At 45.1% G+C, this 71,590-nt stretch overlaps 2 protein-coding genes across 3 annotated transcripts in view; one reads left to right on the top strand and one right to left on the bottom strand.

Annotated features, from left to right (window-relative positions):
- The window catches only part of LOC128101666 (ankyrin repeat family A protein 2-like), a 1,123-nt gene extending 1,051 nt beyond the window's left edge, over window positions 1-72 (bottom strand). The window contains exon 1 of the mRNA XM_052724966.1: window positions 1-72. This exon is cut by the window's left edge and continues 379 nt beyond it. The gene's annotated coding sequence lies outside the window, so the exon portion shown is untranslated.
- Window positions 73-48,166: 48,094 nt separating this feature from the next.
- Ehf (ETS homologous factor) lies at window positions 48,167-67,004 on the top strand. 2 transcript variants are annotated; one of them, XM_052725055.1, is made up of 8 exons: window positions 48,167-48,266; window positions 52,997-53,242; window positions 55,934-55,996; window positions 58,275-58,343; window positions 58,458-58,526; window positions 64,289-64,351; window positions 65,550-65,745; window positions 65,844-67,004. In XM_052725055.1, the coding sequence occupies exons 1-8, from the start codon at window positions 48,170-48,172 to the stop codon at window positions 65,941-65,943; spliced, it is 903 nt and encodes a 300-aa protein (XP_052581015.1). In that variant the 5' UTR covers window positions 48,167-48,169; the 3' UTR covers window positions 65,944-67,004. The 2 variants fall into 2 exon arrangements, with proteins under 2 accessions (XP_052581015.1, XP_052581016.1); XM_052725056.1 differs by lacking the exon at window positions 58,458-58,526.
- Window positions 67,005-71,590: the final 4,586 nt, after the last annotated feature.

Here is a 71,590-nt window from a genome sequence, read left to right as displayed (position 1 = left end):
AGGTGTGGTAGAGACTTCATTTTCCCTGTGCTTGTTGGTGAGGGTATTTGACTGTTTTATGGGTGGGAAATGTTTTGTTTTAGAGGGGGTGTAGACATGCCTTACTTGAATTCCAGGAGAAGGAGATGTATGGATATTGCACTCAGCTTTAAATAAGACAGACGCCACCTCCAGGTCAGAGTTAACTTGATCTTGAATATTTTTACTATCCTCTTCATGTAAGGACTTCACAAATCGAGAACATGGACCACACTTCTTAAGCGAATCACCCCCCCCCCCCCCGATCTTTTCTCTCAACTTTCTGATATCGTCCTCATGTGCTTATCTTCCCTATACAATACAACTTGTCTTTTTTCTCCAACCAGCTCAGAGTCTCTACACATTAAAGGAAATAGCAGGTCAAGTTTCTTCTCTCTCTCTCTCTTCCTATTTTTCTCTTTCCTGTTTGTTCTTTCTATTCTTCACTTCCCCTCCCCCACTGGGGATAGAAGGCAGGGCTCCTGTATGGTAATGTATTTTGAGGGTATACCTCTCAGTCCCAGGTCGGCAGTTGATAGAAGTTTTTTTTTTTTTTTTAAATCTGGTGGTCTTAGGGGCAGTGCAGTTTTCAAATGCAATTCTCCTTTCTACTGCTTCTTTTCCATTCTCATCCACCAGTATTCCATGGTTGGCTTTCCCTTGAGTCTTGAATAGTGGTGGAAAAGCCAGTGGTGGAGACAGAAGAGCCTAGAACAGTGATAGGACAAGCTGCAGAGACCAAGGGCTTCTGGGAAGGGGAGTGGGTTTCTGCTTCACAGGACAGGCAGTGGACAAGAAGATAGAGTTCAGTGCTAAGAGCTAGTCTGTGGCTAATCATTTACTCTACAGAAACCCACTCACACTACTGGGTCTTTAAAAATATTTTTGATTAGCATACATTAATTATACATGATGGGTTTCGTTATGACATTTTCATACATGTATATAATGTATTTTGCATAAATCCATCCTCCATTACCCTCTCTTGTATCCCATACACTTCTCTTGATCCCCAAATGCCCTTATACATTCACATCAATGTCATTTGTGTGTGTGTGACTCATTAGAGTTGTTTACAGGTGTACAGATGAGGAATTATATATGGACATTTTTACCAGTGGTTACACCACTGAAGAAAAGATATCTCCCTTCCCAAGCAACCATATCCTGCCTATAGATCTTGGGGAAGGGTTGTGAGTCCCTCCTCTTAGCTACCATTAACTGTCTGTAAATCTTCAGACTTTGTGAGCCCTTTCCCACTCCATGACAGAATGTGAGAGGCCCAGTCTTGGGCAATTGATCACAGGCACTGAGTTCAAGAGTCTAATGGCCATGTCATGATCAGAAGACAGCACTCCTCAACACCCTCCCCCTCCCTGGGACTTTTATATCCTTTCCACTCCTCCCACAGTATTCTCCAGGCTTTGGAAAGAGTCAGATAGATGCCTCACTATGGCTGAGTATTCAGCAGTAGCTTATTCTTCTTCTTACCATTTTGACCAGTATGAGTCTCTGTAGCAACCACTCCTGCTGCCAACAGGAGCCTCTGATCAGAGCTGGCAGCAGCGCTGACCTGTGGGCATGGACACAGTTACTTAGAAGGCAGTCTGGTGAGCACATCACGCTCATGGAGCAAAATGACAAGAGTAGCTTCCCCAATGGGGTCTATAACCTCTCCAGCCACGGGGTTTTCACTGGGTTCTCAGTAACCAGACTTAGATTTGCCTCCTGTGGGGCAGGCTTCAAATCCAACCAGATAGTATTCATAGACTTGCAACTATTGCAGCAGGAGGCACACAGGGATCATAGATAAGTACAATTGTTGATAACTTTTTCTTCTCCAGCAGCCTGCATATCACCTTCTTTCACTATGAGGACTAGCCAGAGGGTAACAAGCTCAGTGGCAGCTTGATATTTCTAGATCCTGCAACAGAACAGCCAGCGGTGGGGTGGGGTGGAGTGGGTGGGTGGGGGGTGGTGGTGGGGGTGGGGGTGTTTTCAGCAACCATCTTATTCCGTGGTTCTGGTGAGCAACCAAGAACACTGGCCACAGCCAGTGTTGTTCTGGGGAGCTCTGAACAGCAGGCTGCTGTGATGAACACCACGATCAAAAGCAGTTTAGGGAGGAGGGTTTATTTCAGCTTCTAGGTTATACTCTGTCATCGAGGGAAGACAGAACAGGAAGTCGTGGCATGAGCCTGGAGGCAGGAACTGAAGCAGAGGCCATGAAGGGACACTGCTCCCAGACTCATGTTCAGGTAGCTTTCCGTACACAGCCCAGGCTCACCTGCCTAGGGGTGACACCACCCACGGTGAGCTGGGCCCTCCGACATCAATTAGTGGTCAAGAAAGTGCCCCACAGACACGTCCACAGGCCTGTCTGATGGAAACAATTCTTCAACCCAGAGTCCCTCTTTTCAGGTGTGTCAAGGTGACAATGAGGATGAGTCATCACAGGGAGGTAGCCCACTCCTGGCTCTAGATTTTCATGAAATAACCTATGACTTCTGGGAGCACCTTTATTCACTTACATAGAGTACCTCCATTCCAATACGTTCTTTAAAAAATGTCATTTGCAATATTTCTTGTGCTTGCGCGTGCGTGCGTGCGTGCGTGCGTGTACTTGTGGAGCCAAATGGAAGTGTTGGATTCCATGGAACTGCAGTTACAAGCAGCTGTGAGATGCCTGGTGTGAGTGCTGGAAAGCGAACTCAGGCCCTCTAAAGAGCAGCAAGTGCTCTTCGCTACTGAGCCCCTCTCTAGATTGTTTAAAATCCGCTGATCAAGCATCAGGTTTCCTTATGGCTTTCCCTTACACTCTTAGTTTTAGCGAACCCTCTCCTCTTATTCCCTCCTCTGCTCCATCTCGTCGCTTCTTCTCACCCCTTCAACCTTTTCGCCAGTGCTGGGGCATAAGATCATAAGGAATTATTTCACTGAGCTAAGGTCCTTTGTGGTTGATGGTCTAAGTCAGTCGCAACCAATATTTATTGAGGTCCTCTTAAGTGCCGGATTCTGTGCTGGGTCCTGTGGGTGGGGGTAAGAACAACACAGAGAAAGGTCTGTTCTTTCCTACTGTCACGTATCAGGGTTTTAAAGGAATAAGATAAACAAGTAAACTTTGTTCCCTGTACACAGACATGCACGGAACAGGCTATGCCGGCGTTGGAAAAACAGTCGTATAAGGAGAACAAGATTGTCCACAGGCAGTGACTGCCCAGACGAAGCACCAGACGAAGTTTAGCGATGGAAAGTTCCAGACTAAAGATTTTGCATCTACTTGAAGTTTTATCCAGAGATGAGAAACGAGGTTAAACATTGGCTATGTAAACTATCCCCTTTTTATTTGACCTGTTTCTCTTTTCCTGTCCTCATCCAAACTTGTATCTAAGTGGATTCCATCTCTGCCTCCTTTGTTAGCATTATTTAGAGCATGGCCTGGTAAACATTTGCTGGAAAGGGCCGAGGGAAATATTCTCGACTTCCCAGACTGGACAGTGTCTGTTCTGAACTCAGCTACTGTGGAGTAAAACACCCACAGAGAACGTGCCATCCCACACTGCTTTTGAGTCTGCATAACTTCAGGTGTGGATGCTGGAATTTGAATTGTAGATGATTTTTCACATTTACTAATATTAATTCTTTCAATTTTTTTGGTCACTTAAAATGTAAAATATATTCTTAGCTCAACAGCTGTAGAAAATAGACAGCAGTCTATATTTGGACAAAGGGCTATAGTTTGTGGATCTCTGATTTCAAATTATAGTCCTTATTGCAGTGAACCCCTTTGAGCACGCCAGGAAGGTTGAACACTCATTCATCCACTCATCCTACAGACATTTTTAGGTTTCCTGAGCTCCGCGGCTTCTGGCAGTCACCATAGCTGCAGCTGCGACTGTCACAAAGCCTTGTCCTCAGAGAGTTCCAACTTTATATGTTAAATTTCCAAGCAACAGGAGTCCTTTATTCTTAGTGCGCTAACAGGCACTACAGAAAAGTGGGGCGGGGAGCAGGTGCTGCCCATCCAGCCTGGGAAGTTAGTGAAGGTCTGCTTGAGGCGGACACAAGGAATCATGGGTGCCTAGAACACGAGAGGGTGGCCTCGGGACAAATGGGGTAGAGAGGACAGCAAGGGGGAAGATCCTGGGCAGAAAAGGAGCCATGTGGCCAAGGGCCCTGTGACCCAGGTCCAGGCTGAAGGAGAGGGCGCCATAGGGTCTCCTGTGTCCTGATCAGGCTCTGTTTTCTTTACTGAAAGCAAGAGAACAAACAGGAAGAAAGCAAACCAGGTTTTGAGGACAGGAGCTTCCCTGGCTCTCTTTTGTGGCTCACTGAGATGGGCCTTGCTGCAAAGTGCCTGCCCCCCACCTTCAGGAGCCACCTGCCAAAGGACTGACAACCTGATGGGCACTACCCAAGGGCAGGGCTTGTGTACAAATCTCTCAGAGGGTGCATTGTCTCTTCCACATCCTGGTCATTGTCCCCCAGCCCCCCCTCCCCCCAACACACGAGGAACCAGTACTTGCAGACCCACATCCCTTGCCTCCTTCCCAGTGCCATTCAGCACTGTGCAAACCTTCTGGGCCTCACCCTGCCCTCAAGGGCTGTGATCCCCACATCCTCCTGGTCTTGCAGAGAGAACCTGGCCTGAGTCAGGTTCTCTAACCCAGTGGCCACCTGTGCTCCTGGGGAGCTCCGGGGAGGCTGGGAAACTTTCAGAGAGCAGTTAATCACTAACTAGCTGAAGATAAGAAAAAGAGAATGAAACAATTGAGAAAATGCCCAACCCAGAGCTTAGTGAGTCCCTGCCTACACACGCCAGGACCTGGCATGCCAGGAAAAGCCCCACGATCAAACTGAGGTTGTTCACTGGGGAGAAGGCATGCCAGTTCCTGGGGGCTGCAGAACCCTGGTTGTCAGGCTGACGGCAGCCAATGACCTTCTTCTGCTAGGACCCCTTGCCTTCAACTAAGACTCAACCCCAAGAAACAAACAGGGACAGTTATTTATGCTGCTCTGTTCAGGGCTTGTGGAAAGCCTGGATAGATCAGACAGCTGCCTGCCCTTACTACGCTCGTGCTGAAAAGAAAGTCAGACTGAACACCTGTGTGTTACCTGGGCCAACATGGTAGGAAGACAGACTGAAGTGGAAGGGAGTGGCCAGTCGCTCCTAAGAGGTCAGGAGAGGGGGCTCCACAGCTCATAATCCTGGTTCTTAATGGGGGGTTTGCCAGCATCAGGCAAGCCTGGGAGCTTCCTTTCTATTATCCCCAACTTTGTAACTGACCTGTGTTCAAGGGATTAACCTCACTTTACAACTGGAGAATTCAGTGGCTTGTTTCAGGTCACCTTGCTGCTGAATGCCAGAGCTGGAATCCCAGCTTAGGTCCCCCTGACCTCAAAACCACAGAACTGTCCCTTCAACTGCCCCTTTCCCATGGCCAGTATCCAAGGTGCTCGCACAGGAGTGTTTTGCTTTCAGTCAGAGACATGCATTCTGGAGAAAACAAGATCCCAGACTTCTATCCAAGTGCTGACATCCATTCATGCCTTGCTATGAATGATAGCCACGCAAGGGAAGTTGCTGAGTGACAAGGAGAATTGAGAGGGTGCTGAAAACACCGAGGCAAGTTCCCTCAGAGGAAAGGATCCCAGCACACCTCCTGCTCCTGCCTGGGTTTTCCGTAACATTTTACCAATCTGATGGCCTTGGGGGCTTTTAATTTATCTCTGTGAACTCACTGATAAGTACCTCTACCTTCTTGCTGATGCTATCAGCTGGGTTCAGTACAGTTAATTCATCAATTTTTATTACCTTCTGTCTATTCAGAATATTGTAGATAAAACCTGCCCCCCCCCCACCTCCGCAAAGCTCAGAAGGGATTTTAGGGGAAAAGTACCCAAATGACTGCCAGCTGGAAGTTCACAGAATGAAAGGCAAAGTAAGCTGGCATGGCCTGGGGGTGCCCTCCTCTGCTCCTTCCCCAGCAGTTGCTACAAAGTGCCCTGTGCTATGCTGACCATGGTCAGAGCCATTTTGATCTCACGATCTGTTGGAAGGTGGCAGCATTTCTGAGTGCTCACTATGTGGCAAATGGGACTAGACGAAGTACTTAATATGTGGGAACTTATTTAAACCTGCCCATAACCTTGCACACCCAAGTTTAAGCAATGGGCTCCAGCCTACGTGACCGGAAAGAAGAGTTAAGTTGCTGAATTCGTACACACTGACTCCTCAGAGAGCTTTGCGCTGTTCAGACAATGCTCTAGGACCAGCAGCTTGTGTATAATGTAAGAGCCTGATCAAATGTAGAGTCCGCAGCCATCCCCCAACTTCCTTCAATCTGCATCTTTAACAAGATCCCCAGGAGACTGGTGAGCACTTCGCAATTGAGAAGCACCACCCTTCTTGCACAACCCGACTCTATTTCTGGTGGGTTCCTAAACTATTGTATTCAACCAACTGGAGAAACAACGACCTGCTATGGACATTGGGTCAGACAACCGGTGTAGGTCAAGGGACAGACATCCTTACAGGAACTTTTGACTCTGCACTTTATAGGAGAGTGTGGAGATTGGGGCCAGGTGGTGAGAATCAGGAAACTTGGATCCAAACCCTGGCAATGCCACTCACTGGCTGAGTCACCGGCTCTTCCTGAGTTCTGGGTTCTCATCTGTGGAGCCCAGCAGGTAAGCCATCGTGTACCCAGCACAGTGTGTTTCATGAACACAGGACAGGCATCTGGCAGGCTCTCAGGGGGGGATCTGCTGAAGAAAAGGAAACCAAAAATTAGTGATCTGCCCAGTCATCTTCTATGAGGAGACCCCGCCGCCACCCCCACCCCCACCTCCAGATGGGGGAAGCAGTAGGCTAGGGTGGGAAGACAAGAGGGAGTACCGCTCTGTCAGAGAAACGAAGGGTCTTCTGACACTCCCTTATCATGAGAGTGGCCTAGATCGTCTCTTTCAAACTTCCTCCTACATCTCCCTGGCTTATTTTATTTGGCGAGCAGCTGCTGCACACCCGGGGTCACTCAGCAAATTGGCGGGATCTCCAGGGCGGGTGAGTGGTGAGGAATGATCCTGAATCTTGGTCTCCGATCTGGGAGCCTCATGTGTTAAAGGGAAGGAGGTAAGTAAGAGCTAGAGATCCAGAATCGCTTTTCCCAGCCTCTCCCTGGTCTCTCCCCTCTTTCCCCTTGTCTGCAAACTTCTTTGAGTCCTCCTTAGATGCCAAGGTCGGACCAAGCCCACCTTAAGCCCCACCAGTTTCTTTGGCTTATCCAAGTCAGTCACGCACTATGCACTTTTGATGTATCCCACTGTGGAATCCCTCAGACACCCTGATGATGTGTAGATACTGTTATTATCCCCATTTTATAGCTGGGGCAACTGAGCCACAGAGCAGGGAAGCAGCTTCCCTGAGGCTACTCAGCCATTTCCTCCTGATAGTGAGCAGGTTCTGTATCCAGACTCATTCAGTTCCAAAGCCCGTGTACTAAACCACTAACTATACTTACTGCCTTACAACTGTGGGTTGTAACTTGGTTCAAACAGTAGGCCTGTTGACATGGTGTTTCCAGCCAAGATCATTGGCTCTCCCATTGCAGTAAGCAAAATAACTATTTTTTTCCCTAATGGAGGACAGAGCACAGCTTCCCAGTCCCTCCCTTTAGGAGGCTGTCTCTGGTGGTCTCAATCAACAAGGCAACTGTGTTTGGTCAACACAGGTGTTTTAGAACCTCTGGAGGCTTCGTGGCCCTGGGAGCAGCTGAGCTCAGTGGAACTGGCCTCTGCTTTTTCTTCACGCAGAGCAGGCTGCTCACTTCTGGGAATGCAGGGTCATTCAATTTGAGGGAGCTCCTTGCAGGCAGCCTTTGCCCTCTGAGACAGTGTGGTGACTGAGATAAGGATGCCAGTTTGCAGTGGGAGGTCAGGCTTCAGGGCTTAGCCAGCCCTGGAACTTTCCTCCCGGAGAACTGAGCTCAGGGTGACTGGGGAGTGGGCAGAGCACTGAAGACGGCCTACTAAAGGTTATTAATAATTAAAACATTAGGCAGCAAGCCTGTGGGCTGTCTCATTCTGGTTCTTAATTAATATGTGTGTGTGTTTGTGAACGTGTTCCTAAGTATGCAGGTAGATGCCTACATGTGTGGAGGCCAGAAACTGATATTAGGTTTCTTCTTCTATTTCTCTTCATCTTATTTTTTTTTTTTTTTTTGAGACAGGTCTCTTATTGAACCCAGAGCTCACTGATTGGCTAGATCAGGCCAGCAAAATGGAAGGATCTGTCTGTGTCTGCCTCTCTAGCACTGAGATCATAGGCACAAATGGCTATGCCCTGATGTTTACATGGGTCCTGGGGATCTGAAGTCAAAATCTCATGCTTGCATGGCAAAACATGTCACCCACTGAGCCATCTCCCCAGGCCCTGGGTTCTTAAAGCCCGAGAAGAGGTGACTTTAGTATATGTGAGTCTTCAGATGTAGAATTGCTCTTGGCACCTCCCAGTGTGAAGAGGTGACTTTAGTATATGTGGGTCTCCAGATGTAGACTTGCTCTTGGCACCTCCCAATGTGATGGTACCCCCCTGTTGAAGTCCCCCAAGCATCCTTTTGTTTATTTGGTACATGTACCACCTACTTGATTAACCTCTTAGGTCTTCCTTTAAAACAAGTCACTTACTACAGAAGTTATTCTGATGTTCTTTCTATAGTGCTGCATGGTGACTATGGCCCACAACGCTCTATTTTATATTTTATAAAGACCCAGAAGAGCCCCTCAGAGGCTCCAAGCAAAGAAAAAATAAATGTTAAAGGAGATGGAAAAGCTCACCCTCTGATTTGATGACCATCAGACACTGTATGCTGCTATCAAACATTACCCCACACCCTAAGAATACGCACAACTACTGTATTTCAGTGAAAAAAAGAATTTCATGCATTCATGGAGCAATCATATCTCTATCAATAATAGAAAATAAGCAGCAGCAGCTTTTATAGAAATAAAAATTACATTTGCTAAATCCCAGCAAGGGAATTGACTTCTCCCTGGGCCCTGGAACTCCAGCTCTCATATCTGTGGATATGAGATCCCTGCACATGGGGACTTCCTTTGAAGTGTATAAAGAATGAAAAAGGATCAGAAGAGGTGCACTTTCTCTGTGATTAACTGTAAATCCAGGCCTCTAGGAATCTAAAACCATGCCATTTCTGGTGACTATGACGTGCTACAACATCAGAACATCAGCTTCAGGAGGTGGCTGTGGTTACTCTTTTGATGATCAGTTCATTCACCAATATGACCCTGGATCAGTGCTTGGAATGTATCAGGTTCTTTCATACCTAAGTAAGACATTGTTTATGGGCTATATAACCTGATTTTTCTATCCCTTACCTTCTCTCCACACCAAGAAAGCTGGATCTAATTGGGGGAGAGTGTTCAGTTGGCCACTAGACATCTTGGTTCCTTTATCATGGCTCAACTATTCACTTAGGTCTGAGAATGCTGGGACACTAACCTGTAGCCTACATCAACTTTGGCTTCTTCCAGTTCTTGGATGAACATGTGACTGTGTTGATGTGGGAATCAAGTGATACCATGAGTGGGCAAGCATTTAAAAAATAGAGAGCCCTATTTTTTAATACTCAACAGGGAAAAGTTGAGTTGGTTGAAAATGGCAGAGGAGATGTCTGACTGTGACTCGGTGACAATGTGTGGCTCCCAGCTGCTGTGGGAGAGCTCCTTCAAAGACTGGCTCTCCTCATTGTCTTTGTCTGCTAGTGGAGAACCTATTTCTCCTCTTCTCTCACTGAACAAGCTCACTGACTAGCTCCTGTATCCTACTGAGTGTTGGAAAGGGTGACCTATGAGGTTGATGCCATCCTCCCTGTGTTTATTTTTTATTATACTGCTACTAATATTACTAATAATATTGTTCTTACTAATAATGCAAGGAAACTCCCACTTGTCTGTGACTGGACCAGTTGAGCCTGGAGGCAGAGGCATGGATTCAATGACCTTTTGATCTTCACTTCAGCCCTTTGGTTCTATTACCACCTTGTAAACCTGAGGGTGTTCTGTTTCTACCCTTAAGGAGATGTGGTTAGAACTTGCCAAAAAATATCACACAGTACACCTCCCAATGGTCACTGCCTTTCATAACATGCCTGTCATTCAAGGCTCGAGATTTTCCAGGATATACAGTGACTTACTGGCTTTGAAGATGAAGGTAGCAGGGTTTATGTGTCACACACCAAGCTGCTGAGGCTGTCATTGCAGAAGTCTGATACCTGTCATCTGCTGAGGAGGTGACATCCATACCATGCCATTCCTTATCATTAAGTACATGTTTACAGGTTCTTAGGATGCACCAGCCACTCTGCTTCTCCATCCCAAGAGAGAGGCAAATAAATAAGACATTGTAATGAAAAGCTCTAAGAGTTTAAATGATGAAGAGTCAAGGAGAATTCAACAAACCAGTGTGTGTGTGTGTGTGTGTGTGTGTGTGTGTGTGTGTGTGTGTGTGTGTGTTGAGTGGTAGTAAAATAGTCAATCGGGAAAGGCTCCCAGAGGAAGCTGTGTTTGGGCTGTGATCTAAAGGATGAGTAGCCATGAGAATGAGGAAGAAGAAGGACTAATGGACATATTCTGGGCTTTGCAAAAGTGTATGCTATAGTTTAGGGGAGAGCAGCCTGCCTGTTCATGGAACTGTGTTATTGTGAGATGTAGATTTAGATTTCAAGTTTGTTGGCATTCAACTCTTTATATGTCATAATCTCCAAAGTCTGAAATGGTATTTATGATACCGAGTTGACTGATGACAGCCATTCCTAGGTTCCTTTAAGGTACAACCCAGACAATAGAAAACCCAGGGGCTGGTGAGATGACTCAGTGAGCAAATGGGATTGCTGTCAAGCCTGGTGACCCGAGTTGGATCCCTGGGACCCATATGATGGAAGGAGAGAACTGACTCCTGCAAGTTGTCCTCTGACTTATGCACATACACAGAGACGTGCACACAACCCTTCCTACAAACAAACAAACATACTAAGGAAGGAAAAAATCCAACCATGTAGTTAGAGAGTTGTAGTTCAGCCCCATTCTGTACCTCTGAGAGTGAGACAGGGGCTAGAAGTTGAGTTAATTAACAATGGCTAATGATTTAGTCAGTCGTGCTGAGCTAATGAAGCTTCCAGAAAAACCCAACAAGATCTGAGCTGTGGGTTTCCAGGAAGATGAACAAGAAGATATCCATATGCTGCAGATGGTGTACCCCAATCCATGGGGGAATGAATGGAAGCCTGTGTGCTGGAGACCCTTCTAGACCTTGCCCTCTACAGATCTTCATCTCACTGTCCATCTGCATCATTTAAAATATCTATTATAATAAACTGGTAAGTGTCAGTGTCCAGTTGAGGCCTGTAAGCTGCTCCAGAAAATTAACTATAACTCAAGCAGCAGGTGTTTGGGAACCCCAAAGTACAGCTGTCCAAAGCAAATGTCCTGGAGCTTTTAATCCATAGAAGTTTAGTGGAACTAGATGCTTAACCTGTGAGGTCTGATACAGTCTCTAGGTGATTAGAGGACACCCAGCCTGTGTCTTCTGTGGCATTGCTTGCTTGGAATGTGGAGAAAGTCTCACATGAATTTCATCACAGAAGTAATATGTGTTATGCGAGTATTGTAGGGCAAACTGAGCCTATCCTATTAGTACCCAGGTACTAAAAGGAAGCACCATGCAAGGTGAGAAACACTCGGAGAAAAGACTAGAAAGTAACTAGATGCCAAAGGCCCTCTGAATTGTGCCACAGAGGCTAGTTTTTATTCCAAGAGGCCAGGACACCACTGATGAGTATTGGACGAGCAGATTCACATTTTAAGAAGAGCTCCGAGCTTCCCTCGATTCCTACCTGGTGCTCTGGGTACATCTTCCTTAAGGTTCTCTGGGCAGGCATTCATATGACCTGCTATGGCAAGAGTGATCCTGCTGCCATACTGGAGTTTAGGCTCAGCTCACAAAGAGCTCAGAGCAGGATGACATTAAATAACCTGTGCTCAGTTAGCAGAGGAAAGGAGGCATCTTTTGGGGTCTTGCTTTCCTGATTTGCTGATGGCTTCCACATTTAATTAGAGGTTGGGATGTCAGGCTTCTTGTTTTCTCAACCTTTTTTTATCATCCCTTCTCTACCATGTCCTTCACTTCCGGTCTCTCTGATCTCCTCTTCCCTCTCAGCTTTCCTAGCTAATCTTTGGTATTCTGGCTTTCCCATATCCTGGAGAAGTGCTGATTCTGATCAGAGAAGAAATACCACAGATATTTGCTGAGAGGGTTAGAATGGTGCCTGGTGATGGAGATTGACAGCCTGGGCTTCCAGACCTGGCCCCACCAGCTACCAGCCACTGGTCATGGGGAAAACATCTTTTTCTCCTGGATATTCTCTTTCCTTGACTCTAGAATGGGGATATATCATGGAGATAATCTCACAAGGGTAGAAGGGTGGTGCTTAAGTGAGATTTCGTTTGTGAAATTGCTCCATCAACTGCAGAGCTCTGAATACACGTTTATTTGGGATTATACATTGCTTTACTGGAGGATTCAACTAGAGAGATGGCTGAGATGGGAGTGGACAGATCTCTTGTATTGGCATATTTTGATTCTATATATAAAAACAAATTTTCATTTGTGGCAAAATTAAAAAGAAGAACATGGCCTTCCCCTTTTCACTCCCTAGAAACAATCAATAACTAGCTGGTATATACCCTTCCAGACATATCCAAAGGGAATATGTGTGTGCATGAATATATATGTAATTTTTAAATGTAATTACGAGTCTTATTCTTCAGCATTTTTTTCCGTTTTCTATGGATATTTTTTATTGTCTTGGTATTTAGAACCACCACACTACACCTTCTCTTCCTCCCTTGCCACATTCTCCCTCACCTCTCCTCCTCCTTCTGTACGAAGATGGAACTCAGAACACAGCATGCAGGTCAGGCAAGCATTCTATCAGTGAGCTGTATTCCCAGCCCCAGATCTACCTTTTAAATATAGCTTCATTGTTTCATAAATAGTCCATAGTTTATTGAAGCAGTCTCCCATTGGAGAACACTGAACTTACTTTCAGTTTTTCTATCACACATTTGTGTAGCCCTTTGTACATATACCCACTGGAGGACTTCGAAGAACCTGAGTTGCTGAGCTAAAGCATACAAGTATCTAAAATTGCAGTAGAAGCTACCAAATTTCTTTCCATGAAGACTGTACAATAATATCTGCCCATGCCTGAACTGACCATGTATACTACTAGTTTTGTTAGGGATTTCAACAGTTCCTTCCTTGAGTGGCCATGGGACACTGGCCAGCTACACTTCACTGCGCTCTGTCTTATGTAGCTAGTTCTTTATGACGTCAGGAGGTTAGGCCATTTGAAGAATGACTTCCCAATGAAATGGAGGGAATCGGGCCGTGAGATGCAGAGAAGACTTGCCTTTGAGGATTAAACAGTCTTTACAATTCCAAAGCTCCAGTTTAGAAGTAGCGGGGCAATGAACTTTAGGCACACGGTATTGTGTCCTGAACATTAAGTATATTTTCTGATTTTGTTGTTATAGGGAGTTTGTGTTTGGAAAGGTAGCACTTAGAAGAAGAAATGAGGAAGTTGAGGTGATAGAATGTGTCTCTCTCACTGTCAAACTGTGGCTAGGTGCATATCCTGATCACATGACCAGGTGTCACACACCTTTTGTGTTGCTAGATGCAAAGGATCTGGTAACCAAATAGCATTTCCATGGAAAGAGCTCATGGCCGGAGCTCTGTGCTGGCAAGAGGGTGAACTCTTGGAATGGAGGGAGGAGGGAGGAGACTCTGCAGCTGCTGGAACCTTCAAGAGGCTGTCCAAGAATTGTCACCTTGGTTAGCGTTTCTATTACTCTGATAAAACACTGATCAAAAGCAACTTGCTGAGGAGAGGGTTTATTTCACCTTATTGCTTGCAGTCAACCATGGAGGGGAATCAGAGCAGGAACTCAAGGCAGAGACCTGGAGGCAGGAGCTGATGCAGAGGCCATGCAGGAGTGCTGCTTACTGGCTTGCTCCTCCTGGCTTGCTCAGCCTGCTTTCTTGTACAACCCAGGACCACTTGCTCAGGGGCAAAGGCTCTACCACATCAATCATTAATCAAGAAAATGCCCTACAGACTTGTCTACAGGTCAGTATGATGGAGGTCTTTTCTCAATTGAAGTTCCCTCTTCTCATATGACCCTGACTTTGTTGTTAAAAGAAACCCAACAAAATAATACAAAACAACAAAACAAAACACCCACTAACCACAACAGTTCTGTATCACAGTGATTGACACTACAGCTGTACAGCTGCCACCCCTTCTCTAGATTAAGAATTAAAGACCCAGTTGGGAGTTGGTTCTAAATCTCACTGGCTTCATTGAAAAAAATTCTCAAGATGGACTGGAGTGGTAACTCAGCAGTTAAAAGCACGTACTGCTCTCACAGAGGACCTGAGTTTCTTTCCCATCTCCCACACTGAGTAGCTTACATCCAACTGGAACACTAGTTCAAGGGGATCAGATTCCCTCTTCTGGACTCTGTGGTTATCTGCACTCACGCATGCACCTCCCCACACACATGAACACATAATTTAAAATAAAATAAATCTTTAAGGTTTTATGGGGGTGGAGAGATGGCTCAGAGTGCTTGCAGCTGTTACAGAGGGCCAGTGTGGTTCCCAGCACACACATCAGGCTGCTCACAACTGCCCATAACTCTAGCTCCAGGGGATCTAATGTCTTTTTCTGGACTCCATCAGCATCTGCACACACAAGCACATAAGTGCATTCATGTACATGTGCCAATTATTAGACACAAATGTTATTTATTTGTATAAATAACAACATAACTCTAAATCTATCATCTATCTATTTATTTAATCTATCATCTATCTATCCATCTATCATCTATCTATTCATCTATCATCTATCTCTCTATCTATCCATCCATCTATCTATTATCTATCTATCTATCCATCCATCCTCTATATGTCTGTCTGCCTATCTATCTATCTATCTATCTATCTATCTATCTATCTATATCTATGTGTCTATGTATGTATGTATCTATGTATCTATCTATGTATCTATGTATCTGTGTATCTATCTATCTATCTATCTATCTATCTATCTATCTATCTATATCTATGTATCTATGTATGTATCTATGTATGTATCTATGTATCTATCTATATATCTACCTATGTATCTATGTATCTATCTATGTATCTATGTATCTATGTATCTGTGTATCTATCTATCTATCTATCTATCTATCTATCTATCTATCTATCTATCATCTATCTAGCAAGGTCAGCAGTCAAATTCACCCTACTCTGGGAAGATAGATATCCATGGAAATTGTGTAGGACTGATGACCAGGAGCTTCAGAAAGAGGATCTAGAATTCAGCAGCACAGCAATAGTAAATAAAACAACTGACCAGAGCACCCTTTCCCCTACGTCATCCAGTTTTGTCTGCTTAGTAACTCTATCAACTTAGCAGTGCTAAGATCTTCAGTTAGAAAAAAATAGTTTTAGGGGATGAGGATGTAGCTCAGTTGGGAGAGTGCTGGCCTAGCATGCCCTGGATTTGATCCCCAGCCTCGAAGAAATTGGGCATGGTTGTGTATGTCTGTAATCCCAGAACTCAGAAGGTAGAGGTAGGAGGATCAGAAATTCAAGGTCATCCTTGGCTATATAGAGAGCTTAAGGCCTGCCTGGTCTATAGGAGACCTTGTCTGAAAAACAACAAATGAACAAAAAACTATCATCAATAGTAAATAGAAATACATTTACAAAGAGGCAAAAACTCAGTGACTCCAATTGGGTCATTTGGCCAATGTCACACTGTCACAGATGACCAATCTGGAATACAAAGATGCCTATCTGATTCTAAACCAAAACACTGCCTAGAGCATGACAGGGTTTGGCCTGGACATAGAGGTTGCTGCCATAATGGCTGGATACACAAGAATGCAAGTGTATTATTTTTTTTGTCCTGATGAAAAAAAAAATGAGCCACTTTCAACCTATCACAGGACAGTGGGACAAGTCAGGACTTCCATGGCTTACCCGGCGATGTAGATTTGTGCATATTTGACAAGTCTACCATCCCCCTAACCTCACATCCTCCCCACCCTTTGGAGAATACGGGCAAGTGAGGGCACTTAGCAGGCACTTATAGGCACTTAGCAGGATGACTCTGGAAGAGTAACACGGAGACCTTGCGAGGTGATAGAGTGACTTTTTGGGGGGCTGTTATTTGTTTTTAAAACTTTACTTGGGTCCACAGTAGCTGGTGGAAACTCTGGACCTCCTAGAAGTCTTTGAGGTTGTGATTTATGACCTTGTAAACTAGACCTCCCTTGGCCTTCATGTCGCTGCTCCAGCTTGTAATTATCGTGGCCAGAAGTGGCTGCCTGGCTTTGTTCTGCAGTTAGCTACTCCTTCTTTAGTCCCTCTGTGTTCCTGAGTCATTCTCAAGCTCCAGTGTGCACATTCAGACTGGTGATTCACTCGCCATCATCTGGGAGGGCAGTGTGGGTCAGGGAGGAGGAGAGGCTGCCTTGGGGAGGGTACTCCTGAGGATAGCTCCCTCTCTTTTAACACACTCTTGAAAAGCAGGGACTTGAGGACTGTGCAGCAGAGGATGGGGGCTAGGCTTGCCAATGTGGGCAGCCTTCTTGAGAGCTTTGCCTATGAGAAAGGACACACCGATGATGGGCAAGGCTTTTAGGTTAGATGATCTGTGTTCTAGCCCTTCCTTTACCACATACAGCCTTGACCCAGTTTCCCACTTTTCTGTGTCTGGGTTTTCTAAAGTATAAAACAGAGATAAGGTAGCCAGGGTGTGCCAGGGACATCTCAGTCAGTATGGTACTTGCCTCAGAAGTGTGAGGACCTGAGTCTGAATCCCTGGAACTGTAAACATCTAGACTGTCAACATCTGAGGATGATGGCACATGCCTGTAATTTCAGGGTTGGAACATGGGAGACAGAGATAGAAGGATTCTGGAAAGTTCATGGGCCAGCTTTCCCTGCATATGATGGTGGAGTTCTGGGCCAGCAAGAGACACTGTCTCAAACAAATAGGTGGGAGGTACCTGGGGATGAATGCCAGAGGTTGTCCTCTGACTTCTACATGTGTCATGAATGTATGTGCCTGTACATACACACACACACACACACACACACACACACACACACACATACACACGATGAAAAATATAAGCACTGCATTAACGGGATTTTGTGCATTTAAGTGGTAGCAGAGGTGGTGATGACAGCAATATGGTGAGGACAGCTTGTATTCACTTTGAAGATGGTTGAATTGAGTCTCAAGCTGTCCAAAGTAACACCACTAGTACATAGTGGAGTCAGATAAGAACCCCAGTGTTTCCAAGGCCGGAACCTCTCCCTGTGTAATTAGGCTGTGTTTGTTGTGGGCTGACAAACAAGCAGTCTCTACCACAGTGGTAATATCACCCAAGTGGGTTCTTGGGTTTTCTCCTTAGTATGAAGCTGGAAAGCGACGTAATAAGATTATGTAAATATTAGCTCAGGGTTCTGGGAAAACCAGCAGGGCTTCAGGGTAAGCCATCTCCCAGCAAGCAAAGGCTTGCCTGCTAATTCTCCGGCCTTCTAAGACTGATCAGGTTGCCCAGTGTGGAGGCAAATGCCAATTTCCTTCTGTTTGGAGGAGAGAGCAGCTGTCTGCTCCCACTGAGGCTAGAGGAGAGCACATTCCTTGTGCATGGTTGGGAGAGGGGCCCCGAGATCAGCCTAAGCTGGTTCCCATCTGTCCTTCCCAGCAGTGTGACCTTGGGAAAGTCACCTAACTTTTCTCAGCTCCAGTGTTCTCATTCTTTTTTTTTTTTTTTTTTTTTTTTTTTTGGTTTTTCGAGACAGGGTTTCTCTGTGTAGCTTTGCGCCTTTCCTGGAACTCACTTGGTAGTCCAGGCTGGCCTCGAACTCACAGAGATCCGCCTGGCTCTGCCTCCCGAGTGCTGGGATTAAAGGCGTGCGCCACCACCGCCCGGCTGTTCTCATTCTTAAAACGTGGGATTATGATGGTACTTTCTGGAGCCCTTTTGAGGATTAGTTGATAAGCTGCGAACAGTATCCAATCCAGTGCATAGTAAGTACTTGATCAAAATAATACAACTGGGCAAAGTGAGGGTTTGGTGGCCAGTATGTTGAAAGTATGGCTCTTCTTCCCTGCCACATGTTGACCACCCAAAGAGAGATGGTTGCTTAGCCAGGATTAACCAGCAAACAGGGTTTTTGATTCAGCATGGAGCTCTTCCTTTCCATACAGCTCTCAGTATATCATCCACAGGTACTCAGCGATGCAGGCATTCAGGGTGGGTGCTGAGCCCCATCACTTGCCCTCTCTCTGTGCCCAGCAGCGGTGCTGGGAGTGAGGAGAGTTGTCAAGTCCAAATGCAGATGGGGAAACAGAGGCTGAGAGAAGGATACAGGCTGCTAGAGAAGATCAGATTGGAGACTGTCTGTGTGACATGCGCCTGGGTTGGCCAACTCTTCTAGTTGGACCAGGGTTTCCTTGGACATTCAGTGTTAAAATGGGGGAACATCTAGACTGAGTTGACTACCCTAACGCTTCCTCCCTGCTCAGCTTGGCAGGGGTTCTGGAGGAGGGGGGGAGAGAGAGAAAAGAGTGGGTGCAGAGTGAAGGCAGAAGGGTCAGGCCTGCACTGTCTCTTCAGAGATTCTGCCCTTCCCCCAGTCCTGAAGTTCTCAGTGCCCACTCTTTCCTGTAGTCACTGCAGGCTGCTCAACACCTCCATGGGCTTGGCTCACCATAGGGAGTGGAGTTATCTTCTGGAGGAGCCTCGGTCTGCAGCTTGAAGAGAGCTCTTGTCCTCAGCCTCTGCCTGCTGATTAAGAACTGAATGAACCCCCCAAAAGTCACCAGACTCAACAGGGTCTATGTTATACACTGAAGGGACACTGTGGGGGGGGGGGCGGGGATTTAACTGATGTAAAGAGGAAACCGCTTCTAAATGATGGGCAAGGCACAGGATCTTCAGTGGACATTAATGATCCTAGGCCTGGGGTGTCAACCCTGGAGCTGGTGCCATCTGATTTGATTCAACAAGTAGGTTGGGATGATGTCAGGGCTTTCTGAGATAGGACCCCAAAGAAGACTTGGCCTGGATTTGCCAGGCTGGCAGAGAAAAGCAGTAATCCAAAGCAGCCAGCCCTGTGGGGCAGAATCAGAAACAGATTGCCACTTCATTACAGTCTGTATCTGTCACAGTAGACACATATATATTTATCTTTTTCCTGTGACTGAGGCACCACTGCCTGGTACATCCTAAGCATGAGGCAGGAGGTCCAGAACATTTGTTAATTGTTGAATTTTGACTCTTTCCAAGGTCAAAGGATCCCAGGAAATTCAAATTCTGAATGAAGGTAGACGGGCAGGGCTGAATGGGAAGATGGCCCTGGGAATGCTGTTTTCCCCGTCTTGGTCCTGTCCAGGCGGTGGGACAAGGGAGCAGGGAGGCACAGTGTGCTTCTATAGAAGACGCATACTGGTGTCAGGATGTACCCTCTGAGGTGAGGTTGGACACTTACAGACTTCAAACTAGGAATTTAGGTGTAGACTATACTGTGGAAGAGTAAGTGTCTTTCCCTTGGCAGGACGCAGTCCCAAGAGCTTGCTATCTGTCATGGTACTGGGAACACCGGAGTGCCCATCATTAAGCCATTTCCCCTCCCCTTTCAACCACTCTTGTCTCCTTGCTACTGTTTGTGCTGTTTCCATTCTCGTTGGAATTACAGATCTTAAGAATTTTTCCTCAGTTGAGTCACTTTTACTTATTATTTTTTTTTCACATCAAAATCATGTAACTTAAGAATGGTGATTTGCCCTTGAAATCATCTTGCATATCACCTGAGATGGGTATACTTCCCTCTGAGGAACATGTGCCTGGGAGACAGAGGGAGAGAGAGAGAGAGAGAGAGAGAGAGAGAGAGAGAGAGAGAGAGAGAGAGAGAGAGAGAGATTCAGGTGGAACTGTGACCAAGTTGATGCTGCAGTCATTGGGGTCAATTATAAGCCCCCAAGCTCCCCTCTCTCTGGGTCACCATCTTCTCTAGCTCCCTCTCTCTCTGGGTCACCATCTTCTCTAGCTCCCTCTCTCTGGGTCACCATCTGTTCTAGCCCCCTCTCTCTGGGTCACCGTCTGTTCTAGCCCCCTCTCTCTGGGTCACCGTCTGTTCTAGCTCCCTCTCTCTGGGTCACTGTCTGTTCTAGCTCCCTCTCTCTGGGTCACCGTCTGTTCTAGCTCCCTCTCTCTGGGTCACCATCTGTTCTAGCTCCCTCTCTCTGGGTCACCATCTGTTCTAGCTCCCTCTCTCTGGGTCACCATCTTCTCTAGCTCCCTCTCTCTCTCTGGGTCACCATCTTCTCTAGCTCCCTCTCTCTGGGTCACCGTCTGTTCTAGCTCCCTCTCTCTGGGTCACCATCTTCTCTAGCTCCCTCTCTCTGGGTCACCATCTGTTCTAGCCCCCTCTCTCTGGGTCACCATCTGTTCTAGCTCCCTCTCTCTCTCTGGGTCACCATCTGTTCTAGCTCCCTCTCTCTGGGTCACCCATGACTGCACCTTTCCCTCACCATGACCACACCCCTCTCTCACCATGACCACACCCCTCTCTCACCATGACTGCACCCCTCCCTCACCATGACTGCACCCCTCACTCACCATGACCACACCCCTCCCTCATCATGACCACACCCCTCCCTCACCATGACTGTACCCCTCCCTCAGCATGACTCCACCTTTCCTTACCGTGACCACACAATTGTGAGATCTAAGGTTTTCTGCCCTAGTGGTTCTAGAAACTTCTGAAGAGCCACAGAGGCTGAGGGCCATAAAGGTTTTGAAGTGTTTTAGTGTTGATAGGAAAAGTCCATTGACATTGGATTTCACTGTTGATGGAACAAGAGTCCACAGCCAGTGGACCTTACCTGTCTCTAGCACTCACCTTGTTTGAGTGGCTCCTTCCTCTCGATTTCTCCATGATTCTTTTTCTTCTTATTAATTTTAAACCATGTATGTGTCCATGTAAAGTTCACGTGGAGGTCAGAGTTCAATTTCAAGTGTCTTCCTCTGATTCTACACCTGATTATTTTGACACAGAGTCTCTCACTGGACCTGGACATCACCTAGGGTTATAGGCACACACAACATTGCTGACTTTGACGTGGGACTCTGAACCAAAGTCCTCATGCTTGTGGGCAGGTGTGCTACTGACTGGGCCATCTCCCCAGCCCACCTTATGCCATTCTGTTCAGAATACCGAAGCTCAGTGGCCTTCGTGATTTTCACTGTGAGGGGATTTGTGCAGACCATAACTGGTCTCCCCTGCAGCAAGCAGGGTTGTGATCCCAACAGCAGTTTTCAAATGCACTGACTATGCAGATTTGGTTCTGTTTGTAGCCAAGTTCCTTATTTCGGTTTTACTGTACATCCACCTACACAATATGTGTATGTATATATATTTGGTTTTCAGAATTTCAGAGCTATTTGCCTCCAACCTTAAATCAGGACTCTTATCAAACTTCCCTGGGTCAATGTCATGAAAGAAGTTAACTCTTAAAATAGGACTATTTGGCATATAGTCTGTCCAGAGCAGGAGACTGACTAATTTCAAACCCTGAACTAACATGTGGTTATTGAGAGTTGGGGTGGGGAGTGGAGAGAAAAATCACGGACATGTCCCAAGACCGGCAGGGAGATTTCATCTGGATTTCCCCCAAATATGAAGTTATTCAGAAATAATTCCAGAGGCGTCTTTCCTGACATCCTACCAGAGCACAGGTGCAAAAGTTTTGAATGGCCTGAATGGATAACTTATTTATGCAAATGAGCACTTTGCATAGTCCCTGTAGCTGTGCGTGTCTACTCTCTGGTATCACTTTCAGGAGGTTTCGAGATGTGTTTGGTTCAAGGGCATGGACAGTCCTAGCTTTACCTAGAAGATACTTTTAGGGATGGCTGTCTGAGTGGTCACTCTGAGACACCCTACACCACTTGTGAAGAATGATGGCCACTGGACAGTGACTCACTTTTCCCAGTGAGGCCTCCTTGCTGCTCTCAGTCTTTACTGTTCTCACTGTCACAGGCCCCTGCGCTGTTCCTCAATTCTGGATCCAGAGTCTCACTTGGCAGCTAGCCTGTCCAGTGCCCCCAAGCCTGGTGACCATCAGGGTGACCTTTGTGTCAAAAGACTCTCAAGTCTTCCTGGGCAAGACAAAAATCACTACTTTTGCAATGGGTTTTCCCCTCAATTTTTATTCTGAACATTTAGCTTTTTCAGTATTTGCTATTGAACTATAGGGGCCGAAGATTGGCCTGGTAGATCCCGGCCTGTCTTCACATTTTAGGCTTTTTCATTTTGGCTTCCCAGTTTCATTTTGCTCTTCTGTTCATTCATTTATTTTTACTGTTTTGAGACAAGGTCTCACTCTGTAGCCTGGACTGAGCTGGAATTCAGCCCATATGCTGTGGCCATACCTTAATTGGTTTTATATTTAGGGTTCCATGATAGTTGGAAGGGCGATCTCATGGAGCTTATGTAAAACATAACATGTGAAAACAACTGCTAATTGTACAACGTGGTGACTGCAGTTTAAAAACAATGTATTGTGTGTTTGAAAACTGCTGAGAACAGATTACAAGTGTTCTCACTGTCCAAAAATGCTAAGTATGTGTAGTAATGCATATGCTAATGTGTTTGATTTATTCATCTCACAAGATATACATGTATCAGAATATCATGTTGTAAAGCTTAGATATACATTATATAATACATTATATAATTTTCATTTGTCAGTCATAAAAAGAGTAGCACAGAAGATGGGAAAAGCCTGCTATAATATGAAAAGCTTTTCCCTGTACAGAAAAGAAAATACTGGCCACAGGAAATTTGTCTGGCAGAGGCCAACTTTTTCTGGCCTTCCCTGAGACTGAGAATTGAACCTGAGAGGCTCAAAGTAGTTTGATTCAAAAGCCAACCTGCCTGTCCCAGCAGTGAAGTTTTCACTAGGTTGAGACAGTGTGTGAAACTCTTCACGAGGAAAGATAAAGCCAGAGAGAGAACAGCAAGATAGTGTGCTAGAGAAGAGACGAGGCAGGGGCACATGATGCTAGGCAAAAGGGGGGCCCTGAGTAATATTTTAGGGGGGGTGTTTTTTCTTTGGTGCTTAAGTACGACTGGGGACATATTCAAATGATGGAGAAAGTTCCCCACCCCTCTGTATCTCTCTCACTCTGTTACCACACTGAACTCTTTTCAGAACCACTGGGTTCTTCCTCTACTCCACAGTGAGGCTGTTTCTTACCTTGGCAGTTCAGAGCATTTGCTCAGCCTGTGGGTGCCCAGATGTGATGACAATAGTCACAGAGTGCTCCATGCAAATATTAGGACAACTGTCAACCTGTGACCTCCCAAAGAAACTGAAATGTCACTTTCAGGGCCCATGAACAATCTCAGAGTACAGGGAGATACTCTGGAATCTAATCATTAACATTCAAAATTTAAGAAGGATGGTAAAAGGCAAGGTATGTATGAACCCTAGCTCCTTATTTAATTATAGCTAGGATAATAAATGATTGACTTTCTCTCCCCTGTGCGTTTTACAGGACTAGAGAGAAGAGAGAAGAGAGAGAGAGAGAGAGAGAGAGAGAGAGAGAGAGAGAGAGAGAGAGAGAATTTCTTGTTCCTATTCAGCTTGTATTAATATTTTTGTTGTGTCTCTTATTACATATTTGTTCCATTCTGCCCTGGGGTAGATCTATATCATCAGGAGAGAATGAGAGACAGAAATATACACAAACACACGATAAATACAGGCTTCTAGTTAGGAACGGGTGTGTAAAGCAAGTGAGCATCTGCCTTTGTGCAGAGCAAGGACATCACTGTCATTGGCCTGTAATGACATCAGGGCTTTGTCTGGGACTTGGACCCCTTAGGGCTTGATAATCTCAGAGAGGCTCTTTGTCTCGCCCTTGGTTTAGCAGTTAGGTCCTTTTGCCTCCTTGATTTTGTGTAATGGATCATTTAGTAGACAAACCAACCAACTCAGGAACTCCACACCACACCACTGCCAATAGCCCTGTCTGCTCTGCCCACACCATTTGTGTGTGTTTGGTATGGATGTGTATATACACTTGAGTCCATGTACACATGGGCACATAGAGGACAGAGGTTGATATTCTCTTCAGTCACTCTCCACCTTGTTTGGAGACGAGGACTTACACTGATTCAGCAAGACTAGCTGGCCAGCAAGCCCCAGGGAACTTCTCGTCACCACATCCCTAGTGCTAGGGTTGCAGCTGCATTCTGCCATGCCCGGCTTTCTACCTGGGTGTTGGGGGTCCAAACGAAGGTTCTCAAGCTTATACAGCAGGCCCATTACTAACTGAGACATCTCCCCTCGGGACTTGACTCAGAGGGTCCATGTCTTTGCACAAGCCTGAGGCCAGGACAGAGCCTTGACTATGCAGAAGACAAGGCAGATTTCTAATCAGAGAGTTTGTGTTTCTAGACTTTATTCCAGGTCCTGGTATCATTTTGATTTTTACCTCACCTCATTACTCTATTTCTTTCTTATCTTTCTGGTGGAGAGTCTTAGAAACAGAATGAATGGTAGAAGTCTGATGTTAACGACACTCTTTCTGCTTCCCTTTCAGGGACATACTCTATCTGTGTAAAGTATCTTCTCTGATGTTTCCATAGTTACCATTTAAAACTTATTATGGGGTTTACTCTATCTATCTATCTATCATCTATCATTTATCTATCTACTTACCTATCAACACTATCTTATTGAAGTTGACTATCAAGCAAATGATCTCATTTGGAGGGATTTCTCCATAAATGCATGCCTAAGAATCAATTCTCTCTCTCTCTCTCTCTCTCTCTCTCTCTCTCTCTCTCTCTCTCTCTCCCCTTCTTCCCCCCCTCCCTCTCTCTCTTTCTCCCTCTCCTGAGAGGGGTACGTGCTGCTTTGTCTGTTGCTTTTCTTCTAGGAGGGTCGGCTCAGTCCCAAGTAAAGAAAAAGAGCAATACTTGATAGGACCCGCTAATTATCAGACACTCCATTAGGTACTTCCTATACATAAACCTCCACAGTGGCTGTGGCTATAAGGTGACATCTTTTTGTGCCCTCCCACCTCCACCAGTGCTCCAGACTGACTCTTCTCAGGAGTGTCCATCTAGCTGGTTAGAATAAAAGTGAAAACCAGAGTGGAGATAGAACTAGACGGCCTCATCTTGAAGTTAAAGGGCCTGTAACTAAAGATGGCTGGCCCTGGGAGCCACAGCATTTCAGGCACTTGCATTTGATGCTCACACCTCAGGACTATACACCTCCGACCCCTTACTCCTCCCCCTTGTTTCAGGTCAAGGTCAGACAAAGTGCGGGAGTAGGCTAAGGTTGCTTTTCCTAGAGCCCTCCCCTCCCCCCAGCTTCTTCCCCCTGCAAACACCCTGTGGTGGGTGGAGTTAGAGCAGCTTGGGCTGCTCCTGATTCATCTCTCCAACAAAACTCCAGCCGGTTGTTCCCTGGGGCCTCTCTCTCAGATCTAGAGCTGATAAACTAATTGGGGCTAATGTGATAATGGGCAATGATGACATTTACTGTTTTTATCAGGCCCAGGGCATACATTTGCATATTAATAGGGCCTTTGGCAGGTAGACTTGGTTGAACTGGAGGGGAGGTGGGTTTATTTGCTGGAGGTTGAAGCAGATGGGCTTTACAGACCTACCCCAAACTGTATCCCAATACCTCCTTTAAAAACTCAACTTCTTCCAAGACCCCTCTGAACCCACCCCTGCCCCGCCAGCCACTGTTTTTGCACTTGAAAAGTCTCTGAATTCATGTTGCTTAAACCAAGCGAACGTACAAGAGAATACTGCAGCTGGCTGGCTCTCCATCCCCGTTAGCTGTACAACAACCATCTGGTGTCTGTTCCTTTCACAAGCCTTTGCTTCTGTATTTCTTTTCCACAGAAGGAACTTCTGGGTTGTGATCACAAAATCTTTATATCTTTGCCAAAACTCCCTCCTGTCTCCCAACAAAGAGGGAGGAGGCTCCCAGAGTTCAGGAAACCTGCCTGGATGCTTTGCTCATGGAAGGCTGGTGCCCAGCAAGACCCAAGGGGGAAAGTTAATGGTTAGGGAATTGTATTTTTCCTGGCCAGGGCACTTGCTCACCTGTGCAGGTGGAGAAACATTTGGGACCCAGTGAAGCAAGGACAGGAAACTCCCTGCACACCCTTCGCTCAGGGGGATGGGGATCTGTGAACTCCGGAGATCTCTTCAGCAGTCCCATCTTGCTCAGAGTCTGTTGGCGTTTTGATTTTTCTCTTTTTTGGATCCTACAGGGAGGGTGGATAAATAGTAAAAAAGCATCTGAAACGTGTCGAGGGGACATGAAGATGATCTTGTTAACCAGCCCCTGCCTTGTCGAGGATGATTGTTGCCCTTAGATATCTCACAGTGGACCCTTCCAGGACCATCCCCTTCTGACCTTCCTCCAAGGTGCTTACCTGGGGCTGGGAAAAAAGCCTGTTCAAAGTCCTTTGAAATTGTCAAGTGTCACTACAAAGAGCCGGTCGGTCATGGTGCCCAGAGACAGAATGGGCTAGAAGCTCCTTCCACACCTGGTACCCGCACAGCCAGGGCAAAGGTCTTGATGCCAAAGCAGAGAGGACTAAGTACAGGTTAGAAAAACAAGACAGATGTTCAAGAGCACTTCCACAGCCCTCTTCCTTCATCTGTCCCAGGGGGACTTGGGTTTTTATACCCACCCCCCTTCCTGGGACGTCTTTGGGAAGTGAGGTGCTTTTCACCTGAAACTGCCTCTAAGCTGCAAAGCACAGTCACCACCAAATCAATTCCTCATCCATTAACAGGTTGTCTCTGTTCTTGAGACACAGGCATAACCTGGTTAGACCTGTTTTGTTTGAACACTAACGTGTGAGTTGGCCAAATGCAAATGAGCCAATGTTTGTAATCCTTTATTTTATTTTTTTAAAGGGCCGGGCAGCCAATCAGAGGAGGGGGGAAGTGACTTAGGGAATTCCCGGTTGGTGGCTTATTGCTTAACATCCAACAAAATGATTTTAAATTATTGTCATATGCATTTATCTTCACTCTGATGAGAGCTCAGACGTGATAAGGCCGTGGCTCCCTGTCCTGGTAGGAGCTAGTGTGGTAGCTAACTGTCTTCTTCTCATCCACAGAGCTATAGGATTGCCCACCCTGAATCTTTAGGTAAATGAGGTAAGTCCTCACTTTTAAATCTTTTTTTTTTTTTTTTTGAACTTGGAATTCAAACACCTTCGTGGAAAGAGAAACCTGTCTTGACTCAGACAGCTGAAAATAAACCAGAGGCTCCGGGAGGCAGCTGGCAGGAAGTAAAGTTTGCCTTACCTGAGTTCACCTACTGAGTCTTGTTTGAGTTTATTTGGGTGAGAGCAGCTGGGCTACTGTGAGTGTTATCTGTGAAGTTCCTACATTGTTTGGGGTTCTAATCAGCAAGAGTCTAAGAGTCCCCCGGTTTCTCTGTCCATGTAGTATGACAAAGCCATATCCCTGGGTTAGATTTTTCTGGAACAAAAAGCAGATGGAGACAGGTGACTCCGATGTTGCTCAGTGATGAGGTAGGGATCAGAGCGCGTGGTCTCACCGTCTAGAGGTGTCTTTGCTGGTATTTTTTTTCTGACTTACAAGCAGTAAGGAAAAGCCAGTTCACCTTCAGTATATTCCAGTTTGGGAAAATGGGTGTAGCTAGGCAAAATAACCTATATTCACAAAAGGAACAGGGGTCAGGTGGCCAAGGTAAGCAGACTGTACCCTAAAAACTATCCTGTGCAAAAAAGAAGATTCAAATGAGGTAAATGATTTTACCGTATCACAAGGGGACAGATCAACCCTTTGTTTTTCCACAATGGGATACTGTGACCAGACAGGAGACATGACTCACCAACAAATGCCTTCGATACAGGGACTCTTTTGATTTTGTTTATGCACCGTGTACAAGTGTTGGTCCCAGTGTGGACTGAGAAGAGGGAGGTGGGGCAATTAATCTTGTTGGTTCACAAGAACACTGAGGTGGCAAAGTCACTATTTTTTTTATGTCTACTTTGGGGTACTCTGAATGCCGCTGTGGGGGTGATGCATTTTTGAGATGAAGTGTAAGATTCTTTGAGTTTGAGTCCTCAGATGTCTCTGCTGTTTCTCCATGTTGACCTCAGGGAGAATGGGGGAGTTTGGAGTCTTGGATTTCTGGTAGAAGCCGCAGTTGGTTCTGTAGGCCTTGGTGTGAGGATGTATCATGACAGTATCATTCAATGTATAGGGGAAGTTAGGGATCATAAGTGGCTGTGTGCTATTTCCCCTGAGGCCCAGAGAAGAGACAAGTTCTAACAGAAGAGATACAGACGTGTTATGAGCAGATTTCACGGTCAAGAATGTGATTAGAATATGGAGCTATGGCCTGTGGTATTTAAAAACTGTGATGGAAGAGCTGAGAGTTATTTGGAAGTTTGTAACCACATTTAAACACTACCAAATATCGTGAATACCATCTTCCATGTTTCCAGACTGTTCAGCAGACATTCTGAAAGAGAGCAATCTTGAGGAAGCTACTGTGTTGGAAGTTACATTACCACTCAAGACATCCTTATTCAGTACCTTTTACAGTAGTTGTAGGTGCGGAAGTGTGTTGGACCCAGGCCTCATTTATGTAAAAGGTCTCAGAGTTGATAACATTTTTTTTTTTGGTGTGTGTGCTAAAAATTATATTACCTATATCCACACAAGCTTCCTGATGTTTTTCTTATTATATCATTATACCTCGATTTCTCATGGGAGTGCCTTGGGCCTTTCTAGACCTGTGACAAGCTCCGATCACACTCATAATTCCATATTTGTAGGTACCGTAAGGGTCTCCCATTCACTGACTGGCTTTATCCCAATCGTCTTTCAATACTGTTTTGACTTCTTTGTAGGCCTGAGACAAAAATGGAGACCGAGAGTTCATCTGTGTTCTCAGTGGCAATCTGTTAGCTAGCTGGTATCAGCAGGTCAGAAGGTGAGCGCTTTCGGGCTACATTCTGCTCTAAGGAAGCGGGACTGCACTTTCTGGAATCTTACTAGGTTTTATTTCCTTCTTATTATCTCCACTCTCTGGGGATTTGAAAACTGGGGCTATGTTTGTTGGACTGTCTTACGTTTTTAACCTAAGTAGGAGAATCATATTTGTAGTGCACCATCACATATAGCTGTGGAGGTTTATACGAGAACTCACTCAGTCTCCTCTCCCTTTGGATGGAGGCATCCCTAGGGCCTTTCCAACAGATATGGCCTTTGAAGACTTCTGGGGGGTGGTGAGGCGGGGAGGGTGCCAAAACACGGAAACAGAGCCTGCCAACACACAGCGCTGCAGTTGGAAGGAACCAAATATAAACTCAAAACCAAAATTTCGGTGTCACCACTTCGCCGGTGTTTCAAACCATTTCTCCTGTTCAGCTGGCTCTCCTCTTCCGTGGAGGCAAAGCAACAGACTTTTCTGTTGTGGGTGGGGCCCCGGTTGGGAGCATTGGCTTGCTGTTTCAAGACCACACACCCTGACCCTGCCGTTGTTACTGTTTAACCGAGCATAGAGCAGTGACTTTCAGCTTGGGTAAGCTAAATCTGTAGTGGGGTCTTCCTCAGAGCAGTGAGGCAGGAGGCTGCCAACTTTTCGATTCCCAACAGTTGATGAGGGAGGGTGGGCAATTCACTTTACCTGACATTTTCATACCTGTTTATAAAATGATTTTAAGTGATAAGATTTCTTCTAAGGAGCAGACATTTTTGCTCTTATTAAAATTTGTGATTTTTTTTTTCACACTGGTCAGAATTTTAAAGGACCAGAGTAGGAAGACATGTAGGAAATCAGCGATACCACAGGGAGAATGGCTCTCATGACCATGTATCTTAGGAAGGCACATATTTTCTAGCCAAATGGCATCATGGTGAAGAAGACAAGATGCTCCGGAGTAGACATTTCTATCAGTCCTTTGGAGTTAGTTGATGAAAACTTTGCTGCCTTTCAGATGGGGACAAAGATTATTTCTTAAGGGTCGTCCCTGAAGGCCAGCTGGCGCTGTCTTCAGAGTGAGTGATCAGAACACAGTACGGGGAAGGCCGTTGGTGTGACAGTGAGTGCTCTCAGCATGGCCATCAGGAGACCTGGCAGGGCTGAGTGGCCCAGAGCAGGACATTGCACCTCTCTGGGGTTTAATTTCCTCTTTTATACATCCTGATTGTCTTTAAGATGTATTTGAACTCACAGATTCTGCTGGCTATGATGGCCAAGAGGAGGTGCAATAACTATGCTGAGGATCAGCAGGATTAGAGTCTATGAGAACAGAGAAAGGGGTGACAGATGCCCCCGGGACAGGACGACCACTGGGGGCCCTTAAGTGTCTCCTTTATGGTCTTCAGAACTTTGACTAAGAATAGACTGTTGAAGGATGAAACTGGCAGCCTTCACTGGGGTAGGAGGTGGGGTCTCAGGAGCAAATCGCACATCGTATCCCATCTTAATCCATAGGTCCAGAGCTGGTGAGATAGCAGAACTGGGCAGCTTGGAATAATAGGGAGTAGGCGGGGGGGGGGGGGGGGGGGGATGTATGAATAGCACTTGAGAAGCACCATACCTACCTCCAGACCAGCTGAAAGGGAGACTTCACACACTGGTGTCCACTCGGCCTGAGATGCGTTGCAGCTGTGGGTGAGCAGGCCGATAAGAAAGATGTGGACCCTGTACGAGAGGAAGACTTGATGGTAATCATGTGGGCCACAGGGCTGGCTGGGCCAAGCCGGAGCCTGTGCTCTTTCCAGATGGCTCAGCTCTGTACCTGCAGCAGACAGAGCTTACGACACGGTCAAGCGCGGTGTCCCACTTAAAGAGGCTCCTGGAGTATTAATTGACTTGGTTTTAAAAGAGACATCCCATAAAAGGCTCCTTTGAAAATGATTTCACTAGCACCTAACCACAGAGTGTCTTTGGCTTGCTGTGCGGGGCTGGGCTCCTTATCGCCTGGCCACTGGCCTCACTCGTATCCCTTCTCCCCATCTCTCATTTATTTCTCGGCATTATAATCCTTGTTAAGGGTTTTTGAGCACTTATTTAAATTACGATGTGTATAGGTGCACCCAAAACACGATTCCTGATGACATGCCTAAAATAAAAAGGGGCAAAGAGCCAAACAGATAATTGTGTGTCTGTTAAGGGAACGGAACATCCCATGAACCCTATTCTTTCACTATGAAAACTTATCTTAAATAACCTTGTCTAGATGCTCACTTTCTTTGATGTAACCACGGTGAAGTTAAGGTGGCCTTTCTGCTGCTTCTTGCTCTCCTTGTATCACAGACTCAACGATAAACAGTCTTTGGGGTTGGGACCATATGTCAGGTATGGAGCTGAGAAACTTCAGTCACTATTAACCCATCCCCCACCTGTTACCAGCTTAACTCTGACGAGCCTCCCTCAGAATAATGAGGAGGTTCTTGTTACGATGACTGAGTCTGGTGAACATGGCCGTCATACAGAGTTTGTCCCAGAATCTCTTAGGAGCTCTTTAGCAAGTTTCCCACAGTAGGGCTAGTGGTACAGTCTTGAGGAAGAGATGAGGGGACGGCTGTTATCAGCTCTGTCTTCCATGAGACTGCTGAACAGACTTGTTCGGGCTTTGTGTGGGCTGTAGATTTGGCCTGAAATTTAGCCGATGCCTAACTTTGTTCTTTTTAAGAAATGAAAGAGCAGCTAGTCGCGATTCTGCCGTCTTCCCTCCGCTGGCGAGAGGCTGTGTGGAAGATCATGAAAAAGGAGCAGCTTTTGAGTGCTGTGTCTGAAGGGGCGGGCAGCACTGAGTGCTCATGGCTGAGCAGGGGTTTTGCGGGGGTGTGGCAAGGTGAACACTGGGTGTAGAATCAGAACACCTGGCTTTAAATTGGACACCACCACTGGATAGTTGAGTGCTTTTGGGGGGAATTCTATAAACTTTAGCATCTAAGTTTCTTCATCTGGAAAATGGGGTAATAGCATCTACTATTCAGGGCTAATAAGGACTAAATTAAGTAATTTAAATTAAGAATGTGAAAGCACCCAGACAATGCTTGTGAGTAATGTGTAGTAGTAATTTGCAGGCTGGAAGTCAAGGAGAAGTGTTCAGTCTGGGCGTTTTCTCTCCATCTCCACTGGGTTGGAACAGATGAGTATTAAATTCTGTTTGTTTGTTTTTTTAAAATTATTATTTCTTTTCCTATCATAACCAGCTTGGATTCTAAACTCTGACTCTGGGGAAGAAATAGGATACTTAATTTTTACTGGAGATGGAGTGTATCAGGAAATGGGATGGTCCATGTTAATGGGAAACTTCCAAATTGAGCCTCATATTTAGCTGGCTTCAGGACATAGCACACATCGGGGTGGGCTTCCAGCACATTTCTACCCTATGCCTTGATGCCTGGCATGCAGGAGGCCCCGGAAGAAAGGTCTCTACAGGTTGTTCACCAGATAATACCTCTGTGTGAAAGGGTGCCCACTCCTACAGTTCTTAAGAGTTTCTCCAGTATCTACTGATTACTGCTGGAGAAAGTATTGACCTTAGCATCTAGAGGCTTTGGTGTGTGTGTGTGTGTGTGTGTGTGTGTGTGTGTGTGTGTGTGTGTGTGTGTTCTTATATATTTTGCTAAGATCTTGTGGGTCTGCCTCTTGCTAAATTGTTGCGATGTTGTGGACAGGGGCAAGTCATTTCTAAAGATGAAGTTGAATGTCCTTGCTGTTAGTAAAACATTCAGAGTTCTAACCTAGTGTCTAGAGGAGAGAATTCAGGGACCTACGACATTACTATTTTCAGTAACTTTCAATTACAATTTAACATATCTCTCAATATAAGTGTAGGTAAAACTCCTTATTAGTATTAGCTACCATTGTAATTATTCCCCCCCAAAAATCATTAAAATTTTCTATCACATTGTACTTGTTACAAATGTATCAAAGCATTGACAGCTGATATCACAGAGGTGATTAGATGTGTGACAGATGTTCTACTTCAGTCTATTAATGAAGCACTCATTTTAATATCACACGTTCAGCATAATTGAGAAGAGGCTCACAAGCTTCAACAGACTGCACAAAGGGTCCATGGGGAAAGAAAGGGGATGAGGAACTAGAGTACAGCATTCTCTTGCACAGGAAATGACTGCTGAGGAGATCAGCTGGGCCACATTCTTCACCATGACAGGAGAATGTTTTTCTGCTTATGGACTTGGAGTTGTGAATATCCTCGGGCATCGTGAAGACAGTAACAATAACGCTGTCAGTAAATGCGGTTTGCTGACTGTATGCTGTAGGTAAGGGCGCGGGGTGGGGTGGGGTGGGTTCCCAGCTACGTTCAGTGTTATATTTTGTTTTTTTCTCTAATCCATCTGAGAAGGCAAGATCTTGGGGGCATTCAGGGGCAGGAAAGATCACTCCACCCTCAGTGGTGATAGAGTCTTGATGGGGTAAAGGCAAAGGTGGGTCTGATGTCTTGGAGAGGGCCAGCATCAGAGGAGACTTACGTGGTTATATAGGTAGGATCCGTGTTACATAGGACCTGCGCTTAGGAAGACTGGTTTACTGGCCTGTTGCTATGCTATTGACCTGCATACTCTCTCTCTCTCTCTCTCTCTCTCTCTCTCTCTCTCTCTCTCTCTCTCTTTCTCTCTTCCTCCCTCCCCACCTTCTTTCCACTATGTAGCTAGGGCTGGCCTGGAATTCACTATGTAGTCCAGGCTAGCTCAAACTCCATATCCTCTTGTGTCTGTATCTCAAGTGCTAGTATTACAAACATGTGCCGTCACACCTAGCTTAGCGTTCTTAACAAGGTTTGAACAAGGGCTCTGCTTTCTCTATGTGCATTGAGTCCTACTCTCTGAAGCTTATGCTGCCTTTCATCGTGGTGAAGTTTTTGAAATATGTGACAATTCTTGGGGCCTGGCCATCTGGGAAGTTGTTTTGGAGGACTTCTGCACATGTTCATCTTATTCATAAACTAACCCTGGGATAAAGCTGAGGCTTGGGTCAGAAAAGGGGAAGATGGAGGTGAGTTCTTGTTTTGTTTGTACACTGAAAGTTTCCTCCAAAACAACCATGGGGCGGGCCAAGTCATTATTAGTGTGGCGGGATTTAATTCTCAGGAAAGCCTTTGTGGGATTGAGGTGCTTGCCTTCACGGTGGGTTTTCACTCTTGAATTTCCACAGAGCTTGTTACATGCATAGACCATTGAACTAGGAGCAGTAGAGACGTGTTCTGGAGGGAAAATGAGACCCAGAGTGCTGAGGGGCCAGGTTCTTGTAGAAGGAATCTGCAAAGGACCTTGAGTTTCTTACCTCTAACTGAATGGTTATCTGAACAAAGAGAAAGCCACATTTTCTTCAGAAGCCATCTTTAAATTTGCAAGGAAATCTAGATGTTATGTGTTTCTGAAACTGCAAAGACAATGACAGGGTCTCCCAAGGTTCTCTGGGGTTTCTGGGTTTAGTTTGGAGACCTACCAGGTTTGGCTCTGTGGTGGTAGAAGAAAAGGGGAGGGGAGGCTTTGCTGGATCTCTTTTGGTAGAAATTAGGCTCCCAAATGACACACCTGGTCTCTTTCGGTGCTATGGTGTTCCTGGCACTAGTAGATCTCCCTCAGACTTCTGGTGACCTCCAAAGAGGCTATAAATTCTCTGTAATTTTCATCAATGTTTCCTGCTATTATTAGCGCTCTTTTATTAAGGCTAATAAGTCTGAGGTGGCTTCAGGCAGCCACTTCAACCCCTGAGTCAATCTGGGCCTTTCAACAAGAGGCCAGACTGAAGGGTTTTGGTTGGGTTTGGTGTTGGGGATTGAACCAAAGGGCTCTCACTGTGCTGTGTCAGCGTCTCCTCCATCCAGACTTAAGTTTTCATGAATATGTTTTGGGGGCCATAAGTCAACACCCTTATAAGATCTAGACTTGTTTGCTCAAGGATACTCTTCCTCCTAGAGTGCAGGATGGTCAGCACATCCCCTCCTCACATGTAGGGGATACATTTAAGGACCCATCCTGAGATGCTAGGAGACGTCTCTCTGTTCCTTAGTGACAGAAGGACCCATTTTCAAAGCTATGAAGAACTATGTTGCTTTCCCCAACCCTTTCCAATACACTTATAATACCCCCTGTCTGTTTACCAGATCAGTGGATAAGTTTTTTTAATTTCACTGTGCCTTTTCTTTTGTAAAATGGAGATATTAGTAGCTATGTTTAGCGTTCTCAGGAGGATTCCAGGAGATAATCCACGTACGGTTTGGCTCCATTCAGACTACATAGTAAACACTTGATCAATGTGAACTGCCTTCCCATCTTAGTTTTTGTTGGTTTGTGATTCTACAGTTTGTGAGATTTCAGATTGGTGGCTGTTTGGCTTGACATTTTGGTGTTTTCCTCGGAGGAAACTTGACTCTTCTTGAATTGGTCAAATCCATTGTCCTAGTCCATCCCAAGCCCTCCCTGTCTCCAGTCCCCACCCCTTACCTCCCTCCACCCTTCCCGCATTCCTGGGCAGTTGGTCTTATTTATTTTTCAGTCAACTAAGGGTGTTGTTAAACCTCTTCTTTTTCTGCTGCCTGATTTGATGTGAGGAACTCCACTCCCTGCCCCGCTCATGACAAGAATGCCTGGGAGTGCTCAGCCAACCATGTCCCACCCCTACTGGATCACCCTGTCCTTAACACTCAGAAGAGAAGGCACAAGCCCTGCCTGTTCCGCAGTCTCTCCCCACTGCTCTCTGACCCTTTGAGCCCCTGGTGGTAATGGGACTATGGTCCAGAGAAGGCTGGGGGAAAGGTGTTTTTCTGGGGGGGGGGGGGAGTGACGTATATTGCCTATGACTATGTTTGAAAAGAAATATAAGACGCTTCCTCTGACTGTACTGAAAGCTGGGTGATGAAGCCATGAAGCCACTGGCTAATTGATGTTCGTCATCTTTGTTTGAGTGATGTTTTTAGTACTTTGTGGCCCTTTTGGGGCTTAGCTCATCATGTGTTATTGACAAACTAATGAGAAATGAGAGCACCATGTTGTTTGGATTAGAGGAGAAATCACACCTCCAACTTCTCAGGTCCTTTTCATTCTTAAAGCCTTTGGCAGAGGATGAGTGAGTTTTTCCAACCTGGTTTTTACATAGGTATGGCTAGACTCATTTCTGAGATGGGAAAACCATGGTCTAGGAACTAGGGCTTTTTGTCCAGACTAGATGTTGGGCATCTGTGGGAGAGGCTGAACTGGGACTGGGGATGTGTATGATAAGTCTCCACCTCCTCCCCAAATACCCTGACTTGCAAAAATCAACCATCTGAGGAGTGTAGTTTGGGATTGGATCATCACCCAATAGTCCCTTCTCCACCCTTGTCATCTCATTTCTGATCGGAACCCAGGCTGGCTCGAGGCTGGCCATACCATTCTGCAGACCTTGGACACCCCTCAGTGCCCTTGCAAACCGGCCAATGGAAAAGTACAAAGTCTTCTGGCTCTTGGGCCCTGCCAGCTCCCACTGGCCTGTTTGATACCTCCTTTTCTTCCAAGGGAGTGGGAAGATGGCCTCAAAACTGAAGGTACAGGGTTTTCTCTGGCTTTTTTTTTTTTTAATAGCAAAAACAAATTGGCATGAAGCTGAGGCGAACCAGCTCAGGCTGTCTGGGCAGATGCCTTTCTTTGCTTTTTTTTTCTGTTTATTTTCTAACAAATCAATGCTTAACTGCAATGTTATTGGAGTAGAGCAACAGGTGCAAAAAAATAATCCTGCTGCCAACTCAAATGAGGAGGTAGGGCTTATCCCCTCTGGAGGTATTCAGAAGATAACAGAAGCCCCTGCCAGCAACTGAATTAACAGCTCTGTGGCCGGTGGGTTCTGTGTTAACAACCCACTCCTAACCCTCCGACACATAAGCACACCATTGTCTTGGGAAGAGAGTTTCAGTCATGCAGACAACCAGCTGCTTTATCCTGCCCCAAGTGGAGATTGGTTTTGGCTGAGGCTGCTTTGTGAAACTCAGAGGCATTATCCTGTGCCAAGTCCATGTCTTAGCAAGGGTTTTCTCCGAGGGCAAGGGGATGGGGTTGCTGGAGAGAAGAGGATCGGACTTGCTTTTTAAATTTGTTGAAATTCTTTCTGTGGCTACTTCTCCCCAAATACCAGAGAGGATTGCCTGGCATTCTCTGCTCTTGTTCCATTCCATTACCAAGGAGATGAATGAGCTGAGAGGACTCTGGAAAGATCTGTTACTGTTTTGGAAGTGTGTCTTGGCTGATAATGTATTAGTGCAGGGTAGTATCTGTGTTTTTTCACTATTTTTTCCCCCAGCACCTAGCAGGATGCAGTGCACCTAGTATAGATGTTAACTGGAAGGGACCAGTACATATTTGTAATAGTTGAACAAGCATTTCTCAGAGATGGTTTCTCTCCTCAGAAGGCTGATTCATCAGTTTTGAAGGGCGTAAGGCTTAACACCTTGGTGGTTAAATAATCTTTTAAAAGTGGAGGTGGGGCTAGGTCAGGTCAAGGGTCACCCAACCAGTCATAAGATTCTTTTGAAGCAACACAACCACAAATAAACATCATAAGGGCCACCTGGAAGTGCTGGGTCCTGAGGTCAGGGTATCTGTTTAGTCTTTACTTATAAGTAGCTAGACCCTCTTGAATGTGGCAGTTTGGAGGTCCTGAGCATCAGGGGCTGGCCTGTGTCGTTTTTTTTTTTAATTTTTTTATTTTATTTTATAATTTAATTTAATTTTACATATCAGCCATGGATTCCCCTGTCCTCCCCGCTCCCGGCCTTCCTCCTAGCCCACCCCCTATTCCCGTCTCCTCCAGGGCAAAGACTCCCCTGGGGATTCAGGTCAACCTGGGAAGCAGATGCAAAGATCCACGGTCAGGCCCCAGGTGGAGCTCCAGGAGTCCAATTGGCGAGAAAGAGGAGGGATTGTATGAGTGAGAATTGTTGAGACCAAGGTTGGATAAAGCACAGGGACAAATAGCCAAACTAATGGAAACACATGAACTGTGTCATTTTGACAAACAATATACCAGTAGGTTCTCCACAGAAAGATTGGGCCTTAAATTCTCCTGATAGAATCTTTTGTCTCTCTGGCTTTACAAAGGCTGTTTTCATGTTTGTGAAATTTCCATCAAGGCTGTTGTCTCTAGGAGTTAATTACCTGGTGGTGAGAAATGGGAGTAAGGCCAGCTAAGTGAGTCTACAGGCCAGATATTTTCAGTTGTGAGAGTGCTCAAGGATTATAACAGAGGGGCTTAGAAATACAGGTTTTGGTTCAGAGGTTTGGGTAGGATCCCATGCGGGTTGAAGTTCAATTCTCCCTTGAGTGGTCAGCATGCCATGGTGTATCTGCTATGCTTGAGAGTCAGACCCAGTTTCTCAAGATAATTTGGAAGGTGATTGTTGTCGGAGTCATCTGGGATGTTCCAGTCTCCACATCTGCCAAGGTCCATCCATAGCTGCAGTAGGAACGAGGCTGTGTCTTCGCTATGCTTTACCTGACGGCCATTGGGCTTTAAAACCCAGAGGGGGGCATAGCAAGGAGACAGATTCTGAGGCTCAGAGGTAGTAAGGAAAATGGTGAATTATTAGAAATGACCCACCTAGGATGTGACATGGGTCCTACTTCAGGGGCCACTGGAGAGAGATAGTAGAGCCTTTCCTGGTCCCAGTGGGAGGCACCAAGGCAGCACCCACACCAGGTAAGAAGAGAACAGGGCTGAAATTTCACAAAACCTTTTTCAGAGACTGCACCACACTCAGTTCTGCTAACCTGTGTCTATCATAAAGTTTTCTTAAAATTCTAATCTCACACGAGCGCAGAGATTTACTATATGTTCTATATTAACTGTAATGTTATCCATGGTAACTTCAATGACGTCAACAGATCTTTCGGTGTCAACAGCTGATCCTTAGAGGGACTGTGGCCTGTAGATATCATAGGACAGAAGTGTCAAAGCAGAAGCATATGCACATTTTTGGTAGAAGGAGAGAGCAATGACTTCTATTGAGGTCTCAAAAGGCTCTGTGATCTTTTGAGATTCAGTATAGTATATCATATCTGAATGAAATCGAGAGAGGCCCTGTGGGTTGTTCTAGGTAATCTTGTTTTGATCAGTTTTGGTGCCTGCCACTGTCAGTATGTGCCATCTTGTCTGGGTCTGGCACCAAGACTGATAGAGATCAGCACGATATGTCTATTTCCCAGTGGCCTACAGCCAATAAGGTGTATCTACCATAGAGCCAAACTTACCCTCCCCATATTGCATTATTGGTCATGAAAACACTCAGTATCCCAGAGATAGACTTCAGATGTTGCCCCTGGAAACAAGAAATGCCTGTCTCAAAACACACTAGGAAGAGATGAAGTTGGCTATGATGTAACTCAAAGAGGGTCAGATACATTCTGCAAGCTCGAGTCTCATTTTGATTCATTTGTAAAAGCACAAATTATGGCCTGTATTCAATTCAACTACATTTCACAGGAACACGAATTTTCTTTTCTCCTGCTTGGGAGTAGTCCTTTGAAAGAACAGTCAAACTGAAACAGGAAGTCAGGAAGCTGTTGCAACATCTTTGGTACAAATGCTGTGAATTCACCTGCTGGCAATTTTGAGTAAAGATGGAGAATGGTCTGGCTGTTGCTGTCACAGAACAAGTAATTATTTCAAAGGCTTAATTGCTTGCCTGGCTTGAGAAATAAACGTGTCCCATGGCAACCAGTTCTGTGACAATGTGAAGAGTGTGTGGTTGAGTGAAGAAGAAGGGAGCTGGGAAGGAGGCACACTGTGACCTTCACTCGCAGTTCCTGGGCCTGAGGACAGGGAATACAAACACAGACCCTGATGAAAATCTGTTCCATACTGCTGACTGTTCTCAGTACACTTTCCATCTGTGATAGGAGTAAATGGTACCCTTTGGCCTGGGATCTAATTCAGGTAAAGCACCAATAATTATGGGCCAACTTATTTCTTAAATACTAAGTTGAAAAGAATTCCATGGCATTATCGGGGAGGGGGGGCAGTTATAGCATATAGGTATGTATGCATGTGTAGATATGTAGCTATTTATTGTATATATATTGTGAGGCAGTTCAGTGGTGTGGAAAATGCTGTGGCCACATATGGAATGGGACTGTGGGTGCAAATGAGTTGAGGGGAGCTATAGACTCTTCTGAGCGTTGTTGTTAGACTGACTTTGAATTTTCAGTTACTTCCAATCTTGCTGAGTCCCATGATCTTGAACAAGTTGCCGAACTGCTCTGAGCCTCAGTAGGCCACCTGTTAGATGATATAATGCCTCATGGAGTTGTGGTAAGCATTAGCATCCACTGAGATAATGTTTACAAGACTTTTAGCACATATCCAGCCCATTTAAAATATTCTCAAAGTTTTGGTCACTATAATATAATAAAAATGATGAATTTTACAGCATTTGGTCCTTGCTGGGAGTCCTACCACTGAGCAAAAGAAAGACCTACTTCTAGTTGAGCAAGTCCATGATGGCCTTGTTTGTCTTTTCTGGGAGGTTCTCTGCATGTTCTAGGAGAGAGGCCAGTGGAGCAGTGTTTGGTCTTGTCAGGAGTCCTGAGGCTGGGCAGAACTTCCTGTATGATACAGGGCTTCATTACCCTATCAGAATCCCAAAGCTGTCTCCTTCCTTTCTTTTTCTGTCCCTGTACCCCAAGTTTCAGAGTCCAATCCTTGGAGCCATTGAGTGTTCCTGTATGAAGGGATCCTACATGGCAGAGAAGCCTATGGCCTTGTTTGGTTACAGCCATGCTGCTCACCCCATCTATTGTTGCCCCAGCACAGTAGCCATGGGCTGTGGGCAATGCAAAGCCTGTGGTCACATAGAGCTTGGGAATAGATGCCCTTCCACTGGGCTTGGCAGCAATGTGGTTGGTAAGAGGAGGGAACTGGGGGTGGGTGGGGTGATGGTTTTCAGTCCCCCAGACAAGAACAGTGCCCATAGGGGAATAACAGGACTTCTGTGAACAGTGCAGCTGTGGACTGCTCAGCTGTGGAGCAATGGTGCATCCACTGGGCAGCTCCAGGTCCAAGACAGCACAGGAACCTGGAGAACAAGCTTAAGGCTTGGCCGCTCCAGCAGCTGGAATTGAAGAATTGTGCAGATGACAGAGATCTGAGGCCTTGCATGAAATGAATTTGGCTCTCAGTTTTCTCCTTGGAGGTCCAAAAATGATGAGGATGATGATTGTTATTAATATTATCATTGTAAAAGTCACCTGATGTTTATTAAGTGTTTATTAAGTGTTCAAAACTAAGTATGTATTAATTGTCACTATACTTTTTTTTTACGCAAAAATCCTTTTTAGAATATCCTCATATCACAAATGAGGGAATCAAGGCCTGAAGAAGTTAAATACTTGTATAAATTTGCCCTGGTGATAATCTGGCAAAGTCAGGACTTCAAGTATGGCCACCGGAGACCATAGCCAATGCCTCCCAGACTTGTACACTCTTTTGCTTCTGAGGAGTCCAGCCATACCCCAAGAATGTCCTCCAAACCTGCTAATTTCCAGCTTAAAGAGAGATTTGTGGGTCAATCCTGTCTTAAGAGCTAATGAGGATTGGACAGTGGCCATATATATAATGCTTGAGTCCTTTCTAAACATTCTTACTTACTTCTGTCATAGGGGGAAAGTGAGGCTGTAAATAGGAGAGTACTTCCCCATAATCAACATGGCCACCAAAATCTCAACCCTTGTGGTATATGCCATGATCCTTTGCATTTAAGGACTATCCTGGAGACCAGGCAAATTGAGCTGAGTTGGAATTTTCTGATACTCTTGAACATGTTCTTCAAGCTCAGCTCTAGGGTGAGTCAGTCTCTGTGGCTAGGTCTTGCCTTCTCCTATGTGAAAAATCTCCCACTGACTGCCCCAAAAATCTAAATTTTAGAGTCAGGTCAAGTGTTCCATTTCTTCCTCTACATATTTCTCCCAAGTGGTTTAGTCTGTGTATGGTGGCTGAGCTGTCCCTCCTCTGGAAGAGAAGGGAGCCTTCAATGAAGGCCTAGAAGAAGAGTGCTCTCAGGGCATCATGGGAGCTCAGAAGCAACCTCTGTGCTTAGCACTTTAGAGTGTAGTATTGTTTACCTTAAACCACCTGTTAAGACAGCAAAGGACACAGAGGTCAGTCTCTCCTGCAAGGACTGGACTATGATGACCCAATCCACCATAGCACTTTCCCTCTGTAGAATTTAGTTCTGGGTTGGTCAATCTTTAGTGGCCCATGACAGCTCGTTACTTGTAGGGAATTTGTTGCTGATTGTCCAACATATCCCAACTAACATGAGGTAGCTTTCTGGGTTTTGCTCTGTTGGGTAGCATGGCCGGCCCCTCTTCTTTAGATGAAGTACTGACTTTTGTCCCCTAAATTATCATGCTTATGAACTTCTTCACAGAGGGGTGTCATTTTGGATAAATGAAAAAATCTAGATTATCAATAAGGACACAGAACCAAATACTTTTCTCTCTGATTATTCCTACCCATGAAGAAGGGATAAGAGACTGAACACTTAAAAAATTCCCTGTATAATTTATATTTTATTTCACTCTTTGGGTATGAAACAAAATTTGCTTTGTTATAGTATAGTTTTTAATAGACCAAGTCATAATTCATATTTTATCTCCAGTTAAATGTAATCTAGGACCAGGATGTGCCTAGGGTACCTGGTACTTCTCTTCAACCACTGATTATCACTGGCTTTGTGTACCAGGCATGGTTTGGTAGGCTCACCAGTCCCTTTTGTGTTTAATCTTCAGCTCATGCAGCCAGGACAGATATGATCTGCTTCTCAGGAGAGGAGAGAGCAATTTAGAAAGGCCAAGGTCAGGCCTGGTGCCGTGGTGCATACCTTTAATCCCAGCACTTGGGAGGCAGAGCTAGGTGGATCTCTGTGAGTTCAAGGCCAGCCTGTTCTACAGAGTGAGATCCAGGACAGACACCAAAACTACACAGAGAAACCTTGTCTTGAAAAACAAAAACAAAAAAACCAGAAAAACAAAAACAAAACAAAAAAAAGAAAAGAAAAGAAAGAAAGGCCGAGGTCTAGCCCAAGGTTGCTATACCAGTGAGAGCAGAACCCCAGCTGTCACCTCCACAGGCTTTAGTTTGAACCATAGTTCTCAACCAGGAGTGACTTTGCTCTAGGGGACAAGTAGGGATAGATGGATATATCTCTATATCTATCTATCTATCTATCTATCTATCTATCTATCTATCTATCTATCTATCTATAGCTGTTGGCATGTGAGATCTAGTGGGTAGAAGCCATGGGTCCTTCTTGATCCGCTACCTGCGTGTGACAACTTCCACAAGAAAGAAATTTCCCAGCTTTAGCTGCATTCTCATGTTTCTTAGGGCAGGATTGATAGCGGCCAAGATATGGTCCATTGACAGATGAGTGGGCAAAGAAAATGAGGTGCATATATGCAATAGACTAGTCTTCAGCCATGAAATGAATGAGATCTTGTTATTTGTGGCAATGGGGATGGGACTAGCAGGCATCATGGTGAATGATAAGCCAGAATAGAAAGACAAACACTGCATGCTTACTCCTACTCCTTGGTGGCAGGTTAAATAATTATCTCATAGAAGAAGAGAGAATATTGGACATTAGAGGCTGGAAAGGTGGGGAGAAAGGGGGTGCAGAAAAAAAAGGTTAATAACTAGCAAAAATGCAATTAGAGGAAGAATTAGTTCTAGTGTTTTCCAGAGCAATAGTGTAATCACAGTCTACAATCATTCAACATATATTTCAAAACACTGGGACTGAAGTATTCTAAATGCAAGCAAGTGACATGTTGGAAAGGAGGAAATACTAATTATATATTATATACATGTATGAATTGCCATACTGCATCCTCCAAAATATGCATACATATTAGGCCTTAATTAGAAATTTCAAGAAAGAATTACCTAGCCCCCAATTTTGATTGTGGAGATGTTAAAAAACTGTGATTAACCACTGTCTGGCATGATGAGGATCTGGTCCTTTGTACTTCCACCCCACCCCCTGACAGCACCATCAGCATCCCTTAAGCTGAGGATGGAGAGAAGTGAGTCCTTTCTCCAGCTTGCTTCTTACACATAGCATAGAACGCCTCTCTCAGCCTCTGATGTATAGACCCAGTCCCAGAGGTGAAATGTCTTATAGCAATACCTTGACATCTGCTGTTTAAAGAAAAGAAAGAAAAGGCTACTTTTAAATTGGGGTGTATGCGCACCACACATTGGACTGGACACTTCTAAAGCCACTGCATTATCCTCTAGAATAGCTCTTTTTTATGCTTAGTGAAATCAGAGTAACTCACCTCTCATCCCCGTCATCCCAGGCTTGGAATGAGGAACAGATTCAAAGTCACAGAGCTAGGAAATGGAGCATGGAACCTAACTGGGGTCCCACAGACTCTAGCTAGACTGGACTTACTACTTGTTTTTTAAGGAAAACCATGCTGAAGGTTAAGTAGGGAGCTGAAAACAAGTCCTAAATATTTCTTGCTCCTCCTTTTAATTAAAAGGGTAGCTCTTTATACCCCATAAAGCAATCAGCATACAACATGGAAAGTCTATATTAGTATACGGGGGTGTGGGTACGTTGGTCATAATAGGGCTTTTTTATAGTTCTCAAGGCACATTTATTATCCATTATCTCATTTGATCTCCTCAACCGTCCTGAGAGTCTGTTGGAGGACAAATGTCTACATTTTATATTTGAAAAACTGGGCCTGGAAGGGAGTAGGCTTGTCCAAAGGCCTTGGCCAGCCTAGTCCACCCAAGGTGCCTCCTGCAGCTCCCCGCGGCTGCTGTCAGGGTCCAGGACCGTCTCTACTTACAAGCCTAGGGGAGCTCCCATGAACTCTGACTCACTAGGGGTTAAGCCACATAAACTCTTTTATGAGTGGTAACCATTTAATAGGCCCTGTAAAAAGGGCCCCTCACCACACTGCCTGCTTTCCCCTGGAAAGGGGGTGCTGGCAGAGAGGAGGGCTTGGGAGAGGGTACAGAGTGGGAGGTGATAAAGCAGCTGAGACCTTGACGTCCTAAAGGCTTCTCTGTGAGTTGGGAATAGTTATGGAAGTTTCCACGAGGTTGTGTTGAGAAATGACATCTGCCTCAAGGAAAGGAGCCCAATGAGAACTGGCCTGAGACACTTACCAAATTCTTTTTAAAATGTCCTTATCCTTTTTATTATAAAATTTTGCTGTTTTAGATGTTTGTTTGTTTTATGTGTATGAGTCTTCTGCCTGCATGGAGGTATGTGCACCTTGTGTGTACCTGGTGCCTGAAGAGGTAAGGACATCAGATTCCCTGGAACTGGAGTTAGGGATGGTTACGATCTACCATGTGGGTGCTGGGTCCTTTGCAAAAGCAGCAAGTGTTCTCCCCAATGGAGCCACCTTTTTAGACCCAGCTCTTAATATGACTGTCTAAGACCTTGGCATAGATAGTGTCTATGATTCTTCTCAGGCTTTGAGTTTAATGATATACCCATTTTGCAGTTGGAGAAAGTGAGACTCAGGAAGTTTTGGGCCAGACAGATACAGAACTTAGAATCATCTACAGTGAGCAGAGGAACTAGAGTTTCAGTTCCCTCCTCAACTCAGAAGAGTGGGACCAACCCCATACCACCTGCCCCATACCACCTCCCTTCCTTCAGGAAGTGGAGAACAAAGCCCTAAACTGGCTAAAAGGGAGGCTCCTGCTGGATCCAGCAGGTCTCGTCCCCACCAACATACCCACTTTGAAGCAGCCCTGTGGGCAAGTCCTTGGGACGGGTGGTGGGAGGCCTATCTCTGCCTGTTCTTTGAGCCTGCAGGGCTGCTCCCCGCAGCAGGGCTGGGCTCTGAGCTTCAGCCCTCTTGGAGTTAAACAGTAACCTTTCCACTGCTTGTGGGTGAGTAAACTGCTGCCAAGGAAGAAACCCAGCCTTGAGCAAACACGAGCCAGGGCTGGGCCCTGTCCCTCCCCAGCCGCCAAGTCCCCCGATGGATGAATTAGCTGAGGTGGATTGTTCTGAAAAGCCCGATGGGAAAATGTCTCCATGACTGTGTGAAAGGAAGGTTTGACCTGGTGAGAGCAAAAAATTTTCTTGAAGGGGGCTTAAGAATCAGTTTTACCTTTTTAGATTGAGAAACGGGCAGCCTGGGGTTGTTTTGAGTCCAACTTATCCACAGAAGTAGCCGCTTTCCCCACAGTGGCTTCATTTAATTGTTAAACTTTGTGCTAAGTTCTGCAAGGATAGAAATGTGTTTGATCCATAACCCATGTCCGGGCTAGATGTGACCATCTGTGTTTTCACACAGAGGGGACTGAGGGTGAAGAGATGTTGGGTAACCCCTGTGAGCTAGCACTCACTATAGCTAGCAAGTGGGAGAGCTTGCAGGAATCTCGGCTCTTCTGGCTTTGAAGCTCTCACCAGAATGAAGGCTCACGCTCTCCTGGGTGCCCTCCCAAGCCTCCCTTCACTAACTGAGTTGTCTGTCATTTCTACTCTGCCTGTCTTTCTTCACTTTCCTCTCACGCTGGGTGTGAGCCTACATGCTCACCAAGCAACAGTGATGAGGAAGTCAACAATTACAAGTGGTGTGTAGCCCAGGTTAACCCCTAAGCCAGCTCTGTCCTCAGAACCTGCAGATGGTACCTAGCTCTTCATCAGGGCAATAAATATTTGCTGAATACATGAATGCACGAATGTATTATAGGCTTTCTCAAGGTTATATATCTTTTCTCTGAGGTTCTACACAGAACCAACCAGAGGAGCTGAAGCTCAGTTAGGGGTGTGTGTGTGTGTGTGTGTGTGTGATTACTCTGAGGGGACCATTCCAATCTGTTAACATGGGTGACACCTGAGGATGCAAAATTTCCTCCAAATAGGACAAAAAAGCCATGATTTGTGGCTATCCATACCGCAACATTTTATAAAGAACAAGGGCATCACTTCTCGGCCTTTTGGCTAAGATCAAGTGTGAAGAACAAGAGACTTTTACAGCCTCACAAGGTCCAGAAAAGAGCCTGCCTTCCCTTTCGTGATTGCACACACTCCCAGGCTCCAACCTGTAGTGTGTAGGGTGTCCAGTTTGGGGGCAGGCACATGATAAATGCCTCTGAGATGTAGAGGTTTTACATTGCTCCAACGTTCCAGATGGGCTATGAATGAAAACTGTTCTCCTGGGCCCCACAATCGAGAATCTGAGGAAGTCACTTTGAGGATGGCTTCAAAACCTGTTGAATGTTCCAGGTCTCCATCAGAAGAAAAGCCACCCAGAACTTTTTAGCAAAACATAAAATCTTAGTTTTCTGTACCAGAAAGATGAAGTGTCTGTCACAGAAATTAAAGGATTCCTAATCTTAGCCCAAAGCTGAAAGGCTTAAAAAAAACTCTGCTAAGATATGATGGAGGCCAGTTCATCTCAAGGAGGACTCTGCATGGAGGAAGCCTTCCTGTGTCCTCAAGTGTGGGGGACACTTAGGTGGGGACTCACGATGTTGTCTCACACAGGGATTGGGTCTGAGATTTCACTGATCAAAATTCCACTTCAAATAAAATCTCTCTGGTATTTTCACTTTTGTGAAGCACTTGGATACTGGCCAGGCTTGCCCTGCGAGCAGGTATTGCATTTTCTTCCCGGCCTCGTTTCTGATCAGAGATTATTCATTTATGAATGGGTGGCTATAAAAACTTGCCTCATGCATATGAAAATTGAACCTGGAAAGTTTTAATCGCCATGAGTTTTGCTTTTACTGAAAGGGCTGTGGCAATGGGTGGAAGGACATGCTCCTTCCTCCCTTTCTTTCTTGTTGTCTTTCTTTCTTTCTTAAATGAACTCCATGCTCGTCATTCTCCAGTGATATTCGTATAAGAGGCGCTGATTGAGTGACTATTTGATCCCTTGCAGATCATGATTCTGGAAGGAAGTGGTGTAATGAATCTCAACCCAGCCAACAACCTCCTCCACCAGCAGCCAGCCTGGACAGATAGCTACCCCGCATGCAATGGTAAGGGCCCTGCGGCTGTCAGTGGCACTGCCCATACCCCCTTCTCTCCTGATCTGACTTCTTTTCCAACTTGATGCCTGGTTGTATTCAGTGATGACGTGGAGGTTAGGGACAAATCTCTCTCTCTCTCTCTCTCTCTCTCTCTCTCTCTCTCTCTCTCTCTCTCTCCCTCCCTCCCTCCCCCCCCTTTCTCCTTCCTTCCCTCCCTCTCTGCTGGAAATTGAACTCAGTGTTTTGTTAATCACAGACTGTACCACTGATCCATACTTTCTTATATGAGGAAACTTTTAACGCTGTTTTCTCTGTAGGCCTCCAGGGCTCTCTGCTAAGGCCCATTTGAGATAGATCACCACCTCCTTCCAAAATGCAAAGATTCGGGGTGGAAATAGAAGTGGTAGATGAGATATCCCACGGGAAGGGAGACGTCTTGTTGAAGTTTTCAATAGTGTTTCATTAGGATATCAAGATAGGATCATGGAGGGTGAGTGTGTCCAGGAGTACACACATGTATTTAACACACACACACACACACACACACACACACACACACACACACACACACACACACACGTTAAAGAAGAAAGGATTATAATACTTGAAACTTTCTAACTTATTTGCCATCACTTCCCAGTTTAAGGAAGAGAGGATTGTCAGGGAACTGGGTGCTGTCTTCCAGTGCTTTGCTCCGGAACACACAGACTCAAAAGTGGGGGACCCTCGTGACAAGCCTTGTATGTAACGTTTGGTGATCCAGTCTGTGGCTCCCAGTGAAAGCTGAGTCAGGGGCTCTGTGCTTCACAGTGAAGGCATTCAGCACAGCCAGGCTTCTGGGTATACAACAATGCTGGCTTAGGGACTCAGTGCACCCCCACCTGTTGCTAATTACCACCTTCCCCCCTGCCATGCTGCTGCTCTTGTTTACCTTGACACACAGATGTATCCTGTTAGAGAGAAAAGTTTGAGAAGCAGGAGTGAGGGTACGGTCTGGTGACATTCTCTGCTGAGTGGCAGGTCCACGTGGCACTCCTCTTTTAGTTTGGAATCCCAGCCAAGCATGGCAGGAAGCTTGAACAGGTGGCCTTCCTGTTTTAGGTCACTTGTCTCCTAAAACAGCTGCCCTTTCTGGACAGTTACATATTCTGTGGCAGACCTTGAACTTGCTGTGAGGACCTAGAAAAAGATAGTCTTCTGAAGAGAGCAGGAAGTCTTGGCAGGCCTCAGGTGCCGTCTCTACTGTTTGACTTGGAGAAAACTGGTGTGGTGGACTTATCGGGGCGGGGGGGGGGGGTAGAATTCAGATGTCACTTTTATTTCTTTAGCTCTGGGGGTGTCAAGACCGAAGGGAGGGGGAGGTCAGCTGCATGGCAGAGAACAGAACCCACTGGGTTTTCAGTTTTCCTGACATGAAGGACTCTGATGATTCTCTGCCTGAGAATTCCTCTCCCAGTCAACTTCAGGCAAGTGTCTGGCTCTCGTCTCCCAGCTTTAAACAGAGTATCAGAAGCTGCCTGTAACTAGGTTCCCATTGAGTGCATAGGGGAGTGTCTCAGGCCCGCCACCGAGCTCATGAGAGTTGTTCTTTTATTGGCAAACCCACAGCTTACTTGTTATTGAAAATGAAATTATTTTAGGGCTAGAGATCATCATCAACAACAAAATCAACAATGTCATGTTTGTCATATTATTACAATGATAATAAAAAATAGTAAGAAGGACACAGAAACCTCTGTCATAAGCTTTGTGTTGGGGGAGAGTTTCTGTAGACCTCAAGTTTTGGACTAGTCCCCTAGCCCTGGTGCTGTCCCTTGTAGGAGGGGCTGGGGAATGCCTTTGTTCGGCTGTAAGGTGGGAGCAAAGATGTTCACCCTGTGAGCAGCAGGTAGCAATGGCAGGCACCTTGATGTCCTGATTGATCTTGCCTTCTTGCTCTTATTGCTTTTGAGGTCTGGAAGCAGAGGCTGGATTTGGAAGGGGGAGAAAAAGTGAGATGGCTTAAGAGCCTCACCCCTTCCTTCCCTTCCGCTGGTAGGATAGAGGGTTAGCCCCGAGACGTTATGGGAATAGAGTCCTGAATCTCCCTGCCACTCCACAGTCCGGCAGCAGCAGCAGCATGGCAAAGCTTGCGAGGAATGCAGAAATTCAGACCTTAGCCCATACCTCCTGGACTGGGATCTGCATTTGGGCAGCAGTTCCTGCTGATTGCAGTGGCACTGAAGTTTTAAGTACTTAGCCAGCATGACTTTGAAGGGACAGTTAGGGGTATTTTCCTTGCAAATACATTTTCCTCATAAAATGCTGTCCCCTGATCATGGCTCGACTGTGGCTTCTAGAAACTGGAATAGCTGTGACCTCTCACAGAAGACCACATATGATGGGATCCACTAACATTACTTTGTGACGGGAAAGCTAACGCAGTATGCAAGGCTCCACCCCTCTCTAAAGATACGGCAGCAGTTAACAATTGATGGGTAGGCTGGAGAAGACTCCTTTGGAGGGACAGCTGTTTAGAGCCACCTAAAGGAACCTCTCACCTATGCGCCTATAAGTAACACCAAATTAAACTCAACAGCTCACCGAGCTAGACTTTGGTATTGATTCTTTTGTCTGCTGTTGGGGTCCTATCTTGGGTGAGCAGACTCTAGTTTCCATCCCCCCAGGAAAGGCCATGCAGCAATGGTCCAGATCTTGAGTGTGTCTCAAGTTCAGTTACATTTGCCCAGCTTGGGCTTGCTGGGGTACAAGGTGTCTGTCTCTTGGCTTTGCTGCTTACCTTTCTTGGAAAAGGGCTCCTCCTTTTTGTCTGTGTTTTCAGAAGACCTTGAGGTGCCTCAGCGGCCTTGAAACACAGCCCCAGAGGCTGGTACTCCCTTCTTGAGCTCGCATGCTCTTGGGCCAGTTCTGTGAAGTTCTCTTAAGTGAGCACAAGGCAGTCATGTACATGGACCATTGACATGTAACATGTTCAGCAATTTACCCACTAGAATGTACTTTACATCTTCATCCAAATTATCTCATAGTACAACTGCATTCCTGCATTAGTCGAGCATTCTGCTGAAATCGAATCATAGTGACTAGGTAATGAGCTCCCACTATGGCTCCGAAGGCGTTTTTATGGATACATGAAGATGAGTAAGACCGAAGGTCCATGACCTTGAACATACAGTTTGCAAAGAACAATAAGCCAGAACTTAGAAGCCTGTAAAGATAAGCAGGACGTAACAGGTGCCATTGAATATGATTCCTGGAAGTTCAGTTCTCAAAGAAGTTGGGGAAACTGTGACTCTGAATTCAAAAGAAGGAGAGCTAAAAGCAGCAAAGGTTGGGAGAGAAAGGGGCCTGGGGACCACACAGAAAAAACGCAGGGGACCCTAGCTGCTTCGAAAGCAGTTGGTAGAGTGCTTCAGGGCCTGGTGTGGCAGCTTTAGATCTTACTTCAGCGAGCAGTAGGAAGCTTTTGATGGGAACCGAGTGGGGAAGGGGTGTTGGAGCAGTTACCACCAGTCAGGGGCGAGATTTGTCACTGCAGGGAAGAGTAAAGCCGTCAGAGAAAGGGAAGCTTAATTTAAGGCCTTATTTTTGGTTGAAAATGGTCTGTGTTTGATGAGTCTCAGCTTTTGTCTTTGAATCTCGGTCTCTGTCTCTGTCTTTCTGTGTGTGTGTAAGAGAAAAGAATTATGGTTAGCCTTCTGCATCCCAGGGTTCCACACCTACAGACTCAACCAACTCCTAATTAAAAAAAAATGCATCTTGGGCTAGAGAGATGGGCCCATGGCTAAAGCGTTTGCTAGGCAAGCATAAGGATCTGAGTTTAGACCTGCCCCCCTCCACCCCAGTACCTTTGTGAGAGGCAGGCAGGTGTGGTGGATCACATCTGTAACTCCAATGGAGTTACAGTGGAAAGGCAAAGACAGGTGGATCCCTGGATCTCTCTGGCTAGCCAGTCTAGCCAAATCAGTGAGCTCCTGGTTCAGTGAAGAGCCCTTGTTTCCAAAAGTGAATGGAGAGCTATACTAAACCCCAGACATTGGCTCCTCGTCTTCATGCACCCACTCAACACACATGTGCGTGCACTTGCATATACGTAAACATGTACACACACACACACACACACACACACACACACACACACACACACACACAATGCATCTGTACTGAGCAAATACAATTTTTTTTTTCTTGTCATCATTTTCCAAACAACCTAGCATGAACTATTCACACAGCATTTACATTGTTGTGGGGATTGTAGTTAATCTAGAGATAATTAAAAATATGGAGAAAATGTGTAGGTTATATGCAAATATGACATTATGTAAGGGATGTTAAGATTTTGGTATTCATGAGGTGTTCTGGCAAGGTGAATGTATTTGCATATGTACAATCAACTGGGAAATAGATGAAACCATAGGCAACTCTTTCACTTTGGGGCTTCTTTGTGAGTGGGGTGGCAGTGAACTCAGAGTACTTCAGGTATCACATATGATCTAGCATTCAGAGATGGGCATCACATTAGGAAGACTATGGCGATGCCCTGCCACTACTGGGTAAAACCCCCCATGAGCTAGGAGCCTGCTATCCAGAGCACATTCTGTATTCAGCCCTCATGGTGATGCTCACAGAATGGGGACTGTGGTTATGGTCCCCATTATATTATCCACAGCCATGCCTCTTGTGTCTAAGACTGCCCAGGAATAAGCAGGGGCCACTCACAGGGCCATATTCTATTTTTACAGTTTCCAGTGGTTTCTTTGGAGGCCAGTGGCATGAAATCCATCCTCAGTACTGGACCAAATATCAAGTGTGGGAATGGCTGCAGCACCTCCTGGACACCAACCAGCTGGATGCCAGCTGCATCCCTTTCCAGGAGTTTGACATCAGTGGAGAACACCTGTGTAGCATGACTCTGCAGGAATTCACGAGGGCGGCGGGCTCTGCTGGGCAGCTACTCTTCAGCAACTTACAGCATCTTAAGTGGAACGGTGAGTGGTGCCGGGAAGTACAGGGGCTCCACAGCTGGCTGAGGGGCTCCACAGCTGGCTGAGGGCTCCACAGCTGGCCAGGTTCCCTGTCAGACTTGACACTGTGACTACCATTTCCCAGGACAGGGAGGTAGCAGAGACTGGAAAAGGTACGTGCAAATTCTAGGGTATGACGTGTCTAATCCCTTAGAAACATTGATGAAATCTTCTTATGGCTGCCTTCATTTCCAGAGAGACAGAGCTGGGCAAATATCCACAGAATACTTGTCATAGTAGGACAGGATTTTCCTTCACATTAAAAAAATTCCTGTTTTTTATTTGATTTGATTATTTATTTGAGTGTTTTGCCTGTGTGTGTATGTATCTGTACCACATGCGTGCCTGGTGCCCATGGAGAGGTCAGAAGAGGGTGCTGAATCCTCTATAACTGGAGTTATGGATGGTTATGAGCCACCATGTAGATGCTGGGGACTGAACCTGGGTCCTCTGCAAGAGTAGTAAGTGCCCTTAGGTGCAGAGCCATCTCTCCAGCCCTCCTTTATATTTTTTAAACAGTCTAGTAACTTAATTCTTAGTCATTAATTTGTTTGTTAAAGGCCAATAGTTTAAAAAAAAACTTATTGACCCAGTATTTTTTAATTTTAATTTTTAAAAATTTGGTCTGGTTATCTTGAGATTAGGTTGGACTATGTGGTTATATAGCTGGCCCTGAACTCTCTGTCACTCAGGTTGACCCTGAACTCAAAATCCTCTTTACTTAGCCATCCATGTTCTATGATTATAGAAATGCACCAGTATACCCAACCAGACCCAAGTTCTTAAAATGGGAGTCCAGTGTATTTAAGAAGGCAAGCAAAACTCGATCCATGTATCTGGAGGGAAGAAGGCTAACCCTCCCCCTTCTCACTTTTCTTAAAAGTGTGTAACCAAGCCTGGGAAGGTGGCTCAGCATGCACTGCTCTTGCAGAGGGCTTGTGTTGGTTCCTAGCACCCAACCATCAGGCACTTACAGTTCCCTGTAACCCATTTCAGGGGATCCAACACCTATGACAATCCATACTACACCTGTGCTCACATGTACATACCTACATATAGAGGCACACACATGAGGACACACACAATTAAAAATAATAAAAAATAAATATTTAAAAATAGATCTACAATTAAAATACTTCTGAAAACGGGATGAATGGCCTGAAAACACATGGGCTATTTCTACAGTGATTTCTGGAATAGTTCCTAAAACCTCAAGATTCTCCCCTCAGATCTCTCATCTCACACACAGGAGGCCACCTTGCAAACTGTCCATGGTGAGAGTTTACACATGCCCCCCCCCACACACACACACAGAGAGAGAGAGAGAGAGAGAGAGAGAGAGAGAGAGAGAGAGAGAGAGAGAGAGAGAGAGAGCACACACTGACCCATTAGAAAGTGCATTTATATCTCAGCAGAGCCTGTGTTTGACAAGTAAGTAGGGCTCAGTAAATGTGAGCTCTAGAGCCATGTGGACAGCTGCCATCAGCAGGGGGTGTGGCAATGATGCTGGCAGCCATGGTGTCATTTTGGATGTCCTCATCTGGCACCTTGACATTCCCTTCTCTCCACTCATCTCATGGCGGTGGTTACTCATTTTTTTTTCTTACTAGAATCAAACAAAACAAGGCTCTATTATTTAAATAACCCTCAGGAATCTTTGCAAAGAGCAGACTTATAGTTGAAGAATTAAAAATACCACCTCTAATTATGCCCACTCCTGTAAAGCTTTGCTCTGACTGATGCCTAAGGCAGGGAGGCTTGGGAGGTATGGTAACCATCTTTGACCTTCCATGAATTGCTTGGTCTTACTGTTCTTGCCTCAAAGTGCCAAATGGTAGGAGTTTCCACTGTGGGCTTGTTGTTTCAATTTCTATACATATTCTATTAGTTTACATTTGTTATGAATATTTTATACTGTGAATTGATTTATCAAATAAACTATGGTAAAATATTATATCCATTTTAAAGACGGGAAAACTGAAGGCCAGAAATATGAACTACTGATACTCTCTGCAGCGAAGAAAATCACTGTATACTCATTCACATGTGTGCTTTTATACATTATAGTTAAGAGGAGGCTATTTGGCATGCACTACATGTGTGAGTGCTGAAGGCATAGGTAAAGGAAATAAAGCTCATGGTATTTTATCCAGATGTGACTCATAGATGAATCTAGTAAAGGTGGGGTTGATAGAGTTTAAGATCAGAGTCTCAAGTGCTAGTGAAGTTAACATGTCTTTCTGTGCATTTTCACTTTCATTTCATATGATATTTTAGTGTGAGAGCATGTTATGTAAGTCATGTAAGTAACTCTATCCAGTTTAGTCCCCTGAATTTACACAGGAGGAGACCAAGACTAGAATAGCAAATGTCTTGCAGCTCCTAGTATTGGAGAAGGTAGCCTTCTGGTTTATGACATTCCTTACTTCTAACACCAATTAATCGCTCTTGTACAGATGCCTTGGACTACCAGTTCTCTGGGGCCAGAGATGGTCCCAGACTTGGGTATGCCGAGGCTGGCTAGGGAGACTCCAACCGGCCAACCAGGAAAGACAGCAGGATAGCAGATGCTCTTCAACAGAGCCTATGTTCTTGTTGAAGTGTCAGGTTTTGACTCCGTCTGGGCTCTCTGACTTTTCCATCTGTCCTTCACAGGCCAGTGCAGCAGTGACCTTTTCCAGTCCACACACAATGTCATTGTCAAGACTGAACAAACAGGTGCGTGGGGAGAGGCAGAGGGAGCCAAATTGGCCAGGCCAAGCCCTGAAAAGAAAAAGAGGAGGGAGAACAGAAGACCACGGGAGAAAAGTTGGCAGGGAATCCATGGAGGTCATTCCCCTGCCTCCAAGGCCTACCCTGCCATAAGCCTCTTCCTGCTCTTGGGACCAATGACCACCAATTATGTCTAATGTGTAGATGGGTGGTGAGCCATCCTTCGCCAGTCACAGCACCATCCAGATCCAAGGCCAGTTGCTGAGTAAATACAGATTCTAAGGTGGACTTTCTTCTCAGGAAGAGTGAGGCTGAGCTCAGAAAAGCAAGGGGAAGGTAGAAGTCTTTGTTCTCCACCTTCCACGGGAGTAAGCTTCACAAGGAGGGAGTTGTTGTCTTGATGCTGCAGGGAGCACTCTGGGCCCTACGGAGCATCCACAGAGATGTTGAAGGTGGTTGTAGAGCACAATCCTCATGAGGATATTTCTACTTGAAAGATCCTATCCTGGGCTCTGAACAAAGCCTGTGGTTTCATAATGTCTACATTCATTTTTTGTTCTCTTTCCTCTGTCCCCCAAACTTCATGGGCACAAAATCTACACAGGTGCCACTGGTCCTGAGTCACTCCCTATGTCCACATCAGGTAGATTATAGGCCATGCGGGCTGACAAAGTTTGCCTGAGATCTCCCAGAGGGTTGCGTGCTAGTCACCAAGGACAGAATTTGACCTGGGGGTGGGTTTTGAGTCACTTGGCACCAAAATTAGCCCATGCAGTTATTAAATCTTTTATAAGGGCCCTGGTCTACCATTATTAAAGAAAAAAAACCAGCTGGCAAACATGTTAATTAAGCCTTCCTAGGCCTGTCCTGTAGCTTGGATGGTCTGTGTTTTGTAGACCTGCCCAAGCTCTATAGACAGATCGGGATTTGGCTTAGAGAATGGCCATGGCCTTGGCCTTACATATAGCCCCACTGCAAGGGCCAGGGTGATATTGGAGAGGCTCCAAAGAAGATGATAATCCTCCTTGACCATCCGGACATTCTTGTGTTGCTGGTTCAGAAAAGCTGAGCTCAAGGGTGGAGAAGGTCCACCCTAGGAAGAGGGGAGAGGAGGCTCACAGAAGGGCCACCCCCAAACCTCTTTGGAGATTGTTTTTAGAGACAACAACAGATGTACAAGGTGACCCAACAAGGACAAAGGGTGTAACCCCAAGAGATTGGGCTTAGGGTGTCCAAACACGTAGCTGTGAGTTCAAATACCAGCTAAATCCCCATGTTGTAAACAGAAGGATTTAACCAGTGAGTCAGGCTTTATACCATTTATGCTATAAAAACAAAACAGAGCTCAGCCAGTGGCTTGCCATTCTGGCCTTCATATGTGGAACCTGGGTATCGGCAAAGCCAATGTAGCCCAGATTGGGGACCAAGAGCTTGATGCCAGGGCAGAGAGAATTCTTGTGTTGGAAGCTGGCCTGGATCTGGCGATTGTGTGGGAGTTGGGCTTACTTGGGGGCAGGTGGAAGGGAGTTTCCTTCTTATCCACAATCTGAAGAGTGTGTCTCACTCCAACTAACTCTTGAGACATAGCATACACGATAAGAAAGGGGGAAAGGGGGCCATTTCTGCTTCTCCCAGAGATGCAAAGGCCCACTCATAAAAAGCTTTTTGGGTGATTTGGTATATTTTTTTCCCCTTCTCCTGAGTTTTGAGAATTTTATATCACCTCTTAAGCTACTTGGAGAAAAATTAGACAACAGTGGCTGTCACTCTCCTTAAGGGTTAGCTACTCTTTTGAATTTCAACAGTGAAGAAATTGTGAGAAAGCTGGCCAGTTTTTTTTCCTGAAAGAAACACCATCAGTTTCCTACCACCACCAGAAAGAAGAATGCTCTTTAACCCGTTATTATATATTTATTCATCCCCAACAAAGCTTTCCCTCCACTCCAGAGTAAAATTATCCTGGTAACTGTGTGGCAGGAGTGAGGTCAAGCAAGGCTGGAACATTTCTAGAAGAATGGAGTGTTGGTCTAGGATAGGATTGCTTAGCCTGAAAATGTAATGAGCATATATCACAAGGTTAGAAGCATTGCAAAGCGATTCATATGATGCTGGGAGAAAGATGGGCTGACATGGTCAGAACGTAGCACTGAGCTGAAGTAGAGTTCTACTCCTCGTGACTGCCTCTTCCTTCCCCCACGCTCTTGGATGAGCAGACACTTAGAATGGGAATTCTTCAACCCAGAGATAACAATTGCTGACCTTCCCCATTCTCCGTTCCTTGCAGATCCTTCCATTATGAACACATGGAAAGAAGAAAACTATCTCTATGACCCCAGCTATGGTAGCACAGTAGGTAACTAACTCCCTGACTCCGAAGGCCCTTTCGCATGCTCGCTCTGCTCCAGTGTTGTGTTATCAGGAGGGTCTCTCAATGTCCTTTCTCTTTTTTTTTTTTTGTTCCCTGCAGATTTGTTGGACAGTAAAACTTTCTGCCGGGCCCAGATCTCCATGACAACCTCCAGTCACCTTCCAGTTGGTAAGTTGTTCAGACATGGACTGGGTTTGCCTCTTGGCTGTGCTTACTAATTATCAATAAAACTTACCACCACCTACATTTCTACCTGGCTAGAGTCTTTCTCATTAAAAAGCTAGGGAATGAACTGAATTGTCATCTGAATGAGTAGCTGTACTTCTCCCAGCCAGTATGTATACACCAAAGATTGTCAGCGCACATCCCTCCACAAGTATTCTTCTGCACTACTCTGTGTAACTAGTCACTCTCTTGAGACAATGAAAGTTCCTTGCATTTTCCTCTGTTTTTAACACAAACTTGCTTTGGAGATAAACTTGGTAATAGCATTTGTATTTATTGGAGAGAAGACTAGATTTCATTTTTAGTTGCATCTCAAACATACATTTTGAACTATGTTTGGCCTTAGAACAATGAACTCTAAACACCTGTGGACCGGAGGGCATGGTCTGCAGATAGAGTGATTTGAAAGTTTGGACAGCAGCCCTGCACTCACATTCCCGCTCCCCAATGCCCCCCTCCCCTGAACCCAGCCCGTTTTGAGGCTTAACCTTGATGGCTTCTGCAATCAGAGCATCTGTCCTGTGTCAGTGATGTTCTCATCAGTTGCATTGGTCATGGTTCGATACAACTTGGGACTATCTGCAATGCTTTGTCAAAGGTTATAGCAATGTTGGCACATTGGGGGCTAGGTCTGGGAAGGGGCTTTCAGACAATAGGTACATTTATATGTGTCCTATAAGAATTAGCTAAACAAAAGATTTTGTGTTGTTCCTTGACCTGGTTATTTCTGGGCCTCTTTGGGTCTGTGAAGTTGAGACATCATCTACAAGAGAAATGTTCTTCAGGAACTGACCTTAGTGGCAGTGACAAAATTGGAAATGAACAGGGTCTGTGTGAACGACAGCATAGGCTTGAACAATAACACCCCCTCTTCTTTAGCTTTGGTTGAATGTATGGTTGTGTGAAGTAACTATTGAGAGCTTTTAGTTTGAAGTTTTGTTTCCATCAAGCCCCTTGAATGGGAGGACTGGGAGCTAGTTTAAGCACTTTTGGAATTGTAGTTGAGATCTGAAGGCAGCCCTGTCCCCCAAGCCTTTCGTATGTGTCCCTTGAAGTGATTTGTGAAGTGATCAGGAAGCAAGGCCAATGTCAGAAAAGAGGTAGTATATCTGCCACTATGGAGGATCAGTCCATCTGAGTAATTTTCCGTGGCAATTGTTGTCACCTAGAGAAGACTCCCAGCTTCAGGGCTGAATAAAGCACCCAACTTACCCACTAGTTTCCACCCCAGCTTCCTGTGGTGTCACTTGCCACGACTTTCCTTTTGGGTCTTTAATGCGGTAAAAGATTTCGACTAAGGATAAAATTGAACCAACTGCTTCTCACAAACTCCCAGGAAGTCACAGCCCTGTTACCTCACAGCTTGGTCGGTCTGCCTTCCACATTTTGTGCCTTAGGTCTTCTAGCATCTCAGAACAGCAGGGGGTCAAGGCAGCAGCTTATACCTGCATGCTCTAACAGCAGGGAGCTGCTGTCTCCTGCACCCACCTATTTGTGGTGGTTTTAGATGCCCTTTCTTTAAAATGAGCTGTAGGAATCTGCCCCCTCACCTCTACCCCTATCTCCAGTCTCCTAGTCTCCATTATCCTCCTGACGCTGGAACAGCTAGAAAATGAGATGAGTAACTCAATCCTTTTATCTTAAAAACAAAAAGCAAAACAAAGCAACAACACGGTGTCTGCAGTTGGTGAATTCTTTGGATTTTAGGTCTGGTAGGACAGTAATTGCAACCATATATGAGTCAGTTCCTTCCAGAATAGTTTAGTCTCTACTGGATGGGGCCAGAATGCCCCCAAAGACCTTTGCCATCTGTCCTAGTCTTGCTATGTCAAGTTCCTATAAAATAGGGTGCAGTTAAACATCTATCTATGTTTCCATGCAAGTTCAAGCTGAGCTAAGGCGAGGCTCTGTGTCAACTGATGGTCTCCTTGATAGTGCAGGTGGGGAAGCCGGCTTTGTTTTGATTTTTTTTTTCAATCTGCCCATTCCATAAAATGGCTGCCACCAGTGTTCTGATCTGCTCGATAGAAGCAGAAGCCAGTCCTGCCAACTCAGGCTTGATGTGTTTATCTACTGACTTGTTGAGCCTCAAGCTAGGGTGGCACAGTCTATTAGAACACTAAGATTTGTATATCCCGTAAAGAAATGGCTCACAGCTGACTCATATGCAAATACATCTAATCTCTGCTTTCTTGCGAAGCAGCTAGGCTGAAAGCAGAGGCTCCCACTTAGACTGTAAACTCAGGGCTTGGGACTGCTTCTGCCTGGACCCCCACAGACACCTTGACCTCAAGTATCTTGAGAGAGAAACAAGAGAAAGCCAGACTGGACAACCTCTGTAGAGCTAGCCATTATTTTATAAAAATGAATCACTTGACCATATGGCCCACTTCAAAGGTCTGGCTTTTGTTTTGTGGCAGTGGGGAGTACAAGGGGGCGGAGAAAGGCAGTTGTATTAAATGAGCTCATAGATCAAAAGGCTTTAGAGTTAAGGCTGGTAGGGTTTTTGTGGCTTCCTCTGCGTGTTGGCAGGAGAAGAATGTCTGGAAGAAACATTCATCTTTTTGTCCTGGATTACTTATTCTCCCTTGTGAGGATGGGAACATCTGGCCTCGTGTGTGTGTGTGTGTGTGTGTGTGTGTATGGTCTAGCTTGATGAAAAGGCTAACATCTCAAAGACAATCAATTCAGTCTTTTAATCTAGAGTCTATGAACCCCCTAAGTGAGCCAGGGATTCCCAAAATGACTGATGAAATTTCATTAGTGTGACACACTTGCATTTTATAGTGGAGAATGTTTAGGTGTTCATCCAATTCTCAAAGATACCATAACCCCAAAGTGATGAATTCTGCGTCAGATTGGAGCCCCGTGTACTGAGTAAGGCCAGTGGGCCAAGAAACTCTTGTGTTTTTCTGAAGCCATCCCTGGCTCTGAAATCATGGCTCTGTTCCCTCTTGGATCTCATTGGAAAATGAGCTTTGCTTGTGGCCTACTGGGTAAATGCCATTCTTTGTCTCCAGAACAACATGGCCCTGTCAGGGTGATGTATCACTGGGAAACCGGGGTGGGTGCCAGACCTGTCTCAATGTCATCATGTCCTGGTGGGGTGTTGCAACCTTGGCCTGCGAACTGCAGGGGGCCGAAAGAGGCGTCCTTTCCAGTTCCGCGTATTGGTCCTTTTGGATTTCAGAGAAAACCACATAAGGCCAGGCCCTGCTGGCACCAATGCCAGGAGAGCAATTCTTACTCAGAATGAGGAGTTTCTCTTTTATTTAATCCCTCTTCTCATCTCAGTGACTTTTGGAAAACCTGCTAGGAATGTGGAAGTGTGAGAAGCTCAGGGATGGATGGATGGATGGATGGATGGATGGATGGATGGATAGGTAGGTGGACCCACACACTGGGAAGTATAGAACCAGTGCATAGGAATTGTGTGTGTGTGTGTGTGTGTGTGTGTGTGTGTGTGTGTGTGTGTGTGTGTGTGTGTGTGAAGACACTGTGGAAGTAGATTGGCTCTTGGAAGGACATTTGAGAAGTGTGTTATGTGACCAAAGAGCCTCTCCCTTAGGAAAGTGTTATGGGCAAAGCTTCTGGGATCCAACTACTGGTATTTACAGCCTGACTCTACTTTTAGGCTCTTTCTTGGATCTTCCATAGAAGCAGACCCAACCTTACACGGTTTTTGTATGAATTATATAATAGCACCTACCTCATATCATTATTTTATGAATGACATAAGATAAGCCATCGAAAATGTTTAGTATTGTGTCCGGTACATGGCAAGAACTCAATAAATAGGAGTTAATTTTCGTAACTATTTTATCTTATCATTTTACTTTTGGTGGTGCTGGGGATCAAGCCTAGGGCTTTCCTTGTACAAGTGCTCTAACCCTGAGCCATGTCCCCAGGCTGTTTAGTCACTTTAACTTTTGTGGCTCATAAACTCTTTTTTGAATAGTGGCCCACTCTATCAGATGCTTTCCTGGACCCCCTCCCTGTGCACACAGTGTTGATGAATCTAGAATGCTCTCGAAGGTCTTAACAGGGATCTTTATGTTAGGAAGTTCTACTATAACGTCACAAGAAGAGACATATTTTGCTTAATTTCTTTAAAGGATTGACTTGTGTTTAGGGACTATTTTGTATCAAAATAGCTATTGATTATGGGCCTTGGGATGAGATCACCAATGGTCCACACAATACCGTTGGAAATATACAAACACAGACACAGACAGACACACCTGAGGGAGGGCCACTAAGTTGTTATTTTCCTTTCCTTTAACAGTTCTTTTAATGATGTATTTATTTTAATTTACGCACATGAGTGTTTTGCCTGTATATGTATATGTCCCATGGGCGTGCCTGGTGACTGTGGCAATCAGAAGAGGACATCAGATCCCCTGGCATTAGAGCTATAGATAGTTGTGAACCATGTAAGTGCTGGGAATCAACTCAAATCCTCTGCAAGAGCAACAAGTGCTTTTAACTGCTGAATGATCGCTTCGGTCCCTTCTTCATCTTTTAAAAAAATAAATCTATAATAATAATAATACATTTATGAGCCATGCTGTGACAGTTTGGTACTTGTGTATAATATGTGATAATCAAATCAGACTTGGTAGCTGGCTAGCATCCCCACCTCTTCAATGTTCATTGTCTCAGTGTTGGGAGCCTTGGGACTTCTTGGTTCTAGTTCTTTGTAAATCTATGTAATAAGTCACCAGGCATTATATTTTCATCCTACTGCCTGCTAGACAATTGACCTTGTTCCTGCAGGGAAACTGCTCTTGTGGCATGTTATCTAGTCTCCTGCTGTTCCTCTCATCCCCTCTTCATCATTCAGCTTGTTGTTTTGCTGGGATTAAACTTTTCAACCTGTCATATATACCTGAGAACACTAGTGTTTTAGGGTTTTGGTTTTTTTTTTTTAGGAGAATTTTCACATCATAGATCTGCCTCTGTCTTCTCCTCTATGGAGACAGTGAAAGGGTTACCATAAAGAGTCATTTGTTAAACTAATCTGTGTTTCCATAGTCCACTGTGGTCCTCTGTGCTGGGCTCAGGCCACTCAATGGCCCCTTTGTCAAGGTGATTAAAATGTAACTTTGCATGCCAAAAAATGGCACTCCTCTAGCTTAAACGTTATCCTCCTTTGTTATGAGTGTTTACATTTTTGTATTATGTTATAAAAACATCCTTTGGATGACCTAAATCTTTCCATGGTTTACCAGCTCTCTCAGAATGAAGCAGAACAAAGTCCTTTCAGAAATTTCTTTAAGGCATTAATGATCTCTGCCCATGTCTCTGCCCCTTGTCTACATCCGCACTGGCTTCTTTCTGTGCTGTGTAAATACTTAATGCACAGTGACCTGAGGCCCTTTGTGCTTACTGTCTTCATTTATGGAACATTTGTCCCCAGATTCTCTGAGTGGCCACCTCCCCTACATCTCATGGGTCCCTGTGTCACAGAATTCTTCTGTGACTCTGTTGTATTAAGTTGCAAACAAGTTTCACTTCTCTACTTCGACTGCCATTTCTACCCTGCATTATTTTTCTCCATGGCATGCATCCTCTGCTTTATGACTGCCACACAGCCAGGCAGTACTGACATGCCGTGGGTGGTCAGTGAACACTGATGAGGTGTGTGATGAGAATGATACTTACATGAGGTGTGTGAACTGAGGTACTCTCACTTTTCTCCTTAGCCGAGTCACCTGATATGAAAAAGGAACAAGACCACCCTGTAAAGTCTCACACCAAAAAGCACAGTAAGTTGCCTGGCACTATTCCCTCTGTCTCCGTCCCTTTGCTTCTATAGGTGGCTTGTTTTCTGTCAAAGGGACTCCTTATGTGACTGTTTCTGAAAGTGGGACCTCCTGGGAATTTCTTCCTCATCTTAATTTCTCTAAAACTAGGACACTAAGTGGATAAGAACTTGTGGACAGAGGCTTAGAGACATCCCTTTGCCTAGGAGAAAACAGGATAGGGCAAGGAACGAGATGGAAAAGTGTCTGAGATGCATCACTCTTTCTTTGGGGGAGGTCTTGTCTGTTTGTTCTGAAGACTCAACTCTGCTCTCTGGGAGTTGGATTTCCCCAGGGATAAAACCTTATGAACAGCCAGGTGGTGGTGGCACACACCTTTAACCCCAGCACTTGGGAGGCAGAGACAGGTGGTATCTCTGTGAGTTTGAGGCCAGCCTGGTCTACAGAGTGAGTTCCAGAGCCCTGTCTCAAAACAAAAACAAAAACAAAAACAAAAAAAACAAAACAAAACAAAACCCCAAAAAACCCCAAAACCAAAAAACCTTATGAACATATACGGACTATCAGAGCCACAGGCTAGAGGGGGCACAGAGGACTGTCAAGATTGTACAATCAAGAATTGACAGAGACTTGGGGTGTCTTTACTCTGCTTCACCAGCTTGTCCCATAAAGGTAAACTCATACTGTCCCCCAAGTCCCATGGGGTAGGGGCTCTGACATGCATCTCCTGGAAGTAAAATCAAATTCCAGGAGATGCCTAGCTTTTAAGTTGGTTCCCTTGATCCCTATTTGATAATTCCCTCTATCCAGCATGCTCTTGGTATTAAGACTCTATGCTCTGCTGACGCCATGGTTGAAGCACAGCTGTAGGGTTGGAGTAACCAAGGGAGGTATTAGATAAAAGGCTGAGGATCGATGTCTGAAATAAGCCCAGTCTATTCGTGAACAATATCTAGGAGAAACTCAGCCTGGATTACATGGTTAACACTAATTCTTTAGTCCTGGCTTTGACAGTGGTTGGTTGTGCCACATTGGTTAAACCACTGAAATTTCCCATGCCTTGACTATACTAGTTGTTCATTCTAAAATGACTATTTGATGATTCTGTATCTCAAGGAAGAAGCTGTAACTCCACATTCTCTCTCCCTCCTGCTCTCTGATTTGAGCTATTAATAAGTCATCATGTCTTGCTTTTCATCAGACCCAAGAGGGACTCACTTATGGGAGTTCATTCGAGACATTCTCCTGAGCCCAGACAAGAACCCAGGGCTGATCAAATGGGAAGACCGTTCAGAAGGCATCTTCAGGTTCCTAAAGTCAGAGGCTGTGGCTCAGCTGTGGGGGAAAAAGAAAAACAACAGTAGTATGACCTATGAGAAGCTCAGCCGGGCCATGAGGTGAGCAACTTCATGTTCTTCCAATGGCAAGGCCACAGAGCAGGCGCTCCCTGCAGTGTTCAGACTGAACGGCCACCTTACTCATCTCCTTCTTACAGATATTACTACAAACGGGAAATCCTGGAACGTGTGGACGGACGGCGGCTGGTCTATAAATTTGGAAAGAATGCTCGTGGATGGAGAGAAAATGAGAACTGAGGCTGCCAACCCTTGGGACACAAACCAAAAACACACAGCAAATGGATTATGATCAATGAAGAACTGGACGTAAATATTTCAAAGACTGCTTTTCAGTGATATTTATGTACTATGAAGGGACAAAAAATCTACTTCTGATGGGAAGAATGAACACTACAGTTAATGAAAAAATTATTTTGTTACTTTGAAGTATGTCCTATGTGGGGAGCAAACGTACACAGTTTTCTGTGAACTATGAAGCTGTATGTGGTTGTGATGTGCTGTTGCCTCTTTTGTGATGTCTTGTTTTGTTTTTTTTTTCCTACCCTGAGAACAACAGGGCCTGTAGCCTTGCGCTTCTTGTCGAGAGGAAGGGAAAAGAAATAAGAGGGCATTAAATATTTTCATAGACAAAATAATTTAGAGAAAAGGCGATGTGTTCTCTGCACATAAGCATCCATGTGACCTCCTCAAGAGAAATGGGATTCATTGGTAGGACAAAGTTCAGGGTCTCAGATTGATGGGGTCAGCCCAAAGGATGCTGGGAAATTTGACTTGACTTAGGAGACAGGGAATAGAGAATGGCAACTTCCATAATCCAGCGTGGCCTATAATCACTGCATGATGACATGACTGGGAAAGTTTAAATAAATGAGAACGATGGAGGGGAAGGACCTACCCCCATTCATGGATGATTCTCCTGTACCCCCTTTGCACTTGGATGGTTAAAAACATCATTTGCTTCATGTGGTCACTTCTAGCTATGTAGAATTCAGCCCAACTATTGAAAAAAAGGCGGGAAAAGGAGGTGATGTTATGGGGATGGCTGATGAGCATGCTCTTGTATCTGTAGTTTAAAGTTTCTCCCTGGGTACAGTTGACATTTGGGGTTGGTTCATTCTTTGTGGTGAGGGTTGTACTGTGCATCGTAAAATGTGTAGCAATATCTATGACCTCCACCAGCACTTTGTACCTGTCACAATCCAGAGTGCTCCTAGAAGTTGTCAAATGTCTCTAGGAGGACCATAATACCCTTGAGTAAGAACATCAATTGAACCAGTCAATATAAAGGTAGTCATTCAGTCTCAGAACAAAGAGATTTGTAGAATCTTTTAGTCCCTAGAGTAAAGAAAAAGCAAGACCTTGAAGTCAATGTATTTTTAGTTTTTTTTTTTTTTTTTTAATATTAGGGACAACAGGAAGCAATAGATGGAAGACATTCTTTTCAGACTGCCACGTGAAAGCCAAAGTCAGATGAATACAATGACATAGTGGGAAATTCAGGAGGAAATGTTTGCACTGGGAATACAGAGAGAAGCTTACATTGCAGAAGGATCTACTGAGGAAAGAATCTGTGTATGTGCCTGTGTGTGTGTGTGTGTGTGTGTGTGTGTGTGTGTGTGTGTGTGTGTGTGTATGTGCCCATGTGCTTATGTGTGGGGGGTGGCATGTTCCTCTGTGTGTCTGTGTGTGAGTGTGTGTGAACATGCATGCCTGTGTGCTTATGTGTGTGTGTGTGTGGGGGTGCTGTGTGCCTCTCTGCAAGGGTGTGTGTGTATGTGTGCTCAAGTACCTGTGTGTGTGTGTGTGTGTGTGTGTGTGTGTGTGTGTGTGTGTGTGTGTGATGTGATGTGATGGTACTAGGGGCATTTGGCAGTCTTCTCTCTGCTGTTCTTTGCATGGCTTTCCCTGGCTTTGGTCTAGGGTGGCGAGGTCTTTCGGTTCCCTTTCCTCAAGCCTGTGAGTTTCTCTGATTCCTATAACTGGCTTTGGCTCTTTTTACAGCTTCTCCATCACAGAGCTATCCTTGTCAGAGAGTAGGAGAGTCTGGAGAGGACTGGTGGGAACAGATCTGTGGATAAATAGATTGTGCTGTTCTCTGAGAGTGACAGTTTCTTGGCACCTGGTGCCTATTTCAATAGGCTGCAGTATTAAGTGCTCTGCATATCTATTTTCTTGGCTTGAATTTGCTGTTTTCATGACTTGGAGAACTCCAGATAACGAAGCTATGCCAGCTTGGGGAGTAGTAGAGTGTGTCCCACCACAGTTCAAAAGGAACAAGAAAGCCCTACAGAGAAGCCCTCTTTCTCTAGGGAATCATCACTTAATTGATAAGTTCATCTGTGATTAATCAGCTAAAGGCTCACCAAATACAGTCTCCTTGAATATTCCAAAGTGACATATTGGTGGTTTCCATGGGAACCTAAGTCAAGTAATGGAACATTAATACTTCACAAGTTTGAGATCATCTGAGGCTCTTATATGACTTGATAAAATTAAGCAAGGCCCTGGATCCCAGGGATAGGTCCACAGCTTCTTCAGTGTGCTGCCTGAGCAGGACAGACCCAGGCCATGAGTTTCATACACAGAGCCTTCCTTCAAGTTCCTGTCTGATTAGATTGTAAGCTCTTTGAGGGCAGGGACCAAGTCTGATCCCTTTTGTTATTCTCATACCTGGGGTGCAACAGGATAACTATTCACTGAATGAATGATGACTGTCTTCTGGGAGACTCCTCTGACTGGACAGACATCAGTCATATTCATAACTGGGAAGTGAATCACTTTTCCAGAACAGAGCACAATAACCGAACCTTCAAGGACATATCCTCGATGATGAACATTTTACTGTGACAACTCTTCTTTGCCTCCTACCTGTGCTGAAAAGAAATTCAAACAGGCTGCTTGGTTCCACACATCAGTGTCTGCTGGAGGAGAATTCTATTGCCTTACCCAGAACTGTGAGACTTAACCTGGTTACAAGATGCCAGTAATGAACCCCTGACCTATTTAATCAATGAAGATTATAAATGTGTTTATATGATGTTAATTGATATTTAAGCATAAAACCGTTTTCAGTTTTAGTATTTAGGGGTTGGTTTTTATTTTTTTCTTTTTTGAAAAATGCTGAGGGATATTTTGAAAAGGTTAGCCATGCACGTTAGATGTTAGTTTTGCAAGTGTGTCCCTTTTTTTAGTGTATAAAATGTAAGGAAAGGGAGAGCAGTAAGAGGGAGAAGCAATTACATTATTCTTCTGTAGTTTAAATAAAGCACCTAGCATGTGTCCTGTGTGTAGTGGAGCATCAGGTATGTGAGGAGTGTATGTGAGAATATAGGTTGTAAAAGGCACATGATCTGGACCTATGGAGGAACACAGACTATGAGAATGAAACGCCATCATGGTGATCTTCGTGTCACAGGTGAGTGATCCTCAGCTGTGAGGCTCGAGGTGCAGAGTCTAGAATAAGGAGACCATTAAGAAAACCCAATTTCTTGGAACGGTGTCTCACAAACTTTTGAAACATGTGGGCGTCCGAGTTTAGCTGAATTGGGGTTAATCATTCTGTAGCTATAAATTTTATTCTTGCCATCCAGCTTCTGGGTTGGCAATTGGTGGACAGCAACCCTTCTGCCACTGGTTTTTGTTTTTGTTTTTATTTTGTTTTTAAATCAGAACCTTTCCCCCTCAAACTGTTAAATCCAAATGGTTTCTGTTCAATGAAAGAATTCTATTTTTCAGAAATATGTTTTTATTTGTTTGTTTGATGGGTCCCAGAAAACACTAATAAAAACCACAGAGGCCATGCTGGAGATGTGTTTCCTTCTTTGGGATAAGCTGTCCTGCAAACTAAATGCAGGAACCGAACATGGCTTCTGGTTACGTCAGGGCCTTTTTTTTTTTTTTAAAGGATTTATTTATTTTGTGCATATGTGTGTGTACTTGCTTGTCTGTACACTATGTGTGTGAAAAGGTGTCAGGTCTCATGGGACTGTCATTGCAGGTGGTTGTGAGCAGTTGGATTTGAGTGCTGGGAACCAAACCCAGGTACTCCACAGACACACATCAAGCATTCTTAACTGCTGAGCCATCTTTCCAGTTCCCAGCTGTTGGCACTTATCTCTCTCCTGTGCCAGATGTTGTGGAGGATGATAGAGACAAAGCTGCTCAGCTCTGCTGTAGCTTACGTTCTCTGTCATGTGGAAACAGACAAAGAAAATCAAACATGGCACATCCCATGTGTGGGGCCAGGAAGAAGGCTGGAGGGGATGAGAACAGGTGAGGTTGTGCTGCTGGCTTAGGGAGGGCTGAGGAAGAAAGCACCTCAGGAAAGGACTGACAGATCTGAGAGGAGGAGACCCAGATAACTGGCAGTGTGTGCTGTGCCCAACAGCCGGCAAGTGCAAAGGCCCGGAGGTGGCCGTGTTACTGTCGTACCTAATGAACAGCGAAGAAGTCCGTTTGCAGACACAAACTTACAGTGATCGGCCATGATGAAAGAGAAGCATGGGCAGGGCAGACCAGAGCAAAGCACAGGCACACAGGGAGGGTCTGCTCTTTGCTTTGCCTAGGGGTAGGGCATTCAAAGGATAGCATGCCTCAACTCCTGGCTCAAATGGTGGTTGTGCCGAGAGTGAACTTCTGTAGAAAGGCATCTGGTGCCCAGTGTACATTCATAGTAGTGGGATGCAGCATAGATTCCTCTCACATTCTGGTTTCTAATACAATGCTCATAAATGTTTTCAGTAACTGAGCTTTGGTTATGGTACCTTTCTCCATGGACCCACTGTCTGTCACTCAGTCACCTAACCCCACACAGGTGTAATGAAAATAATAGCTAATTGCTTGGGGGACGATTCACAAGGTGTGAAGAACTGTGATAGGCTCTTACTGTATTTAATCCTCATGCAAGCTGGTGATATATTAATTTGTTTTAGTCAACAAAATAGTGAGGAAGGTTAACTGACTTTTTTAAAGTCATGAGCTTTTTTGAGTCTGGCATTGTTTGCTATCAAAGTTTAAGCACTCGCCCTGTTTCTCTAGTTTCTAGAGATGCTAAGGTTTTATGAGCGTGCGCGCAAACACACACACACACACACACACACACACACACACACACATGCACACACATATTCATGTGCACACAGGACCCTTTCTTTAGCATGTTGGGATTTGTAAGTTAAATTGTGTTTTCCAGAGCTGTATACGGTAGGACTTCTTGGAGTCTTTGTTATGTTGATGTACACTGGATCTACAAGAGAAACAGAAAGTATGGTCATTTCCCAAGTGTATTTGGGATGGACCATTTCCATCCAAGAAGACCTCATCATTTGCTTTTGAACACTTAATGATATAATGATTTTTAGAGATGACTTCTGAGATAATGGATGAGGTGGCCTTTTTATGACCTGGCCAAATAACTATGCTGATACATTTCTGCATGCCAATTTGGCCAACTTTAAGAATGTTCCATTCTTTTCAGAAGAAATTTCTCACTAACTGCCTTGTGCATTGCTTATTTGTATGAATGCATTTCAGTACTTTTTCAGTAATCAGAAACCAAACACCAAAACCAAAAACGTTTAACTCTCTGGAATTATCTATCTAAAACTATTTACACTAGGTAAAATTCGATAAGTTAAGCATTTAGTTTTTTTCACATTGTCCACCTTTCATGTGCTGAATAGCCACAGATGGCTAGTGGCTCCTGCATTGGACAGACAGGATGTAGACAGCCATCATCAGAGAAGAGTGTATTTACCACACAAGATCTGAGATGGAACGAGCAGTGAGCCAAGGTAACCACCAAGAAACAAGATCCCATAACCTTAGGAACCGGAGGTGACTTTGAAATGCAGAGAACAACAAAATAGAGACTGGCTAAATGTCC

Source organism: Peromyscus californicus, unplaced genomic scaffold, assembly GCF_007827085.1.
Source record: "Peromyscus californicus insignis strain IS unplaced genomic scaffold, ASM782708v3 Scaffold_7__1_contigs__length_154581171, whole genome shotgun sequence".
In the NCBI taxonomy this organism is placed as follows: Eukaryota; Metazoa; Chordata; class Mammalia; order Rodentia; family Cricetidae; genus Peromyscus; species Peromyscus californicus.
The sequence above is the reverse complement of the archived record's forward strand: the minus strand, read 5'-3'. Positions and strand labels throughout refer to the sequence as shown.

Coding starts and splice junctions, on each gene's coding strand:
- Ehf (XM_052725055.1), top strand. CDS start 48,170: ATGATTCTGGAAGGAAGTGGTGTAATGAATCTCAACCCAGCCAACAAC. Junction 58,527..64,288: donor CTCCAGTCACCTTCCAGTTG/GTAAGTTGTTCA, acceptor TTTTCTCCTTAG/CCGAGTCACCTGATATGAAA. Junction 65,746..65,843: donor AAGCTCAGCCGGGCCATGAG/GTGAGCAACTTC, acceptor TCCTTCTTACAG/ATATTACTACAAACGGGAAA.